Genomic DNA, 72,089 nt, shown 5'->3' on the forward strand with positions numbered 1-72,089 from the left:
CATCTTTCCTCCATTGTTGTGCATTCTTCATCTTTTGTCCCTTGTTGTGCATTCTTCATCTTTTGTCCCTTGTTGTGCATTCTTCATCTTTTGTCCCTTGTTGTGCATTCTTCATCTTTTCTCCCTTGTTGTGCATTCTTCATCTTTTGTCCCTTGTTGTGCATTCTTCATCTTTTGTCCCTTGTTGTGCATTCTTCATCTTTCCTCCATTGTTGTGCATTCTTCATCTTTTGTCCCTTGTTGTGCATTCTTCATCTTTTGTCCCTTGTTGTGCATTCTTCATCTTTCCTCCCTTGTTGTGCATTCTTCATCTTTTGTCCCTTGTTGTGCATTCTTCATCTTTCCTCCCTTGTTGTGCATTCTTCATCTTTTGTCCCTTGTTGTGCATTCTTCATCTTTTGTCCCTTGTTGTGCATTCTTCATCTTTTGTCCCTTGTTGTGCATTCTTCATCTTTCCTCCCTTGTTGTGCATTCTTCATCTTTTGTCCCTTGTTGTGCATTCTTCATCTTTTGTCCCTTGTTGTGCATTCTTCATCTTTCCTCCCTTGTTGTGCATTCTTCATCTTTTGTCCCTTGTTGTGCATTCTTCACCTTTTGTCCCTTGTTGTGCATTCTTCATCTTTTGTCCCTTGTTGTGCATTCTTCACCTTTTGTCCCTTGTTGTGCATTCTTCATCTTTTTTCCCTTGTTGTGCATTCTTCATCTTTCCTCCCTTGTTGTGCATTCTTCACCTTTTGTCCCTTGTTGTGCATTCTTCATCTTTCGTCACTTGTGCATTCTTCATTTTTGGACTGATCTGGGAAAATGAAAGACCAGCCATAAAAAAAAATTTGCCAAACATTTTTGTGCTGAGGTTAAACTGCCATGAGTTACTCTAGTTAACAGTAGAGGTATATTGATTTCCTCCTAATCTGTCGCCAATTATCTATCCTCACATAAACACTGTTTACCACACTACCTAAATCATACCCTATTGTGATAGTTTTACAGATCCTGAACTGCATCACAGGTTTGGGATGGAACCTTTTGTCCTCTTTTTAGCCTACCATCATCAGATGGTGGTTTATTTAAATTACACTGCATCCATAGTCTGTTGATCTGCCCGTCCATAACATTTTTATTATGGCTGTAACTTGAAAAATAAGATATGGATCTCATCCAAGTTTCATATGTAGGTTCCCCTTAGTCCCTAGTTGTGCCCATTTGATTTTGGGAATGATCAGAGAAACAAAATGGCCGACAGGCAGACATCTTGGATTTTGACTTTGAAAGTTTGTTACACTATTTCTTGAGAATTGCAAACTTTGGGAATTTGACATAAATGTGAAATAATTGCAAGTGGGAAAGGTTCCCAAGATCAGCCCCGAAAAACCCTCAAAAATACCTCAAACATTGACATTTATGTGTATAAAAGGATAGCTCCATGGTGACAAACCCTGCACACAATAATTGTGTCCAAGTCTTTACGTCTAATATGAGCACACATCAGACTAATATGATGGATGCATTCAATAATGATTTTTATCAGCTATGGAAAGCCCAGGACTTCCAACCAAAGGTCAAGGTCATCTTGATATTGCTCTGTATGATAGGATTAGTTGTCTGTTGGTGCTTGGTATCTATCACCTTTGTTATAGTTGACTTAAGTTCCTCTGTGGTGCCTAACTCTTCATAGTTTTTTTTTTTGATTAACACTGAAAAAAGGTTTGACCAAAGAATATGATTTACGAAGGTTGTGATTCCCTTCAGGCAGATTTTAGACATTTAGAAAAAAAAGCCTGGCATTGTGATACTGTCTGACTGATTATATATACTACAGACCAAGTCAAACTCTTCATTATTTCAATATTTATACTGAATGTTGAAAATAAGTATTTAATGTACTGATTAGCACCTGAAGGGACCTGACAAAACAAACTTCCCACACAAGGGACATGACAAAACAAACTTACCACAGGGACCTGACAAACAAACTTCCCACAGGGACCTGACAAAACAAACTTACCACAGGGACCTGACAAACAAACTTCTCACAGGGACCTGACAAAACAAACTTTTTATACAGGGACTTGACAAAACAAACTTCCCACACAAGGGACATGACAAAACAAACTTACCACAGGGACCTGACAAACAAACTTCCCACAGGGACCTGACAAAACAAACTTCCCACAGGGATCTGACAAAACAAACTTACCACACAGTGACATGACAAAACAAACTTCCCACGCAGTGACATGACAAAACAACTTCCCACAGGGATATGACAAAACAAACATCCCACAGGGAACTGACAAAATAAACTTCCCACACTATGACCTGACAAAACAAACTTTCCACAGTGACCTGATAAGTCAAACTTTCCACACACGGACCTGACAAAACAAACTTCCCACACGGACATGACAAAACAAACTTCCCACACATTGACCTGACAAAACAAACTTCCCACACAGACATGATAAAACAAACTTCCCACACATTGACCTGAGAAAACAAACTTCCCACACAGTGACCTGAGAAAACAAACTTCCCACACGGACATGATAAAACAAACTTCCCACACAGGGACCTGACAAACAAACTTCCTACAGTGACCTGACAAAACAAACTTCCCACACAGTGACCTGACTAAACAAACTTCCCACACGGACATGACAAAACAAACTTCCCACACAGGGACCTGACAAAACAAACCTTTTATACAGGGACTTGACAAAACAAACTTCCCACAAGGACATGACAAAACAAACACAGGGACCCAACAAAAAAACTTCCCACAGGCACCTGACAAAACAAACTTCCCACACTATGACCTGACAAAACAAACTTTCCACACACGGACCTGACAAAACAAACTTCCCACACAGGGACCTGACAAAACAAACTTCCCACAGGGCCTGACAAAACAAACTTCCCACACACGGACCTGACAAAACAAACTTCCCACACAGGGACCTGACAAAACAAACTTTTTATACAGGGACTTGACAAAACAAACTTCCCACAGGCACCTGACAAAACAAACTTTCCACAGGGACCCGACAAAAAATCTTCCCACAGGCATCTGACGAAACAAACTTCCCACACAGGAACATAACAAAACAAACTTTCCACAGTGACCTGACAAAGCAAACTTTCCACACACGGACCTGACAAAACAAATTTCCCACACAATTACCTGACAAAACAAACTTTCCACAGGGACCTGACAAAACAAACTTCTAACAGTGACCTGACAAAACAAACTTCCCACACAGGGACCTGAAAAAACAAACTTCCCACAGGGCCAGACAAAGCAAACTTTTTATACAGCGACCTGACAAAACAAACTTTCAACAGGGACCTGACAAAACAAACTACCCACAGGGACCTGACAAAACAAACTTCCCACACACGGACCTGACATAACAAACTTCCCACACAGGGACCTGACAAAACAAACTTTCCACAGGGACCTGACAAAACAAACTTCCCACAAGGACCTGACATAACAAACTTCCCACACAGGGACCTGACAAAACAAACTTCCTATACAGGGCCTGAAGATTTTTCAGCCACAGAATATGTATGTAATTAATATAGTACTGTGATATCAAACAAATTTAAAAACACAGAAGTCAACAAAGAAGCCAGGTCAGTCAGGTTCCTGACTACAATTCACATTGTCTCTGAAGAGCCACAGGGTTGTTCCTACATCAAGTTCTGTTTGTGTTTGTGACACAGACTCAATAACACTAACACCTCATTGCTCTGTGTCGGTACGTAAACAAAGTGATGATGACAACTTGTTTACAATAGTTACAGCCAGATATTGGTTATAGTGTACATAAGGATGTTTCTTAAACTCAGTTTACACATTGTTGTGATGTTGTTGTCACAAAGGTGTAGTTATAATACGATCACAGAATAAAAAAGTAGATTTGATGATTCAGAAACTGAAGCTTGATGTATAAAATTGAATGTAATATCTTTGATCTGTCATACAGATTGGATTTCTTCCATTTAGCTGTTTAGGGAAATCTATGTATTTCAGGTCAATGTGTTTGTTGTATTCTGTTTGTTTATTCTTTGTTTCATTATTACTTGACAGACCCACTACTATCAGCCAATGTTCACACTGATAGGCGGAGGGATCAAGACTCTATCAGATTCGGCACGACCAATGAAATCCGTCCTACCAGCTAAATGTGATTGGATTCAATCAAAAGCTGTCAACTTTGACCCTGTGGGTCAGAAGGTCACTACAGCCAGTGGAGAAGAGGTATACAAACCTTCTGAGTCTTCTTCAGTCAGTGTTTCCCTGTTGATACAAATAAAGGATAACTTTTAACTTTGTCTGTCAAGTATATCAAAACATTATGGAATTTATAATTACTTTGGCTCTTATTTTTATGTGAATTTTGATGAAAGAGATGCCTGTAGACTTTAATTGAGAATCCATAATGTTGCCAATTCCTCATAATTAAGTAATTTCATATCAGGATCTGCTCAAATGTAAAATTCTAGAATCACATATTTCTTGACTTTTGATTACAATTTAAATATTTCAAAATTAAATTTAGGAACAAAAAAGTATTAAGTTAATGTTTAAACAGAGCCTGGAACATCTTTTAAACACAAATAAACACTGAATGATGTATAGGAGTTTGGAGAGTACAAAGTTACAGACAGACACTGTATGATGTATAGGATTTTTGAGAGTGCAAAGTTACAAATAGACACTGTATGATGTATACTATGTTTTTTGAGTGTGCAAAGTTGCAAACAGACACTGTATGATGTATCTTGGGGTTTTTGAGAGTACAAAGTTACAGACAGACACTGTATGATGTATAGGATTTTTGAGAGTGCAAAGTTACAAATAGACACTGTATGATGTATACTATGTTTTTTGAGTGTGCAAAGTTGCAAACAGACACTGTGTGATGTATCTTGGGGTTTTTGAGAGTACAAAGTTACAAACAGACACTGTATGATGTATCTTGGGGTTTTTGAGAGTACAAAGTTACAAACAGACACTGTATGATGTATATCAGGTTTTTTGAGAGTACAAAGTTACAAACAGACACTGTATGATGTATATCAGGTTATTTGATAGTACAAAGTTACAAACAGACACTGTATGATGTATATCAGGTTATTTGAGAGTACAAAGTTACAAACAGACACTGTATGATGTATATCAGGTTATTTGAGAGTACAAAGTTACAAACAGACACTGTATGATGTATATCAGGTTATTTGAGAGTACAAAGTTACAAACAGACACTGTATGATGTATATCAGGTTATTTGAGAGTACAAAGTTACAAACAGACACTGTATGGTGTATATCAGGTTATTTGAGAGTACAAAGTTACAAACAGACACTGTATGATGTATATCAGGTTATTTGAGAGTACAAAGTTACAAATAGACACTGTATGGTGTATATCAGGTTATTTGAGAGTACAAAGTTACAAATAGACACTGTATGATGTATACTAACTATGTTTTTTGAGAGTGCAAAGTTACAATTAGATTGTATTAAGCCCTTCTGCATGAAGAATAAAAATCTAGTTTCAGTACTGACCATAGACTTCTGTATAACTCTTATCTTTATCCATCATGATCTAAATACTTTTATTCTTTTTTAATGTCTGATTGTCTCCTCCCTTTCAGGTTGGTTACGACTACTTGGTAGTTGCTATGGGGTTACAGCTGAACTTTAACAAGGTTGGTAATGGACATTTCATTAAAGTTTTATTTAAATATTTTTTTTTTGGTTATTAATGTCAATAGAATAAAAGTTCTTGTAGCAAAACTAGTAGAAGATTAGAGTATCCTTGGTACATCAGTTTCCCCTTAAAAACTATTTACTTCGCTATGTCAATGAAGTGACCCAAACAAATACATAAATTAATTCAATTATGTTCATATTATAAGACTTATTTCAAAACACTGATCACTGAAACACCGGTATTTCTCTTTAAAAAAATATCCACAGATCTGACCTCAAATTTCCTCACCTGCATTGATATGTGTTTCAGACATGTGACTGTACTTTCATTTCTGATATATATCACAAACTATTTGGATACAGTTAATTTTTCATCGGTCAGTCTACAATTTGCTAGTTAATGAAAATTAGAAATGAGTCATCAAAAGTGATAATTTAAAAAGCATCACTTTTCCAATTTAAGATGTGCATGTTTGGACTTTCGTAGTCAAGAAATTGCATGAAGGCTTGACCTATTATTCATGGTTGATTTTTATTCACTTTGAAGACGACAACAAAACATTGGCATTCGAGGATGGATTGATTAGTTATTTCATATCTGGGAAGATGGTTGACATGTGAAAATGTAAATTAAGAAAAATTTCACAAATTTGCCAGTGAAATATTAACACAGAATATTTCATGGTGAATGGTTTTAGGTCATCGTGCTTCATTCGTCGTCGTCCGCCGTGCACCGTACGTAAACTTTTGACATTTTAAACTTCTCCTCAAGTTCCACCAGTGGGATTGGGCTCAAACTTGCATGAAATGATCCTGAAGTTGTCCTGACCAAGTTTCATTTTTTTATGGTTTGTCTGAAATCCAAGATAACTGTCATTGCCACCATTTTGAAAAATGTATTTTAAACTTCTTCTCCAGTTCCACTGGTGCCATTGGCGGGAATGTTTAGGAAAGGTAGCCAACAAAGTGTTGCTGTTTTTTAACCTTGTCAAAACTTTGATACAGCAGCCAGGGAGGCCATTTTGTAACATGATTACACAAACATGGTAACACTTGTTACAGCTACCTACTCCTCACCAAAACTACCTTCTGCATCATGGAAAACAGCTTCTTAGTAAGATTTCATTCAAAGTAGAAACAATAACCTTTCCCCCCTGCTGAAAGTTTTTGTAGTCACATGACCGTTAAGGCCTGAGGGCCTCTTGTTTATACTTTCTGAAAGTGTGACATGTAACAGCAACCAAAATTATCCTGGTGCAAGGTCACGCAGGTCAATAGTGCATGTGATACTCCTCTACAAAAAGGCTGTTCCAAAATAGATCATAGTACAGAACAGATGTCCAGACGATATGATGTTTCTGTGACTACACAGTCCCCTTCATCTTATAACACAACAAGTAGAAGATTAGAGTGCGATGTTTCAATGACTACACGTTCACCTTCATCAGGCAAATGACCAGTGTTTGGAGCGTACTAGCACTGACGTACATAGTGTGCGAGATCTACACGGTCACCTTCATCAGACAAATGACCAGTGTGGAGCATACTAGCACTGATGTACATAGTGTACGAGATCTACATGGTCACCTTCATCAGACAAAGGACCAGTGTGGAGCATACTAGCACTGACGTACGTAGTGTACGAGATCTACAAGGTCACCTTTATAAAAAAAAAATGACCAGTGTGGAGCGTACAAGCACTGACGTAGGTAGTGTACAAGATCTACGCGGTCACCTTCATCAGACAAATGACCAGTGTGGAGCGTACTAGCACTGACGTACGTAGTGTACAAGATCTACACAGTCACCTTCATCAGACAAGTGACCAGTGTAGAGCGTACTAACACTGATGTACGTAGTGTACGAGATCTTCACGGTCACCTTCATCAGACAAGTGACCAGTGTAGAGCGTACTAACACTGATGTACGTAGTGTACGAGATCTACACGGTCACCTTCATCAGACAAGTGACACGTCTGAAGTGTACTAGCACTGATGTATGTAGTGTCAAGATGACCAATAGTCATTTTGTTTCATCTGTCGCAGTACGCCGTGGGTTGTGTGTAAGCTTTTTCTTTTAAACCCTATTCTTCTTTCATACCTGGATGGGTTTCAACCAAATTTGGTACGATGCACATCGAGTGAGATTAATCATTTCTTAAATTCAGAATTTGATTCGTTTTGTGGTTGAGGGTGGGGATCCAAAGGGGGATGTGCTGAAATTAGATTTAAAGCCTTACTCTTCCTTTCTTCGTGGGTGGATTTCAACAAGCTTTGGCCTGATTCATCAGTTAGGGTAGGCAATTATTTTAATTATTAAATTCAGAAATTTGATTTGACCCCAGGTATATTAATTATTAATAGATTGTTTGTTGCTTTGTTAACAGATCAAGGGGCTACCAGAAGCATTTGACCTTGACCCTCAGGTTGTATCAAACTATTGGACAAAGACAGTTGTGAATACATACCCAGCAATACAGAAATTCAAGGGAGGTAATGCCATCTTCACCTTCCCCAACACGCCTATCAAATGTGCTGGAGCTCCCCAGAAGATAATGTATCTGGCTGAGGAACTTTTTAGAAAGGTATGATATCACAGGTCAGAACGTCTCAGAAGGTAATGTATCTCGCTGAGGAACTTTTTAGAAAGGTATGATATCACAGGTCAGAACGTCTCAGAAGGTAATGTATCTGGCCGAGGAACTTTTTAGAAAGGTATGATATCACAGGTCAGAACGTCTCAGAAGGTAATGTATCTGGCCGAGGAACTTTTTAGAAAGGTGTGATATCACAGGTCAGAACGTCTCAGAAGGTAATGTATCTGGCCGAGGAACTTTTTAGAAAGGTGTGATATCACAGGTCAGAACGTCTCAGAAGATAATGACACTTTTGGGATTAAAAGTTCAGATAAGGAATTAATGTGTACTCTCTACTAATGAAGTGATGGAGTTTTATCTCTCCTTCCCAAATATGCTATCAAGTGTGCTGGGGCTCCGTAGAAGATAAGTTACTTCAATGAGGAATTTTCATAAAGGTAAAATACACCTGTAGGAACTCTCCTGAAGATAAGTACCTTATAGAGAAACGTTTGAGAAAAGTAAGATATAATCTGCCACAGCCTCCCTCCCCCTCCCCCTGCAGACCTGCAGATAATACCTCACTGAAGAACTTTTGAGAAAAGTAAGCCATAACCTGCCAGAGCAACTCCCCCCCCCTCCCCCTGCAGATAATACCTCACTGAAGGACTTTTGAGAAAAGTAAGATATAACCTGCCAGAGCAACCCTCCCTCCCCACCCTCCACCATCCCCCTGCAGACCTGCAGATAATACCTCACAGAAGAACTTTTGAGAAAAATAAGATAAAAGCCTGTGTGAAACATACTCATTGATGTTTTTTATTAATTCTGACCTAATGTTGGAGGAAAATGAATTAAAAAAAAATGATAGTAAATCTGGAAAATGTGCCTTTATTGCAAGATTTGACAATATAAAAATATTTAGAAATGATTTATTTGATTTTGAAAACTTCCTGATGTTGGTTTCTTACTTAAGAGATGTTCATTTAACAAATTGTTTATTTCCAGAACAAAACCAGACAAGATAGTGAAGTAATATTTAACACTGCACTTGGTGTAATATTTGGTGTCAAGAAATATGCAGAAAGTTTGCAGAAAATAGTAACAGCAAGGTAAACACATAATCTCTTGCTTAATGGAACTGTTTCTAATCTTAAAATAGCAAAGATGAAATTTGATTGTGTTGACAAAATCATTTAGTTACCTATTTAGTTACCTGAGTGAGTATAAGACAGGGACATTCTGCCCAAGTAGCAAAATTTCTGTCTGTTTTGCACCTTGTAAGAACACAGTCTGAAAAATCTCAAACTTGTACTTGTAAAGCTGTTGTAGGCAGTAAAGCATCTGCTTTATGTCAGTTTGGTCAAAATTGGTGGGAATACTCCCAGGTAACCTGTCTAAATATAGCACATGGGGAAATCCAGAACTGAAAGGTCACTGGATCATTGATTTTATGCACTGTATGTATTTGTTAATTAAACTTTCTGCTGGTGTTACAATGTTATTGCTTCATTAGGCTTATTCCTGTTGACTTTATAATTTAAGTTTTGTTCTGTTTGGCTTATAACAATGTAAATTATGTCCCAGTCAGGCTGCACAGATTTTTGTTACCAAGGCGATCTAGCTAGATCTATATAGAATTTCCACAAATTAAATATCATATGTTTATATAAATGGTATATTGAGGTGTACAATTTCCATAATAATATAAGTAGATGATTTTGTACTGGTTTTTTTTTAAATCCATCCTATGAAATCCTAACTTGTGTGGAATATCCCTTTAAGAACTATCTAATTATCCGTTGAAGAACAGTTTAAAAATATGGATACAAAGTTTTGATGACTTACTACCGACCAATATACCTACCTGGTATCTATCAGGAGTTCAGAGCCTATTAAACACTATCATCAGCTGTGTGACACAGATATCAGAGTACTTTTGTTAGGGACCAGTTATTAAGTTCTAGGAATGAAAAACTATATGTAAGTCAACACTGCATCAAAATAATAGAAATATATAGAAGTTTATAGAATCTAGTAAGTAATATCGACGGTATGGTCCAATATTGGTACTGGATCTTCTATATATAGAATCTAGTAAGTAATATCGACGGTATGGTCGAATATTGGTACTGGATCTTCTATATATATAGAATCTAGTAAGTAATATCAGCAGTATGGTCCAATATTGATACTGGATCTTCTATATATAGAATCTAGAAAGTAATATCGACGGTATGTTCCAATATTGGTACTGGATCTTCTATATATAGAATCTAGTAAGTAATATCGACGGTATGGTCCAATATTGGTACTGGATCTTCTATATATAGAATCTAGTAAGTAATATCGTTGGTATGGTCCAATATTCGTACTCGATCTTCTATATATAGAATCTAGTAAGTAATATCGACGGTATGGTCCAATATTGATACTGGATCTTCTATATATAGAATCTAGAAAGTAATATCGACGGTATGTTCCAATATTGGTACTGGATCTTCTATATATAGAATCTAGTAAGTAATATCGACGGTATGGTCCAATATTGGTACTGGATTCTCTATATATAGAATCTAGTAAGTAATATCGACGGTATGGTCCAATATTGGTACTGGATCTTCTATATATAGAATTTAGTAAGAATCTAGTGAGTAATATTGACGGTATGTTCCAATATTGATATTGGATCATTTATATATAGAATCTAGTAAGTAATATCGTTGGTATGGTCCAATATTGGTACTGGATCTTCTATATATAGAATCTAGTAAGTAATATCGTTGGTATGGTCCAATATTGATACTGGATCTTCTATATATAGAATCTAGTAAGTAATATCGTTGGTATGGTCCAATATTGGTACTGGATCTTCTATATATAGAATCTAGTAAGTAATATCGACGGTATGGTCCAATATTGGTACTGGATCTTCTATATATAGAATCAGTAATATCGTTGGTATGGTCCAATATTGATATGGATCTTCTATATATAGAATGTAATATTGACGGTATGGTCCAATATTGGTACTGAATCTTCTATATATAGAATCTAGTAAGTAATATCGACGGTATGGTCCAATAATGATACTGGATCTTCTATATATAGAATCTAGTAAGTAATATCAACGGTATGGTCCAATGTTGGTACTGGATCCTAACAAGCAAATGTTTGTTGGATGTGTATTACTGGGATAGATATATAATCAATGAAGTAATAGCAACAGTACAGACAAGCGAATTGTCAAATATTTGAGGCAACCTGACCCTTTATCAAGACACAAATGTATATTAATTACATCACATACATAGAACATAAAACAAATACAAAGTTATAAATCTGAATCGAGAGCGGTGGTGTAAATTTAGGTGTCTCGATAATCCCTTCGGTCGATGGACCCCGAAGGCCCTTTATAGCAGACGAAAAAAACCCATCCCAAGTTGAAGTATTTAAGATAGTGATTACATATAAGTTATATATATATACCAAAAAAAATAAAAGTATTCATTTTACAACAACTTTGAAACAAGCTATTAGCTAATAGTAGTGACTTTTGGATGGAAGTGTGAAAAGGATTTCACTGAATATGGGAAGAAATTGTAGAACCTGAGAAAACCGTTGTTGTTCAACAAGTGAGCCCTATACCATTCCAAATTGTCTGCTCAGGGATCCAGGGTGTCTAGTTTAAAGAAGAGTGTGTAACCACTGCACCACCCAAACATCCATAATATTACAATCTGTATAAGATAATTTTTTTCTTGTTTTAGAAATATCAAAGTTAACTATAAAAGAAACCTTGTAGAAGTGCGAGGTGCAGAGCGTGAGGCTGTGTTTGAGAATCTCGACAAGCCAGGAGAAATGGAGGTGTTTAAGGTGAGACAAACAATAGACATACATGTATGTTGTAATTCTGGACAAGTCAGGAGAAATGGAGATGTTTAAGGTGAGACAAACAATAGACATACATGTACGTTATAGGATTTTCTCAAAGTAACCTTTTTTTTTTGTTAAAAAGTCAACCGGACAACAATATAGACTGGAAATTGTCACTGTAGTTTATTTCCATGACGATACAGTTGAGCCTATAACAAGTCAGGAGTTAACTACAGGATAGGTACTGTACATCTGTTTTGTTAACAGAGGTCAGAGATAAGTTCGTCTTTTGAGAGAGAAAAAAATGCCCGTAAATTGATTCAACATTATAATGTTTGTATACTGTTTTCAGTATGACTTGCTGCATGTGACTCCGCCCATGTCCACTCCGGACGAGTTACGTACCAGTGCCATCGTGAATGAAGCAGGGTTTGTAAATGTGAACAAGGAAACATTACAGCACACAGACTATCCAAATATCTTTTCCATTGGTGACTGCAACAGTGCACCTACATCCAAGACAGCTGCTGCAGTAGGTAAGGTCAGAGGTCAAACTAGGTTAGCATCAAAGGTCAAACTAGTCCAGGGTCATGCTATGATATAGTGTAACCATTCACACGTTAACAATATTGTCCTTGGTGAAATAATGGAAGTTTGTATGCACATTTCATACATATTTATGATACTGACATTTCTGTCAATTGGATGCTGTCATATTAACAACATCTGAAAGTTAAAAGTGTACAAGTGTTGTCAGTAGTTATTTCTCTGTCCTGTCAGCTTCAGCAAATAGTACAAAGTATCAAATGTTTTGCTTCAGCGGCCCAGAGTGGAGTGTTGGAGCGTAACTTGTCAGCAGTGATGAATGGAGCAAAACAGTCAGCACAGGTACAGTATAATGATTGAATTGTAACTAGCATGTATCACTAGGGGTGGTCAGTATCACTAGGGGTGGTCAGTGTCACTAGGGGTGGTCAGTGTCACTAGGGGTGGTCAGTGTCACTACGGGTGGTCAGTATCACTAGGGGTGGTCAGTATCACTAGGGGTGGTCAGTGTCGCTAGGGGTGGTCAGTGTCACTAGGGGTGGTCAGTGTCACTAGGGGTGGTCAGTATCACTAGGGTTGGTCAGTGTCACTAGGGGTGGTCAGTGTCACTAGGGGTGGTCAGTGTCACAAGGGGTGGTCAGTATCACTAAGGGTGGTCAGTATCACTAAGGGTGGTCAGTATCACAAGGGTGGTCAGTGTCACAAGGGGTGGTCAGTGTCACTAGGGGTGTTCAGTGGGTGGTCAGTATCACTAGGGGTGGTCAGTATCACTAGGGTGGTCAGTGTCACTAGGGTGGTCAGTGTCACTAGGGTGGTCAATACCACTAAGGATGGTCAGTATCACTAGGTTTGGTCAGTATCACTAGGGTTGGTCAGTATCACCAGGGGTGGTCAATATCACTAGGGTGGTCAGTGTCACTAGGGTGGTCAGTGTCACTAGGGGTGGTCAGTGTCACTAGGGTTGGTCAGTGTCACTAGGGTGGTCAGTATCACTAAGGTGGTCAGTGTCACTAGGGGTGGTCAGTGTCACTAGGGGTGGTCAGTATCACTAGAGGTGGTCAGTATCACTAGGGGTGGTCAGTATCACTAGGGTGGTCAATATCACTAGGGTGGTCATTATCACAAGGGGTGGTCAGTGTCACTAGGGTGGTCAGTGTCACTAGGGGTGGTCAGTGTCACTAGGGTGGTCAGTATCACTAAGGTGGTCAGTGTCACTAGGGGTGGTCAGTGTCACTAGGGGTGGTCAGTATCACTAGAGGTGGTCAGTATCACTAGGGGTGGTCAGTATCACTAGGGTGGTCAATATCACTAGGGTGGTCATTATCACAAGGGGTGGTCAGTGTCACTAGGGTGGTCAGTGTCACTAGGGGTGGTCAGTGTCACTAGGGGTGGTCAGTGTCACTAGGGTGGTCAGTATCACTAGGGGTGGTCAGTAACACTAGGGTGGTCAGTATCACTAGGGATGGTCAGTAACACTAGGGGTGGTCAGTAACACTAGGGGTGGTGGTCAGTATCACTAGGGGTGGTCAGTAACACTAGGGTGGTCAGTATCACTAGGGGTGGTCAGTAACACTAGGGTGGTCAGTATCACTAGGGGTGGTCAGTGTCACTAGGGGTGGTCAGTGTCACTAGGGGTGGTCAGTGTCACAAGGGGTGGTCAGTATCACTAAGGGTGGTCAGTATCACTAAGGGTGGTCAGTATCACAAGGGTGGTCAGTGTCACAAGGGGTGGTCAGTGTCACTAGGGGTGTTCAGTGGGTGGTCAGTATCACTAGGGGTGGTCAGTATCACTAGGGTGGTCAGTGTCACTAGGGTGGTCAGTGTCACTAGGGTGGTCAATACCACTAAGGATGGTCAGTATCACTAGGTTTGGTCAGTATCACTAGGGTTGGTCAGTATCACCAGGGTTGTCAGTGTCACTAGGGTGGTCAGTGTCACTAGGGGTGGTCAGTGTCACTAGGGTTGGTCAGTGTCACTAGGGTGGTCAGTATCACTAAGGTGGTCAGTGTCACTAGGGGTGGTCAGTGTCACTAGGGGTGGTCAATATCACTAGAGGTGGTCAGTATCACTAGGGGTGGTCAGTATCACTAGGGTGGTCAATATCACTAGGGTGGTCATTATCACAAGGGGTGGTCAGTGTCACTAGGGTGGTCAGTGTCACTAGGGGTGGTCAGTGTCACTAGGGTGGTCAGTATCACTAAGGTGGTCAGTGTCACTAGGGGTGGTCAGTGTCACTAGGGGTGGTCAGTATCACTAGGGGTGGTCAGTATCACTAGGGGTGGTCAGTATCACTAGGGGTGTTCAGTATCACTAGGGTGGTCAATATCACTAGGGTGGTCATTATCACAAGGGGTGGTCAGTGTCACTAGGGTGGTCAGTGTCACTAGGGGTGGTCAGTGTCACTAGGGGTGGTCAGTGTCACTAGGGTGGTCAGTATCTCTAGGGGTGTCAGTATCACTAGGGTGGTCAGTATCACTAGGTTTGGTCAGTGTCACTAGGGGTGGTCAGTGTCACTAGGGGTGGTCAGTATCAGGGGTGGTCAGTATCACTAGGGGTGGTCAGTATCATTGTATATTTTTAGAGTTTTCATTTCTTAAGCAAGTCACTCATTTGGGAATGATTGAAACTATATTCTCTTGTACAGAAAGTAAAAAAAATGTTTTAAATAAGTTGTATGTTTTGTTATATCAAGTCATCACTGGTTTTGCATCAATTTTTGTTGCCAAATTGGTTCCTTACTATTGGATACCTGTGATAATTGTGTGTAATTAATTTGTTCTGATTACCACAATGATGTGAAGTAACTCTGAATTCTCTCTAGTATGATGGCTACACCTCGTGCCCACTGATCACAAGCCGAGGTAAATGTATCCTGGCCGAGTTTGACTATGACGCTCAGCCACTGGAAACTTTTCCAGTAAACCAAGGAAAAGAGCGATCTTCTATGTATCACCTGAAGGCCAGCGTTATGCCTGAACTCTACTGGAAAATGCTTCTCAAGTAAGTATCGCTCTACAGTATACATGTCTTAATTTTCGCACAATGAATTTTTTTTAATAAATGAGAGCAATGGTGAAGTTTGTTTACACAATCATTGCTATATAAACGTCACACAGAAAATACTATTGATGACAAAACATTGCAGTACATTGAGTGTGAAAATCACTAGAATTTATTACAGTCATTGAATCTTAACACTTGGCACCGATTGTTCAATGGCTGGTTAGAGATAAACACTGCTTAGTAAAATATTTTCAAATATGAATCGAGCAGAAGTGAGGAAAGTCTTTGTCATGGTATACGTGTAGATTTGTTGATACCAGTAAAAATTTTTCACAAACCACCGGTTATCTGCAACAAACTTTTGATCAACTGGAGCCAGACGTCCCACGATGATGGCCTTCGAGTTTTATATATTAATTCTATATTGAATTTAACACTCTGTTTTGTTCAGTGACACCAATTAAAATTTTTCACTACCCACTAGTTATCTGCAACAAACTTGTATCTCGTTAGATTTTGGTGAGAAATAAAACTCGATTCTGGAGATTGTTTAGGAATGGGATTATGTTTCCATACAACTGAGACAGGTTCACAGTACATACAATATCAGAGTAACTCTGTTACAGGGGCAACTGGAATGGACCGGGTGTATACAGAAAATTGATGAGGTTCGGAATGGGATCATCAGGGAAAGCGTGAAACACTCCGGACAACCTTCCAACTGTTGATGCTGTTTTATTGACTTTTGAAATTAATTGCCACCTTTGTTATTTTCCAACCTTATAAATAGGTAAAAAAAAGCGATTTGTATAGATGAGTAAAATAAATGTGTAAAATAAATGTGTAATATAAAATCAGCACTGGTAATTGTTCGGTTTACTATGTACCTGGGATACGGGATGTAGGACATAGCATTTAGATGTCAAAATTAAATGATTAAATGTTATTAATCTTAGCATTTGTCCAACCTTAAATCCTTATTTTTGTTAGATTTTACAGCAGATAATCTTGTTTAACCAATCCAGATCTTATTTTGTTATATGAGCTGTTATGCCTTGTGTTCTGACCTGTAAATGTGTTTCCAAAATGGTAAAAATCTGTTGAAGTACATAGAATTTAGCTGAAATGCTTTTGGTTTTTATTTTAGATGATACAACTAGTCGCTTGATGAGTTTAATTAGTCGGGAATACAACAATAACCAAGGCGAATTTGTACTGCTAAGGTTATAAGAGCTGAGAGGCTAAAGTTGTAATTTGTATACTGAATACATGTACCAATCAGAACATATAACATATGTTAAGGAGTAGAAATTAAATTTTAAATTTAAAATGCATTGAAATCATGTTTGTTATGAATATGAATACAACAGGGTCAAGATTTGATGAATCAGTAGACACAACATACGAATTGTTATCATTTCTTACAGCATTTCTTCAGCATTCTGTTTGGACGCCATATGAAGATTTTTACAAGCTTGTGTATATCATGGAGATATAAAAGATTCAGAAATGAAAGTGCAAGTGATTAAATATGCAGGTTCTTCAAATTTATTTTTATATTGATATATATATATATATATATATATGTAAGTATATATTTGAGAAAATTTGAAAAAAAAAATCAACAAAAACACAAGAAAATATATACTATGTTATTATATATTTATGATTCAATGAGTTTCAGTGCTGTTTTTTTCTTTATTGGAGAATAGAAAATAAAAACAAACTAAAGACTGATTGGAACTAATGACCTTCACCCCTTACAGGACTCGTTAGGTGTAAAGTCCATGCTGTATGAAGTTTTTTACAACTGTGTATATGTATATAAGAAAATAAGTGAGTGATGGAATGGTTGTGTTAGGTGGTATTAATCAGTTTATAGTGCCATAGTAAACCCAGGAGGTTATCTTCACAGTGAAGTCATGGTTCCATATGAGTTTTGTAAAATTATTTTATTTTGTAGGGCTCAAATTTCTATGTCTGTATGAAAAAAAAATGTTTTTGTATTTTTTTTTTATATTATGGATAGATAGTGCTATGTAAACATTTTGGTGGATTTGTACCCAGGAAATCACTGGAAATGAAAACCGACAAAAATTAAAGATTTTACTGTAATTTATATACAAATGTATGTTTTGTGTATGCTGTTTATGTTGCAGTTTTAAACGAAATGAAAATAAATTTTATGTTGTATAACATTTATACTGAATCTGTTTTAAAGATTTAGACTATTTTACTGCTTATTTCACAAATATGGTGGCCGAGTGGTTAAGGTGCCTTACCATCTTTATCACTAGTCCTCCACCTGTGGAGGTTTGAGGCCTATATAGGGCAGTTGCCATGTACTGGCCAAACATAGTTTAGTGGCTTTTCACTGGGAACTCTGGCTTTCTTCCTACGCCCAAACCGCACACATCCTTAAACAACTGTTTATAAGACAACAATGATTTTAACTGTTTTCACAAGAAAATAGATAGTATTCTTTTACATATATTAATAACATTGCATGTTATTACATTACATGTAATATATTTTAATATGGTTATCAAACATTTAGCTTGTAAAATTGCTTAAGGAAGTTTGAGGTATCTACACTAAATTACAAAAAAAATAAAATATAAATATATATATTGCTTGAGTTTTGGATGGGAGACCATTGATTTTTACTCTCACTGTATAACTTGTTTGATAAAATTGACATTTAACTACGGTCTGAAACAGTCATCATTTGATGTAACAGTGAGTACTTGGTTAAACAGAGAAACACAAACCTACAAAGGCTTCTACCACTGACTATATTGATAAGAAATATCAAACATGCATTAATTGAATTAAGAAATTTTGTTTTCAAATGATGCTAATTGTAAATGTAACAGAGGTCATTATTTATTTCAATGCCTGCACTAGGAATCAAACCCGGGACCCCTGGATTACAAGTCTGATACTCAACCAATCAAGCTAAAGAGAAATTTTCTCTAGCCGAGTGGTATCTTGGGGCTAGTGTTTTACCAGGGTTACATAAAATTCAAACGACTAAGTATCCAGTGTGTGTCCAAATAAGTATCAATATATTTAATATTCAGGGAAATGAAAATTAGGGATATACATAAGACAAGGAAACATAGATTATATGATAAAATTGGTGATATACCCGACAAGGAAACATAGATTATATGGTATAATTAGTGATATACCCGACAAGGAAACATAGATTACATGATAAAATTAGTGATATACCCGACAAGGAAACATAGATTACATGGTATAATTAGTGATATACCCGACAAGGAAACATAGATTACATGATAAAATTAGTGATATACCCGACAAGGAAACATAGATTACATGATAAAATTAGTGATATACCCGACAAGGAAACATAGATTACATGATAAAATTAGTGATATACTTGACAAGGAAACATAGATTACATGATAAAATTAGTGATATACTTGACAAGGAAACATAGATTACATGATAAAATTAGTGATATACCCGACAAGGAAACATAGATTACATGATAAAATTAGTGATATACCCGACAAGGAAACATAGATTATATGATAAAATTATGGACCGTTGACTGCATCATCTCCCTCAAATCAGGAATTTTAAATACAGATTGGTTTGTATAGGCTCATGGTGACCTATTGCCATCATGATTTGTCTGTCGTCGTCTGTCGTGCGTCGTTAACTTTTCACATATTCGACTTCTTCTCAAGAACGACAGAATGGATTTTGACCAAACTTGGCACAAAGCATCCCCATGGGACACCGCTTCAAGTTTGCGAAGAAAAAGGGCGTGGCCCCAATAGGGGCCCCAGGAGGGGGAAAAAGGGGGTAAAATTAGGTAAATTTTTAAAAATCTTCTTCTCATGAACCAACAGTCAGATTAAGTTCATATTTTATATTAAGGGTCCTTATGGCAAGGTCTACAAAGTTAGCAAATGAAAAAAAAATCGGGTCAAAAACGGCTTCACTAGGGGGCGCTCAAAAGGGTAAAAAATTCAACTTTGACGAATTTCAATCAAATTTGTTAGAAAGCATCCCTTGGTGAAGGCCATATGAAATTATGTTGAAAAAAGTGACTATGTCCACTTTGGGGCCCATAAGGGGTGTGAAAGTGGCCATATGTAAAAACCTTCTTTAAATGACTTCTATTCAAGAACCACTGGATGGATTTTGACCAAACTTGGGACAAAGCATCCCCATGGGACATCGCTTCAAGTTTGCGAAGAAAAAGGGCGTGGCCCCAATAGGGGCCCCAGGAGGGGGAAAAAGGGGGTAAAATTAGGTAAATTTTTAAAAATCTTCTTCTCATGAACCAACAGTCAGATTAAGTTCATATTTTATATTTAGGGTCCTTATGGCAAGGTCTACAAAGTTTGCGAATGAAAAAAAAATCGGGTCAAAAACGGCTTCACTAGGGGGCGCTCAAAAGGGTCAAAAATTCAACTTTGACGGATTTCAATCAAATTTGTTAGGAAGCATCCCTTAGTGAAGGCCATATGAAATTATGTTGAAAAAAGTGATTATGTCCACTTTGGGGCCCATAAGGGGTGTAAAAGGGGCCATATGTAAAAACCTTCTTTAAATGACTTCTATTCAAGAACCACTGGATGGATTTTGACCAAACTTGGCACAAAGCATCCCCATGGGAAGCCACTTCAAGTTTGCGAAGAAAAAGGGCATGGCCCCAATAGGGGCCGCAGGAGGGGAAAAAGGGGATAAAATTAGGTAAATCTTTATAAATCTTCGCATGAACCAACAGTCAGATTAAGTTCATGCATCGTGCGTCGTTAACTTTTTAGGTCACCAGAGCCAAAGGCTCATTGTGACCAGTTGCCATCATGATTTGTCTGTCGTCATCCGTCGTGTGTCGTTAACTTTTCACATTTTCGACTTCTTCTCAAGAACCACTGGATGGATTTCAACCAAACTTGGCACAAAGTATCCCTAGAGTAAAATGCATCAAGTTTGCGAAAGAAAAGGGTGTGGCTCCAATAGGGGCTACAGGAGGGGGCAAAATGGTGTAAAATTAGGTAAATCTTTAAAAAACTTCTTCTTATGAACCAAGGTTCAGATTTTCCTAAAATTCAAAATTAATGATTCTTAGAGCAAGGTCTACAAAGTTTGCGAATTAGAAAAAAATTGGGTCATAAACACGCCCTCCAGGAGGCACTAAAAAGGGGTCAAAATTCAAAGTTGATGGATTTCAACAAAATTTAGTATATAAGGTCCCCTAGTGAAAAACATGTGACTTTGAGTTGAAAAAAAGTGTCTGAGGGGTTCTTGGGTCTCATGGGGGGCAAAAAGGCGTCAATTAGATTTTTTTTTGAAAATGGGTTCTAATGGCATTGACCATGTTTTTGGGTACAACCACACTTAAGCACAAAGCATCTGTGTAATAAGACACATTTAGTTTGGGGAAAAAAATGTAATTTTTTAAAATTTAAGTAAAAATGGTGTAGCCTCAATAAGACATTTTGGCCTTGAACCACTGGGTGTTTTTACAGATGTTTTACACACAGTCCTGCACAAGTGTTGTTACATTTTTGCAACACATATAAGCACGTTATTCTAAGGTAGCTAATAATCTTAATTAATTAATTGATTGATTGCCATAATTGTTTTAAATATTTTAATTTTTCTTTTTAATTCACAGGTTAATAATTGTTAATTTTTTTTTGTGACTCAAAGTTTTTGTGAAAATTTTGATGTATATATATATATATTGGAAAAATGAACTGAAAAAAAAATGTTTGTAATGAACTTTGTAAATTCAGCATATTCCATTTTGTACCATGAGCTTTAATTAATTCTGATGTAAAATTTCATTCTTGATTTATAATATATTACATATATGTAGCTGTGTATTCCAAATATATCGCAGCTTATTGACAGGTATAAATTTCATCAAAATGTGAAGTTTTCTCAGAGAAAGGATTCCAAAATCCAAGTTTCAACCTTTTTACCTTTAAGCCAGTTGTCATCTTTATCATATTGCTGTTTCAGACAGCAGAGTTATTTTACTGGTTTGGGATAACTACACAATAGATCAAAACCTCTTCCATCTAAACACAACAAAATTAGGTCCGACACTCTTGTTTAAAAATGTGTTTATTATACATAACTATTTTTGTATGAAGATTGTTTTTTTTCAAAATAAGAATGTACTGAGAATAAACGCCATTTTTAAAATAAAAAGTCGTCAAAACACAACATTACCGTTTTCTCACTTTTATTTACTCTTCATCATCAAAGTGGTGTATCCTTCTCTAGAATTGCCCTTGGGCACGTTGGAGAGTTCAGAAGAGAGGGAGCAAGCAGCCACGCTGTGGGTTAAATCCTGATGCAGTTGTTACATGTTTGTAATGTGAATTCTATAATAAATGTTCATTCCAACAGTATCATTGTCTTATTTCTTAGTACGACAGTTTACTGTGACCTATTAAGATAATATACTACAAGGATAAAGAAACGCAGGGTGAACTTTAAACCAGAAATTAAGTATGATATCGGGTTTCATTTAAAACGAAATTTTGTATACTTACAGATAAATTAAAGCTTAAAAATTTCCAAAGTCTGTATTTTGCATCTGACAATTGGTTTAGAGGTACTAACGATTAAATTGAATGGACCCATAGGATTTTGAAATTGAAATTGAACTGAGTCATCAATATCTTGTGTGTCCGCCGTTTGCTGTGGTCACGGCCCTTATTCTTCTGGTCATAGAGTTCATGAGAGCGTTAATCCGTCTTATGGGGATGTTGTCCCACTCTTCAATCAGAGCTCTGGTCAACTGCTCTCGAGTAGCAGGGGGTTGCTGGCGCTCTCGAACCTGTCTATCCAACTGGTCCCAAAGATGCTCGATCGGGGACAAATCAGAGCTATATGGCGGCCAATCTAGTGGTTGAACGTTGTTGTTGGCCAGAAAGACTTGGCAAATCCTTGCTACGTGGGGCCTAGCATTATCCTGCTGGAGGGTTAGATTATGCTGCTGTAAGAAAGGGATAACATGGGGTCGGAGGATCTCATCTCTTTACTTAGCTGCTGTTAAATTGCCATCAATAACAACCATTTGTGATTTTAACCCGTGTGAGATTCCTCCCCACACCATTACTGAACCGCCCCCAAACCTATCCCTCTCTACAACGCAAGCGTCCGTAAAACGTTCGCCACGACGCCGGTAGACACGTTGACGGCCGTCAGATCGATAAAGACAGAATAGAGACTCGTCCGTGGAAAAAAACTTGTCTCCACTGCCTCAGTGGAAACCGTCGTGGAGCATGTGCAGCGACCCAGGCCATACGAAGCTGACGTCGAGCAGGGGTAAGGTGTGGACCTGCGTAGGGGCGACATGCTCTTACACCAACTTCTCGTAATCGATTCCTTACAGTTTTTGAACTTATAGGACGCCCATGATTTCAACGAACATTAAGTGCACTCTCAACGGCAGTAAGGCGCCAATTACGCACATGAGAGACGACGATATAGCGATCCTGACGTCGTGACGTTACGCGCGGACGTCCTGACCTAGGTCGATCGGCCAATCGCCCAGTTTCCCGAAGACGTCTTATAAGACGTTCTATGATGGAAACATTAACACCAAAGTGCCTAGCAACCTGATTTTGCAGCTGTCCTTGCATCAGCATCTGAATGGCCTGACCCCTCTGAACTTCTGTGAGTCGTGCCATTCTTAAAACGAATCAAATTCTCAATCAATTTTAGGGAAGCAGTTGGTCTGTATAAAGACTAACGAAGAGTGACTTGACCAACGCTGCATGAGACCAGAACAACACGGTGCACGAGATTCTTGTTTTTTCCTTCCTCCATTTACCAGAGCTGCGCACTGTACCGTGACTAAATTTTCGATACATGACAAGGTGTAATATGACCTAATTACTCAATCTACAAAGTTTCACTTTATTTGGAGAACGCGTTTTTAAAATATCGGAATAAATATTACCCTGTGTTTCTTTATCCTTTCATTATATTATAAAATGATAAAATTGCTGACACTAAACAAAGTGTTATCATTTAGAGGATTAAAATGAGGCTTACTCGGGGGATAACACTTTGTTTCCTTCAATCTGATTAAAGTGCAGATCTTATTTTACCACTCCAGTACTTTCTGTTCATTAATAGAAGGTATCTGAATGATAAATTAAGACCCGTATTTTAATCAGGTTGAGTTTCCATGGCATTTCATAAAACTTAGTTTTGTTTTGGATTATTGGTAAAATCGATGTACAAATTTATTGAAAAGAATGCAGTTAAGATTTTGCGTAGTTTTTAGGTTTAACCAGGGACCTATATATCACGTAAATATATACGTCCCTGGTTTAACCACGAACAGATTATACTGTAACCAAATATGAAGTTCTTCTTGTTGACACGTCTAGACTAAATCAGACTTATTTAACTTTAAGTGATTGCATATTTTTTCCAACATAATTTCATTGATTCCGTTCAAGATGATTTGAAACAGAAATAGGTATTGAAACAAAAACATTCACGTTCATTTTTTGTTACTGTCGCTGTCGGGCGGCGAACACACATATTGTCGTGACTCGAACTCTTCTGTGAAAGAAAACAAGAAATATGAAAAAAACCCGAAAACGAGGTTGATGACGCCATGAGAGTTTTGAATAGGAAGAAGAGAGGCAAAGCAAATAAACAAACAAGTGACAAAATGCAAAACAAAAGGAACATACTGATCGGTCATGCACGTTTAATATGCGGTTTGTAAGTTGTATGAAACAATGGTCCGCTGATGTTTCCGTAAATCTGAAGAAAAACAGTTTTCGGGGTGCCTTAGTACCAGGACTTCCCTATGTCTATTTTAGTATTTTCGTCTGAACCAATCGTTGCGTGAAGATGTGAACTTACCGATACATGTATATAGGTAGCTAATTTGCTTATTGTCCGAACTTCCTAAATATAGAACATCGCCGGCAACGATGTCTATCACAATGTGATGAAGTCGTGTTGTTTATTCGCTTGGAAGAGTCGAATTTTGTGGGCTAAGGTACATCTAAAACAATCGTACATTGACTGATCCTTTCATGTCTTCTTAGCTTCATGCATGTACTCCAGCAATGATTGGCTTTTCGTCTCTAGATTTTAACTTTCATATCATTTGCAATTTTAGAGTAAGCATTTTAATTGATACTATTTTATGATAGCATGAATATGGTTTTGATGTAAAATTTTGAATGAGCTGCATATATGTCGTGAAATTTTTGCACCAATTGAACTGTTGAGAAATTGTTGATGTTTATACATGTATAACTGGTCGACAACTCCCCTGGACAGTGGAGGAGAATCCGACAATAGTCCAGGAACGCGAAGAACATGTTGGAACAATCAATCAAAAGACTTTGAATTTCAAGTATACAGAATGCAGGATTACTCTGACGAGGGTTCAGATAATGAGGCAGATTTCAGTAGAGAATCAGACCTCAGAAATGTCAGAGCACAGATTCAAAAAGCTGAACGGGAAAAGGCCAAACTGGAAAAGCAAATTTCTGAAAAACATATGTTAGAGCAGAGATTAAAAGAAGTTAGCAAATCAGTGTCAGATCTTAAAAGTGTCAAAAATTCTGGAAATGTTTCAACAGCCTCTTCAAGTAGAGGGCAAGGAATTAGTCGTGGTCGCAATTCAGGACATGAGGTACCTTCTTCATCTGGAAGCGGTGTGGTTGACATGTTGAAAGAGCAAAGAGAAAAGTTGAACAGACTTACTAATCAGCAAAGGGAGTCCGGCTCCACTCGACAGGAGGTGGAAGAAGATGACAAATCCGAGTCTGATGAAGGGCAGGATGACTCAAAGAATTGTGAGTGATATTTAATGGCTTAATGCTTAACCTTGATACTTAACAATATTAGAAGTTACATGACACTAACCATTAATGAATAAAAGAATATGTCCATCAAATAAAAGATTAAAATAAAAAAAGTCAAATTCATTTCGTGTAGTGAAAGGTGTACCATGTTTTCTCTAATTTCACATTATTTTGGACTGGTAATTAAAAGTGTATACCGGTAGTTAGGACTTATCAAAATAATGTTTGTACTTGTATTTTATATAAAATTAAAAATGAGACATAAAATTTATGGAATTTTTTATGGCATTTTATGTAAGCATTTAATTGTGTTTTTATTTTACTTTTTAATTTACAGTGGACAAAGTAATGAGTTTGGAACACAAGATGAAACTCCAACAACATCGGGACACATTCGTGGAAAGTCTCATTCCGGACGATATACTCAATGATTTAATTGCAAATAAGGTGAGGATCATCTGTCCTCAATAAGTGTAATGGATGATTTTAAATGGGACAGATTTCATAGTTTTTACTAAAAGCTAAAGAAGTGGGGGGGATTTTCACAAAAATTAAAATGCAAATCGTTATTTTCTGTGTACTTTTGTACGTTATATATCCAATTCTCTTGGATCATAAAAATGTTAAACAACAAAATTCATCAGTAAAGTATTGATAGATTTAACTCCAAACAAAATTTAAAACTTGTTTGATGTAATGCTAGGTTGCCTTGTTTCCCAGATTAGTTTTATTGCTACATTTAACATCAGGAATGAGTGAAGTTAATTTTTGTATATAGGTGCTGTTGATCGGAGATGTGAGTCGGATTAAGGAGAAAAATACGCAAGAAGCAATGAATGAAGAGTTACTGAACAATCTGGGCCGACGATCAGATCGTGCCTTTTATGTGTTTGTCAAGTCTCTGCGTAAAACCCTTCAGGGGTACTTAGCTGATCTAATTGATGAGCCAGTTCCTAAACCTACAACTAGAAAAACCAAACGCAAACGCAAAAAAGGTAAAGAAGACCTCAGTATACCAAAGAGGCGATACCTGTGCAGGGACCTCACACCCCATTTTGGGACTGGGGCCCGGGGCCCTTTGAATTGGGAAAAATAATGGTGTTTTCCTTAGAATTGGGAAAACTTGGGGTCTAAATTGGGAAAAAAAGATACTTTTTTGCATTGGGAATATTCGGCCCCAAATCTGGCAGATCGAGACCCCTGCTGTGAAAGGGACTTCTAAGTTTATACTTATTTTAAAACACATGTTCTTTTTCAAGAGTCTGTGTGTTCATTTTCCTTTTGTTCATATTATACCCTAGTTTTGTTGAAATTGAGTTTGGATTACAATTCTGTTTACATGTTGGTATCTTGTATTCATTTCTTATATATCAATAGGTTTCAAAAGTACAGGATGTGTTGGCTAATATTTTGATAAATACTTATTGATCTATTAGATTTAAGAAAAGCAGCTAAAAACTTATTGTGGTATGTAAAATAGTTTAAATACTATTCTATACTGAGTGAGCATTTATCAGTGAGTTTGATAATTTTTACTACCTTATCTGTTGAGGGCTGAATGGGCCCCATACCAAATTGAAATCATTTCATCTATCAACCCAAATTCCCAAAATTTGTCATTTACTCCTGAAAATTTCATTCCCACCTGAATCATTTTCAAAATGGGTCAGAATTGCCCCATCAGTAGAAAAAAGCCCTGAAAACAGATGCAATGTTCTGTGTGAATTGGTGACATATATTAATCCTATAAAGACAGGAAATTAATGAAAATGTTCCTGACTTAAATGACATTTTCCAAGAATAAGAAGACAGTTTTGTAAAATAAGATATTCTATTTGGGTTTGTTGTTGTAGCGGAGCTGAATGTTAGCGTTGATTGTGAGAGTGTTCTCCCCTTACCAAAGAAGAAACCTCAATGTTCCTGCCAGGAGGTTGAAGAACAGATTCTCATCATGGCACGAACAGCATACAGTACGATACGTCGTCGTGATAATACTCCTGCTGCATTTGAACAATTCAAGAAAGAATTGTCCCAAACAAATGACATTATAAAAGATACTGCTGAAATAATGCATACACTAAAAATCTTATGTAAACATGGTGATGAAATCTCCGATATTTCGTATGGAAGTGTGAAGTTTACGATGCATTTTATATCATTACGGAATGTTGTTAAACTCTGGGATATGTACAGAGGTGGGGCCTTGTTAGATCTGCTACAGCGGGGCCTCATCACTAAAAGTCTGCTAAAGAAATGTCAGGCTCGGGACGTACGCCTTCGTGTTAGGATACCGGAGGAAGAATATGTACAGTGTGTGAAAGATCTAGGTAAGTCAGCACCAGGCATAAGTGTCAAAAACTTCTTTTTTTTTTGTAATTTTTTGTAATACACACATGTTATATGACCTAGCTGTACTATATGTAATAACACATATTTTATCATTTTAGGATACACACAGGAAACATCACCTTGCCAATGGTTCCCATGGTTTCTTTCATGGTGTTATATACATTTTTACATAACCAAAGAATGAGATATTCAGTGGTGAATGTTTGTATCTGAGTTTTTTGTTGAACAGAATCTTACAGCTGTTTCCATATCTTACTGTGACTGTACATATATCTTTTCCTTAATAGCATGGTAAACATTGACCTATAAATATATTACTGTTACAGAAAGTCAAGAGCTGCCATCACCAGAGAAGTGCTGTAAATCCAGCCACACCAGAGTTCTGCGGGTAAATATTGATAAAAGTCCAATGAAAGTAGCTATATATAGTGATCCCTTTCTCTTAAATAAGCCATAGTGTTGAAGATATAACAAGGCAGAGCTTTGTATATTGGGGCTCTGGATCCTACATTACAGAGGTCAAAGTAATTGGCCTATTTATCTGACAAAAAGTTTATTTTGATATTGGGGTTCCTTGTTCTTACTTGTATGATACAGAAATTTGCTGTGTTGAGAGAAAGTTTCATAAATTTGTGAAAAAATAGAATAGCCTTTTCAGGATCAAGACATAGTGAAGATAAACTGTTACATTTTAGGGTTTAACCTGATGGGGGTCTCAACCTTGGGAGAAGATTCTTCTGGGAGTATGAATGTGGCTTGAGAAGTGTTCAGCTACTTGAAATCTTCCTGAGGGTTGAGATCCTATCCATTTGTAAGATTGGTGATACTTCTGTTGTATATCCCGTCTCATGTGTATGTATATAATGTCATTGTTATCTAAATAATTGGCATTGTTGATGTTACATCATTGATTGTCACCCCAGTTATCATACAGTTGTAACTGGGGAATCCTCCTGTCTCCACCCTAACGTAAGTCAAGGAAACCCACACAGGTAAGATGTAGATACACCTGTACAGAGTAAGTCACGGAAATCTCACACAGGTAAAATGTAGATACACCTGTACAGAGTAAGTCACGGAAATCTCACACAGGTAAAATGTAGATACACCTGTACAGAGTAAGTCAAGGAAACCCACACAGGTAAAATGTAGATACACCTGTACAGAGTAAGTCACGGAAATCTCACACAGGTAAAATGTAGATACACCTGTACAGAGTAAGTCACGGAAATCTCACACAGGTAAAATGTAGATACACCTGTACAGAGTAAGTCAAGGAAATCTCACACAGGTAAAATGTAGATACACCTGTACAGAGTAAGTCAAGGAAATCTCACACAGGTAAAATGTAGATACACCTGTACAGTAAGACAAGGGAAATCTCACACAGGTAAAATGTAGATACACCTGTACAGAGTAAGTCAAGGAAACCCACACAGGTAAAATGTAGATACACCTGTACAGAGTAAGTCAAGGAAACCTGACACAGGTAAAATGTCCAGAATAGGAAGATGAATTGTAGTATTTGTTGTTACAGAGCCTACACCGAAATGGAAAGGAGACAAACGGAGACGTGGACAAATGTCGAACACGTTACGCCTTCAGGGAAATGTGAGTACAGAAGTCTTCTGACTGACTATGTTTAATGCTGTGATACAATAACAAAAATTGTACATTTACAATATCAGTCGTTGCTAAATGTAAGTAGCCTAATTCAGTTAAAACAGTTATGTTTATAGTCATGCATCCCCTACTAGGTACTAGAGGGGCCTATAGTTTTGCATTGTGTCCATCCGTCCGTATGTCCACCTGTTTATCTTGTCTGGGCCCTATCATCTATACTTCTAATCAGGGAAACTTTTTATATTCTGGATATTGGTTCACCTTGGTGAGACAAGTGTGACACATATCAAAAGTAGGTCACTATGACCTACATTCTAACCTTTGACTTACTTAAGAAAAAAATTTCCAGGTTTTATCTCCTACACTACTATCCACTGGAACTTTATACTAAGGATATGGGTTCACCTTGGTGAGGCGATGTGTTGCATATCAAAAGTAGGCCACTATGACCTACATTTTGACCTGGGCTCACCCAGGTGAGGCAGTTTATCAGTGGGGGGGGGCTGTGATTTGCTGAAAGGTTTTGTTTCTAAATGACTTACAATTTTGTACACCCTTTAATCAATGATGTCCTCTCACATCCAAAGTTGATATTTGTCTCATTTAATAGATCTCTATGAGTTCTCCAATTTGGCCAAATATTAATGATGATTTGGAGAATTTGTTTCAACAGTGCTGTTTGATATGTTGTAACAGACAGAAAAATCTGACGTCCAGTGGAGAAGTTGCCCAGTTAAAGGCAAAGGTCACAGAATGTGAGAAGGTGCCACGCTCAACAACGAGAAAGAGACTGCTGTTTCAAACGCGTCTCCGATCTGCTGTCTCTTGACAAGGGAATAAGTGCTATCATGCCTGATTCTAATGACTATATAAGAGTTCAAATTTCATGTCTCTTCTCGTTTTGAAGAACTGGAAACAGGAACAGTCATTTCTGGGAAGTTTTGTAGCAGTAATTCAGAAATTAGGTAAATGTAACATAAATTTGTTGGAAAAGATGAGATAGAGTGATGAGAATGACTTATATTGAATTGAATCAAATTTGAAATGAAACCTTCAGAAGTATGATTACAGTGAGAAGAATCTACAATGATACAATAATGGCAGCTTTTGACAACTGTCTTCAGCATTCCTTCATAATCTAAGTCAAATTATCACACGTCATATCTCAGGAAATAGGGTATGCTGTATGATGTTCTATTGTGGTTTCATTATAAAGCAGTGTAGATGGTTCCTGCAATAAATTCACAAAATCTGATTCTAGTGTAAAATTTGTCTGACAGATTTCTCTGATAATACACTACACCTTACAGCATCAAGCTTCAGCTAGATAGAATTTGATTATAATACCATTTTAATAGGAAATGTGTTATCTGATAATTATATAATTTATCATTCAGTTTGCTATATGAATTTAAAGTGTCCAGTTATTGTATATAAAACGACAAATTCTATTGTAATGTCATGTGTAAGTGTTTGAATTGTCAGGTTTGTCATATGAAAGTTACAACAGTATGTGTCTGATCATGGTACAAATGTTTTCAATGACGGTATCAACATAAACGTTACAAAACTGGACAACAAGCACCCATTTTAGTCACAAGAAATCACAATTCGACCACAATGTATAAATTCCAGACTGGAAGTTACACTTGAACTACTAGATTAAGAAGGATACTAATTTTACATCAACATGGCAGACATTAATTAACTAAAGATATATATATATATATATTAGACAATTAAAGTTAATGAGTAAACAAAAATATTGTGAATAATGTGCCCACATTTTATGTTTGGAGGAGAGAGCTTAAGTTCTGGGTGAAATTAGTCAGCAGTTAAAATAAACAATTTATTCCAAGCTTTTTATTGTTTATAATCTTACTTAGAAATAAATGTACAATAGGGACAATTTTAAAAAATTTAATGAAAAAGAAAATAGGGACACTACATCATATTTATACATATGTAATTAGAAACACACACACTCTCCCTCCCTTTTTTTAATAAAATGAAATCCTGTGAAGGTATCCCGTCCCATTGTTTGTATGATTTATCTAAAGAAATGAGTTGATGTGAACTTCACTTGGAATTTAAAGTTTTTATCTTTTTTTACAAAGAAAATGTTCACACAGTACTTACTGTTTTCATGGATCAAGTTTTATGTTAATTTCTTTACTTGAATTTGTATTTTATTTATTAAAGGTGAGAAAATATGAAAAGTGCTTTTACTAAACTGAACACTATTTTATAAGTACATATATTCAATGGTTTAACCACACTGTGTGGATGTGAAAAGAAAGAAATGGTTTAAAATTGAATGAAAAACAAAGATAAAGAGCTTCAATTTTTTTATATGATTCTCATTTGATAGTAAGTGTGAATTCTTAAATCAGTATTGAACAGATCATGAAGAATTATAAATCATTTTTTTTTATATATATCATTCATCATTGGAGTATATTTTTAAAGACATTGTAAATATTGGTAATTTAATAGAATGCAAAATATATGATATTAGTGTTACATGTTGAGGAGATAAGAGAGATGTCTATTTATTTTTAATGTTTGTTAGTGGTATTGTGGTACATGTATGGTGGATTTTGGTGTCCTGGAGTGTGTGGTTTTATATACTGTTCTACTGTTGTTCTGAATTTTGTTTGTTCGCTGGGTGTAACACCCTATGCACTAAGTGCTACAATTTTTCTTTATCATTAACACTATCAATATTATGTACTTTCATGTTGATATTTGTTACATTGACAAACATTATCAAAATCTAGGAGTCTGTCAGATCTTAAGCCTGTTTAATGCCTCAGAATGTATGTTATTTTGTCAGATCCTAAGCCTGTTTAATGCCTCAGAATGTATGTTATTTTGTCAGATCCTAAGCCTGTTTAATGCTTTTGAATTTTGTACGTTGATTCTGGATGCATTTTGTTTTCTACAAAATGACAGTTTGTAAATTAGAAAAGCTTGAAATCCTATGAAATGTTAATACAAGTTTGTTGTTTGGAAATTCAGTTCAGAATTTATACAGAATAACTAATGACAGTTTCTAAATTCAAACACAAGTTGTACCTTGCCAAAGATTTAATGTTTTAATTTGACAGGAAACATATAATGCTAACTAGTTTCCAGTTAAGATTGAATTTTTAAATTTTGCAGATTTTCAATGTTTGAATTATTGTTAAATAAATAAAACAATAAACTTTAGGGTTACAAACTTTTCTTATACGAGTTTCAGTATCTCTACTAATGTAAAGATTTCTTCTTTCTCCAAGTTCTAATTTCCTGACTTACTGTCTTCTGTCTTTGTGGTATTACCTCCCTTTATGTAACTTACATCTACATATTGAGGTATGAAATTTTTGTAGTATTGTCTCAAGCAATTGAAGAATAAAAATTTTATATTTGAAGTATATCATATCATAGTTTTTCTTTATTCAAGTCATATATCTATCTATTAATCAAGTTTTCCTGAAATGATGAATTGATAGAATTTAAATTCTAATAAATTTCAAATAATTCTAAGGAAATATTATGTAGTTTTAATGTTAATGTTGAGTAATACGGTGTCAAGTAAAGAGATATGACTGTTAGGTATGTTTGTGTTCATAGGGTTTAATTTTCTAAGTTTTTTAAATATCGCTATTTCGCAGACATTTTATTTCATTGATAAGTATAGCTCAATAAATGTCTTTAAACTAATGATATTATTTCAAGGACACGTGGATTTACGGATGAAACATAACCATGGAAACAACCAAACTAAATCTTCTGTGAAAATAAATGATTTCACAGTAAGCTATTTTGAAAATGTGTAATATGTAATATTAGTCAGATCGCACTGTGGTATGTGGGGTTAAAAGGTCAATTTGATTGAAACTTCAAAAATTTTCTCAATACCCAAGTATGGAAGATTAAAACACATCATGGATGGAAAGTCCCAAGATGCTTTACCAAAATTGTAAATTTCATGACCTCCGGGTCTCACATTGCCCCCTTGGGAGTTAAAACTTAATTATAGTCTATATAGAAAAATGATATTTTTGAGCATAATTTGTTCATTTTCTAAAGGAAAAAGTACAATTTCATGATAAACACATATTGGTCCTGGCTGGCTTCTAGGGGCTGGTAGGCTTCTAGGGGCTGGCAGGCAAGGCCAAAAGGGGTCAGATTGTTTAAAATTCCAAAGATCTCAATACCAAGACACAACAGAATCTACTACATACTGTTATGGATGGAAGATAAGAAGAGGAGATTTTTGAGTGAAATTTCTTTTGATTCAAAGCCTTGGCATGGGATGGCAGTTAATGACATGCACAGTTTGCATTACAATGTTGTGTAAATTATCTCACTTTGTTAACAAGATATTTCTTTGACATTTTACAAGAACAACAACATTGCAACTCAGATGACCGTTAAATCCCTTGGGCCTCTTGTGAAAAATTGCTGCGGACACAAATGTCATGTAAATCACATTAATTGAGTTCTTGATATGGAGGCCATGATTGGATGCTGCTGGGAAGGTTACCTCACTAGACTGCTGTAGCTGAACATTTTCCGCAAAAAATTGAAGCTACCCCAAATTTTTTGGCAAGATTGTGGTCATCTCTCATGGTGTTGCAAGTATTGTCCATCAGTTAGATTTTATTTGAAATGTTGAAAACAGCAGATTTCATTTTAACCATGTTCTGTTATAGCTACAAGGTGGTTACTTGGAATAGAGAAAGTTGATGTAAAGTTGATGTTCTGGGAAAAAGATGGAGTCTGATAATGGTAACGGAGGTATGTATTTAAAATTCTTTACCTGCCACAGGGAAAATGGTCTTTGAGTGAAGGGGATTCATTTTGAATAAACCTGGGAATGTGTTACCACTTTGGTAGTGGCGTGGAAGTATAAATAAAGCCTTAATATAGTTCTGCTTTGTCCGACGAGGGGACAAGTAGACAAATCAATCAATTTAAAACAAAGAGATACCACAATATGTCATTGTTTATACTTCCTGTCCCTGTTTATGCAGTGCCCATCCAATTATGATGTTTTCCTTTGTAAACAACTTATTAACAAAGAGACATGAAGTCGGAACACTGGGTCAGTAGCATAATACTTTTGTAAAGGGCCGTCAAGTTTGCACAAATGAATGACATTGACCCATTTTCAAGATTACGGGAGGGGAAATGGAAGTCTTCAAAAGACTCCTCGATGACCAAGTGACCCAAGGTCATTATGTTTTGATAGAAGTATGCTAGGTGGACAGTCTTAAATCAGTATCAACGGCTTTGATCCATATAATTATCTGACAAATTGCATTTATATGAAAGACAATGAAGTTTATACAAATGAATTACCTTGACTTTCAAAGTCAAAGGGGTCAAATGTGTTAATATTTCTCCTGAAGTTTCACTGTGAATTCTCTAAGAGCCATGGAATAAATCAATATAAAGTCTACTGAATCAAACTCCAACAAAGTCATCATACAGAATAATGAGTAATACAGGCCCTTTGGGAATCATGTTTTTACTTTAAGGATTTAATCAAGCTAACACTAGCCATTGTAAATAATTACAAAAAAATCACTGTATAAAACAATAAATCATAATTATGTTTGTTTAAGACCTAAAAATGGATGAATTTACATGTTTCACAGTGAATATTTGTGTGTTGTATCTAAAAAAAGTCATTTCAAATTAACTCCACTGTAGATAGATACATAGATACTGAGAGCAAAATGTTTACAAATTAAGCAACTCGTGTCAACATCTAGAATGTGATATCCGAGGAGTTCAGATGAAGTCAATGACCTTCAGTTTTTATCTTTGACAGAATTACATCAAGTTGATAACTTAAATCAGTATATAAACTAAAACCAAACATGTCAATCGCCTTTAATTCCAAAGAAATAATCACAAAAGTTTTATAAAATTTAATGATTCTTTTTTATTGCCACTGAAAAAATTGGATATTTAAATTGAAGGATTTTTTCCATGAAGCAGATGATACTTAATGCAATTTTTATCACAAATCAAATGACCTGATTAGATTATATAATGCAACATTCCAGGATCTCCTGTGGAAATTATCAGACCTATCTCCAGTATGTATAAACATGCCTGTAAAACAGGACATTTCTGGGGCTGTTATTGAGCTCCATTTCCATTTGAAATTACTTAAAATTAAAGCCAAATTCACAGAATTTTCAATCAACTCCTAAAAATTTTCTTCCCTGTTAACCAATTTTCATTCAAACAAGGAGCAAAATGTCCCCATTCTAAACCGGTGAAAAAGTTCCTGTCCCTGATTTGATGTGAATGATCAAGAATGTCCTCTTTACTATTTTTCAGGCTTAAATCCTCTTTCTGGTTTGATGTAAAAGGTTATAGTTCTGTGTGCTCACAACCAGAAAAATATTTATAAAGATGTGTTCTCGTGCACTTTTCATACATGCATTTTCTGTGATACGGTGTGGTCATTTGTAAGGAGGGGAGGGGTGTTGTGTTGTGTTGTGATTGATAACGATCTTGAATTAATACAATATTTGTGAATTTGAGACAGAAAACATTCTCTGAATATGCTAGAATGCATTGTAAAGGTTAAGTTATTTTCTCTCTAAAGGAATGTGTTGCATTGATGAAAATCTGACCAATATTGCTGTGAAGACACATATAAATGGATTTTGAAATTTGTAGTTTTAAAAGCTGGCGTCTTAACTGTACTTGAATTATATTCAAATGTGTATTTTAAAATTATTAATTGTTGTAGGCACTCTGAATCCACAAGTTCATGTCTAGGAAGACTTTTATAAGGCTAACAGATGAAAGCTGACACGGATTATATCAACATTGGATTTTAGGAGAAAGATTTATCCTCTAAATTAAGTGCCAACAAAAATTTTTAGGAAAACCTCAAAAAAATGAGCCCCACAAAAATATTGTATATGTTATGATGTTTAATTACAATATATACCTATGTAAGATGTGGCTGTATGTTAGAGTGACATGGGTGAAGTTATGACTGGTATATAGAACAGAGAAAAACTGAACAGTTATCACACTGAAACAACATGTTTACTACAGCTGGTGTTTACAGCTATGTAAAAATACTTTATCTCGTTCAGCTGTTAGACACACAAACAGGACTTCGCAGATAAGCTAACAGGACCACCAATAACATGCTGAAAATTTGTCAACAAAATTATTCAAGGATTTTTATTATATAATACTTGGTTCCATTTTGGGAAAAAAATGACTTGAATAATTTGTGAAGGCAAAAATTTCAGAAATGGGATAGCCATATCTACTTCTGATTTTCTCAGTTGGTCAGTTAATATATTTGATACATTAATATTTACTTTTGTAGAGATAGCGATATTGAGGTTGTGATATCTCGGTCGGTTAGAGTGTTAACCTACATAACCTATGGTGAAGATCTGCAATGCATGGTTCAATGCTCTCTACCATGGAGGTGTGTTTCAGAGAGCCAAGAGGCAGACTGTCCTGTTCCAATGTGGTTGTGTCTTCAGATATACTTTACCCTGTTTATTATGGATGCATGTGGCGCGCATCATGTATGTTGCTCAATGAGGAAGCCAACAGCTACTGAAAGCAACTCCCACCTCAAACTGACCCTGGCTGTTCACAGAGTGAAATAAAACTTGAAGATCTTCACAGAAATATTGATAACAATTGAAATCCAATATGGCCACCCATATGCCATTTTCATTTTACATTCAGTGCATCAAAGATTTAGAAAGATACTTTCTGAGCAATCCAAAGCACAGAAACCTGTTATCCCCCAGAAACACTGTTACAGGCACCCTGCGATCCAAGAGGGTGGCGATGACTTTTATTTTTATCAACAGGGAACAAGTCAATGGTGTACCTATCTACTTCTATGTTAATTAATCTTTGTTGACCGACTGTAGGGCACAGTGGCTGTACATAAGAATGAAATCCAAGTTGCTGTAGATACCTTTGTTCTGCGAGTCAATAATGATCTGCATTATCACAAACAGACAGGGTGGGCAATAGAAATGTAACCCAGAGTAATATAAGGGAAGCTTCTTCCCTGACTTTAAACCTTTTATCTCTTTAATGTCACATGAAGCAATGGACTTTACAATACATTTGCTCTAAATGACCTTGAAAGGTCAAGCTATTAACAAAGCAATTTTTCAGATATATCAGATACCAACATACATGTATATTCTAGAACTTGGAATCACCACCAAGCCTTCTGTTGGACACAGCCCATTTTGAAGCCAAGATATTGACTGTGTTTATCCTGATATATACTATCTAGCAAAACATACCCTTGATCTGTTTTCTGGAGAAAAAACTGTTCAAGGTGGATACTACCAGCAATAAAAGCTTGATAAGAATTACAATCTGTTTGCACATTCCATGATCTGACGACTCGTAATTGGCAAGAATAAATCAACACCGATTTACATTTTTGCAATTTTTATTACACTGAAAATTTCACATAAAAACATTGGTAGATTGAAGTCAAACGATGTGTTCACTCAAAACAGTAAATTCTAATGTTAAGTTACTGTGACGAATCTCAAGTCAAATGGTTTCATAAAAATAGGGATCTAAATCCAAACTACAAATATATATATATAATTGATCTTGCTCTGGAATGATGATAAAAGTAGTTGAAACATACCAACTGCCAATGAGGCAAGCTTTTTTGCCATTAATAGATATCAAGGGTACTTTTTTTCAGAAGAGCTCTTACAATAATTTGCGTACAAAGAGTTTAAATGAATACAAACGGTTTTGTTCTTCACACTTTAAATTTGCATTCTACAAGTTTTCAAGACATCATATATCAATGAATTTAGAATGTGAATGAAAAAAAAAAAAACTACAATAATAAGAAAAAAAATGACATGAAGAGACGAGTCCTCCATGCCTGCTTTACAAAGTAATCGTATCCCATCGTGTTTCTCTTTTTTTTTTTTTTACTTTTTTTATGAATTTTTTCACTTTTTTTTTGTATTTTTTTTTCTATATAATGTGTGTCGACTCGTGACAGGGGCAATGGAAAGTTGATGACATCTGTAAAAACTTGGGCATTTGTTTTTGTTCAATTTCCATTTTTTTTGTTGTATTCCCTGATAAAACCCAACTATCACATGAATTGACACAGAGTGTGTGACCAATACAGGAAGGCTTTGTTCAGGGCTTTTGTTCTTGCGTCTATCTTAACTTTGATCATTATACAGTAAAACAGATTTCCTGTCAACACAGAACTTATATTTTCTTTAATGAAAAATAATACTCCACTAAGAAAGCGAAGGTTTTCGTCTCTCTTGCATCATGTTAACATTCTTTTATCTATATGATTTCTTTCATATTAATGTTAAAATTTTCAAATTAATTGATCTCACTTTCATCACTATTACACACATTAAGTTAGTATTGTACCCAAGGTTACACAGATTCAGGCAACTTTTTTTCTGAATAAAATGGAAAATTATACAAACTTGACAATATAAAATACATCAAAAGTGTTTTAGGGGGCAGAATAAGCATAATGCCAAAAGCCGGTTCTACAGAGGCAACTTGATTGTTCAGTCAGCTCCCGCCATATAGGTATTGCTCCCCCAAACAGTATACTGTCGCAGCATTCTGTTTTGGAATCAGGGATAACTGACCAATCATATGCCTTCATGTGGCCTGCTCTGTCCAATCAAATATTGTCTAGCCAAGATCATCCGGTTCAATCGTGTAGACCATGTAGAGGAGGTCTGCCACGTTGGGAACCAGAGGGTCTCCTGGGGTTGCCATGGTGAAACCCATGAACATGAAGGCTCTGATCAGGGAAGCTGCAATACAAAACAAGAGTCTGGGTCACTTGGACACTTTAACAAAATTGTATCAATTTAGGGCTTCAATCAAGCCCTATTCAAAACTTCCAGAAAATTTTAACATGTCATTGAGGTGTTTAATCTAATCTGCAGTATCAACAGTAAATTAACAAAAATAATATCCAGGCAATTGAAGATGATGTCTTCAATACAAGATCTTCTTTTGAACAATAGCAAAAAAGAAATTTCAGTGTTTTTTATTACAATAAGTCAGATTTAATCATAGCCTTCCCTTTGCATCCGTCAGTGACCTACATAACTTGCTCGGTTAGCATAATATCCTGGTTATTTTTTTAAATTTCTCTGATAAATAGAATATTGTGGGACCACTTCAGAACACGTTAGTTTTAGCTAGGGAAGTCAGCTTTTATTTATTGTGGAAAAGGGTCCATAAAATCAATGTATTTTGATGATCCAAACTCTTACTTCCACAGACATCACAAGTGACCTACCTTTGTCCGAACGGTTTTTCCTGAAGCAGAGAATCACATGTCCGCAGTGCAGTTTCTCCTCAGCATACTCTAGCAAGGTGACCAGACTGTAACACAAACAAATTGGATCCAGTTTTAATTGCCATTTTCTGCCTCTTTCTCAACAAATCTTCCAAAATCAATCAACATTCCCTTAAAAAATTGAAGCAATATGACAAGTCAAGTTTCTTTTAAACCATAGAAAAATTTCCAAACATTGTCCATTATTTTTCATCATACTTCCATATAAGCATCATCACTCGCATCCTGAATGAAAATGGTGAAACTGACCTCTGTTTTGATCCCTCAGGAAGAATCCCGGGCGGGACCTCCACATACAGTTTTCCGTTGGTGAGAAGTGTTTCCCAGGTGACCTGTAGTTGCTCGGCTAGTGTAACCACAAAACTCACACTAGATGCTAGGTGACTTGTTCCTACCAAAGTGTTCACATTGACATTGAGAGTTGGATGATTGTCCTTGTCAGGGGAAGAGTTGTCTCCCTTGGTGAACAGGCTTTTGGCATTGACAGGGGGCTCTGTTATAACCCCCACGCCGCTGCCCTCTGCCACGAATGACACACAGGCGGCGCGGGGCTCATCAGGAGCACCACTGAGGCCCTGGACCCAGCGATATACAATACCGCTGGTGGGACAGGCTACAAGAAATACAAACATCCAGGTAATAATGACATCATAACAGGAAGTTAAAATGGTGTGTATTTTACTCAAGAAATTCAATATCTTAAACAAGAAAATAAAAATCCTGAAATTTTTTTTTTATAACAGACATAGATTTTTGCTGTCACACTTTGTAATTAATGCAAGACGTTTTGGTAACTGCACTTATGGATATCAGCGTCAATCATTTCACTTTGTTATACCAATACATTGTTAAATACATGATTCTATCTAATATAGATGTATCAAAAAAGTTTACATTTACAGATTATCCAGTTGATTTATCACTGAAACATTGTGCATCAGAATAAAAACATTTCCTTATTTGACCCTGATGAAAAAATAAAGGTCATTTCGTTAATCACTGGGTGTAACTATTTTTTCAATGATTTTTTTTTCATTCTAACAGACAAAACCAACTTTAAGCAGATAGTAGATTACGTATACCCTTTTATGGTGAATTGCATCAGGGTGTTGCAACAATTCACACATGCTAGGTTTTTATTGATCAAATTAATTAATGAGCAATTAATTACAAGCTAGTGTGTGTTACAAGATTATTAATTAGCTTGCCATCAGTAAATTCAAATGTAACATGTTTCTTTGAATGTAATACATGGAAACAGAAAGAATAATTCCTCATGAAACGTCCAGGCGGCAGCCATACTTTTTTTAAAATACTATTTTCCTGGAACACAAGAAGCTTGGTTTAACTATTCTCTGATCGAGTGCTAATGTCATTTCTACCTATGCCTGTCCAATGTCAGTAAAATCATGAATGGTAATACAGTAAGACATTTTAATCAATAACTTAGTATAGACATTATTTTATTTAATAATTCAACACCTTACATACATTTCCCCTGAGATGGGCAAAACATCTTGATGTATCCATCATTCACTTACGAAATGCATTTCGATCAGAAGCAGTTAGATTCATCTGGTTTTATAAGCTTCCGTTTGTACAACACTATTTACAAACTCTGTCATAGTGGATATACCTAGCATCCATATCATTATTTCAGTTGACATGGATGTGTCAAAAACTGTGTTGTATCCTTGCTCGCAGCATTGTAGGTTCATCAAGTACTGCTGTCATGAAATGTCCTTCGTCAGATCAGGGATGAGAAACCGACATCTTACATCATCGATAATTTAGGATTAAACACTTATCTTTTCAATAACAAACGGGACGTATACGACTGAGACGAAAATAAAAGAAACGAGATTTTCCAGAAAGGATCATGGAAAATTTCCGTAATCAACAATGGCGGCTATGAATATTTGCTACGTCAAATTGAGCTCTTGTTTATCAGCTGATTCAACATGCATTTATTCAGAAAAATATACTTACATATTAGTGCTTTGTAAAGCAGGCATATTTTCTTTTTTCTCTTGCGCTTTCGGGCCAAAGTTTTCGTCTACAACGATCGCGTCAGCGGCCCTCAACATAACTTTTCAGGTCTGGGATGGACCCAAACGTAGTGTGTGCTACTCTACTGCGAAATGGCGACCGATTTGTTTATATACCCTGCAACTAACGTGACGTCAGATATATCCCATTCGGTACCTCTTTCCTTCATCATATAACGAAGAGCATGTATTGCGAAAGATTCCGACTAAGGTTAATATAAAATTGGACTAGGGATAAAAACGAAACGAAATCGTGCATCTAACCATTACAAGAATAAAATGACAATATCAGAAGTATGAAAGAGAGGAAAAGACACAAAATTGAAATTTGAACTGAAAGTTTCAGATTTTTAATAAAGTTTTATACTTTACACCCTAACTTTTATACGTTGCTTATATCTAAAAGTGCCCATATGACGATAAAGACCTACATAACAGAAGTATTAGTAGGGCAGATTTGTGAAAAGGTTGAAACAGAAATATTTTAGCAGTAAAGGCAAACACATTCCTCATTTCAGTTTTCAATTCTCATACATATAAAAAAAAATGTAAAAAAAATCAGGTAAGATAGTGAAAGCCTCCAAAAAAATCTAGATACAATGTGTAAATGGAGCGACACATGGTTCCTTAAAATGCATCCGGACAAATGCAAACACATGAGATTGGGTAACGAGACTGCTCGAGGACAGGAAACTTTCGGCTCAACATATGACCTTAGTGGGAAGCACTTACAGACAGTAACCCAGGATAAGTATATTGGTGTTATAATTGATTCCAATTTATCCTTTGATAATCATATAAGTGAAAAAGTAAAAAAAATGCTAGCTCCATGTTTGTTCTTCTCAAGAGAACATTCCAGTTTAACGATCATAGGTTTATTTTATTCCTTTATACAAATGCCTAGGACGCTCACACCTAGATACGCGAGCCCCGCATGGGCACCATATCAAAAAAGGCACATCGATAGGATAGAGGGAATACACAGAAGGGCAACCGAGAACCTTCCAGACATGAGTAACCTCAGCTACAGCCAGAGGCTAGAGAGACTACATATACCAACATTAGCCTTCAGAAGAGTAAAGGGAGATATGATAGAACTTTACAAAGTAATTAAAGGAGTATACGACCAAGAATGCTGCAATTCAGTAATGTTATTGGATAACGCTTCTCAACTACATAGTAACCTCAAGGACAAAATATCCAAAACCATGTTAAGGAAACACTTTTTTCAGTTAGATCGGCAACCATTTGAAATGAATTACCTGAACATGTCCTTTAAGCAAGTGATATTAACAAATTTTACAATGATTTAGACAACTACTGGGATAACTATGACCTGTTCTTTAATTACAGAGCTGTAATCACATAATTTCTACATTGTATACAGGATGTACATGTACATTTGTAAGCGGTCTATGTAAAATAACTGTAGTATTTTTAATATTCCAATATTTTGTATAATGTATTTTTTGAGTCTGGTATAGAGGATTTGCATATAAATCCTGAACCGGAAATAAACTTATCTGATAAGAATTGACGTTTTTATATGCGATTTTCAACTTGGCCGCCATGGCCGCCATATTGGATTTCGGGCCGACCCGTGATATTATCACGAAGTTACACTTTAATTGTAATTTTATTTTGTACATGTATCTATGAGTGAATAATTATGCATCTTTTACCTGTGTTGTTTAGTGGTATTCATGAACCCGTGCAATACTGTTGTCCAGGTTGGGCGATCTATTTTTAGCTACCTTACTTGTGAAGCTTGTCCGGATACCTCTTCTATTTAAGCGTACGCTGGTCGAGAGGTCTTAACTAACGAATCTTACGTAATAAATGCAGTGCATCATACCGTGTGCTGGAGAATGTGAGTCAAGTGGCCATTGATATCAAAGTTTTCCACGTGACACAGACTGAACTATACGATCGTGCAGACGTGTTTGTGACACTCTGCTCTTTACACAACGTACATGCTGTTTTGTAGAGCTTCTGTCTTGTTGATATTTATACACTTGTAAATGTAAACCCCTTTTGGCTTTTAAATACACATATTGGTGTCCTCGTCCTTGTACCCCATTTATTTGGAGTCTGTTGATCAAATGACAAGAACTCACAGCGCAAGCCCCAAACAATTAAGTGTTGACAATGCTTTTTGTCACAATATTAGTTGGTTAGGACCATCTCAGGATCATTTCAGACAAGCTTCAGCCTAAACTAACTGACGGAACTTGAGAACATTTAAAAAATGGCTGCCATATTAAACTTTTGACGGGACCGAAAACAACGTGGCAAGATGCCTATTAAGATTGTTTTACCTTAATGTCGGTTCAGTTATGTGACGTAATAATTGAACAAGTCAAAAACAAAGATGACGTTATGATCCACGAAATCGTGACGTCATAGTAACTGTCATAATTGATTACTTGACTCTGATTCAACTACATAACAATGACGTCATCTTTTTAACCTGACCGTTTAGGGAAATAAAAAGTACTGCACCGACATCAGTTTCATGTATAGCTTTGAGAAAGCTTCTGTACATTTGCCGATCTACACCGACATTAGATCCATGTATAGCTTTGAGAAAGCTTCTGTACATTTGCCGATCTACACCGACATTAGATCCATGTATAGCTTTGAGAAAGCTTCTGTACATTTGCCGATCTACACCGACATTAGATCCATGTATAGCTTTGAGAAAGCTTCTGTACATTTGCCGATCTACACCGACATTAGATCCATGTATAGCTTTGAGAAAGGTTCTGCACATTTGCCGATCTACACCGACGTTAGATCCATGTATAGCTTTGAGAAAGGTTCTGCACATTTGCCGATCTACACCGACATTAGATCCATGTATAGCTTTGAGAAAGGTTCTGTACATTTGCCGATCTACACCGACATTAGATCCATGTATAGCTTTGAGAAAGCTTCTGTACATTTGCCGATCTACACCGACGTTAGATCCATGTATAGCTTTGAGAAAGGTTCTGCACATTTGCCGATCTACACCGACGTTAGATCCATGTATAGCTTTGAGAAAGGTTCTGCACATTTGCCGATCTACACCGACATTAGATCCATGTATAGCTTTGAGAAAGCTTCTGTACATTTGCCGATCTACACCGACATTAGATCCATGTATAGCTTGGAGAAAGCTTCTGTACATTTGCCGATCTACACCGACATTAGATCCATGTATAGCTTTGAGAAAGGTTCTGCACATTTGCCGATCTACACCGACGTTAGATCCATGTATAGCTTTGAGAAAGCTTCTGTACATTTGCCGATCTACACCGACATTAGATCCATGTATAGCTTTGAGAAAGGTTCTGCACATTTGCTGATCTACACCGACGTTAGATCCATGTATAGCTTTGAGAAAGGTTCTGTACATTTGCCGATCTACACCGACATTAGATCCATGTATAGCTTTGAGAAAGCTTCTGTACATTTGCCGATCTACACCGACATTAGATCCATGTATAGCTTTGAGAAAGCTTCTGTACATTTGCCGATCTACACCGACATTAGATCCATGTATAGCTTTGAGAAAGGTTCTGCACATTTGCCGATCTACACCGACGTTAGATCCATGTATAGCTTTGAGAAAGGTTCTGTACATTTGCCGATCTACACCGACATTAGATCCATGTATAGTTTTGAGAAAGCTTCTGTACATTTGCGATACTTACCAAATCGCATTTTTGCATTTACACCAACATGCAGAAAGCACACATTCATACAGACCGGCGCCAATGAAATAGATCTTATAAAATATATTTTCTGTTATACAAACCATTCTGATTGAGTTGAACTTAGATCTATATATATATATACTGTAAGCTGAAAAGTTCATTATTGATTTGGGTAGGGGCTGCAAAAAATGGATCCGCAAAGTTTGCCGGCCAAGTGGGAGTCGGTACGAAATGCCTTTGCAAATGCAGCCAGAAATGGCAGGGGTGCACTTAAGTTACAGGTTCTCATGAGAGGCACATTTATACGTGGAAACATCGTACCAACGACTCTTGTAACACGAGATAAAATCTCCCCCGCAGATGATGGCGTATCAAAACACGTGTTGCCAAGAGACACAGGAATCAAGCAAAACCTGTTCCCTGTGAAAGTTGTCGGAGACGGTAACTGCTTTTAAAGGTCAGTTTCCAACTTAGTCTATAGTACAGAGAACAATCATGTTGAGTGCCGGGTACGGTGTATGCATGAGCTGGTTACAATCTTTTCAAAATACACCAGCCATGAATCATTCACCGAAATGTCAAGTAAGCCAACAGATTCCAAATACATTTTTGAAAGCTCAATCTCTGACCTGGTCAATGTCCCCAATAATATCCCCAGTCTTTGAAGAATGAGATCATGAAATCTGCAAATGACGGTCAGTACTCCTCCTTGCTCCATCTTTATGCCACTGCTAACGCATTCAAACGCCCAAAAGTACCAATCTTTCCTCAAGTAGAGCATGTTGCTATCAACAATCCACAGTCCACAACCAGACTATCAGTTCACTTGACCATTCCGAGGAACAGCATCGCCCTCCTACGTACATAATGTGGACGCACACATCAAATGTGAATAAAGAAATGTGGCAGCCAAATCACCTTGTTTCATGTCATGAAATGGATGATACAAGCCAGTCTGCTGTAAAGGTGCCATCTTGGGAACCCCCTTTGAAAATGCAGAAAATATCTGATTACTTCAGGAAGGGCACGTTAAGAGAAAACGACCGGTCTAGTATCAATTCTGAACAAAATACAAGGAAACAAGCACAACACCATGACTGTGCAAATCCAGAAATTCCGCCCAAGCACCCATTCCCAAATATCATCCCGATATGACTTTGGTGAAAAATTTGAATGGGACAGTGTCGCTTTCGTCATTATCTCAAACTAAAAAAAATACCTATGTGGAAAGCAGTTGTGATGAATAAACCCTGAAAAAAATTGCCATTCGTAACAAAATTTGTCGCTGGTGAGGTGAAAAATTTGTATTTTCAAACAAGTTGGTTGGAGAAACATAAATGGTTGACATTCAGTAGCGTATTTCAGGGGGGTCTTTGCAAAATCGGTATGCTGTTTCCTCAGTCAGATGTAAGATGTTACGAGACCTTTGTAAGTAAACCATTAAAAAATTTCAAGAAAGTTGGCGGGAAAGAGAGTTCAATGCTGAGGCACGAACAGTCTGCATACCACAAAAATGCACGCATTGCATATCAGACTCTGAGAGCAAGCCTCACATCCCCATAAACCACAGTCCAGTATAAGATAAACTCACAAAACAAGACATGTATCACAAAAACTTGAGGCTCTTGAGAATAATAGTTGAATAAGTAATTCTCTTTGGAAAACAGAACATTCCCCTGCGGGGACACAGAGATGACTCCACAAGTACGTCATCCAACAAGGGCAATTTCTTGGCCATTCTAAATTTACTAGGTAGTCATGGCAAAGAGCTGGCAAATCATCTAGAAAATAGACCGAAAATGCAACTTATACCAGCAAGACCGTACAGAACGAAATCATAGACATCATGAGGTCGTACATCAGAAATCAAATATTAAAAGCCCTGAAGGGAGAGGGTTTTACTCTATCATAGCTGTTGAAGTGACGGATACGTTTTCAAACGAAGAGATTCTGCCTTTGTGTGTGCGATTTATAGATGAAAGACAAACTGAGCCATGTATTCGAGAAGAACTTTGATTTTCTCCATCTGAAACGTAGTACTGGGGAAGCAACTGCAAATAAAATTGTAGAGGTTTTAACAGAGAACAATATTCCAGCTGACAAAATGAGGGGCCAGGCGTACGATGGGGCAGCAGCTATGTCGTCAGAAAAAGTAGGTCGCCAAGCTCGAATAAAGTCTGTCTATCAACATGCCCTTTACACACACTGCAACGGTCACGTTCTGAACTTGAGCATAGCTTACACGTGAAAATACCTCTTGTGAGAAATATGATAGATGGAGTAAATGCCACATTCGTTTTCTTCGATGTCAAAAGACAATGCTTCTTTGAACATGTTCTTCAACATCATGGCCCGGAATCAAGGCATAAAACGTTTTTGGGTTTGTGTAAAACAAAATGGGTAGAACGACATACCTGTTGTGATGTATTCTATAGCATGTATACTGCCATCGTTGAATGTCTCCGGTCCATCGTAAACCTAGAGCTTGAGGAAAACACTTAAGATGAGTGGTCGTGGAATGCTCAAACTAAGATTACAGCACAGGGATTGCTGGCAACTCTGATGTCGTACCATGTTTTGGTTACGTTCATCTGCGTCAGGGCTGTTCTGCAGACAGTCAAACCTCTTGCATCAAAACTTCAGAAACGTGATTTGAACGTGCATGAAGCCCGTACACTGATTACTGATCGTATTGAGAGGGTGAAAGAGATGAGAGGAGTAGATGTTGAGTTTGAAACGTGGTATGAAGATTGCAAAAGAATCGCAAACCAGCTTGAAATAGAAGAGAAGTTCCCGAGAACATGTCATAGGCAAACACAGAGAACAAATATTGGTAGTTCCTGTCCGCAACAATATTACAAAGCTACCGTAGCTGTTCCATTTCTGGATCATTTATCAACTGAGCTCAATGACAGATTTCACAAAGATGACCGTGTTGCATATGCATTTAGTTATTTGGTTCCTAAGCAAATGTTTACCCTGTCAGATTCTGAAATACAAAAACTTTCTTCTGAATTTTTCTTCTGGGATTCAGATTTGCGATGTTCATCTTCACAAGATCTACAAGGGCATTTGTTTGAGTGGAAGAGTTCTTGTGGGAAACTCGATGAAAAGGGCATCACAGCGGACAATCTTTTAGATACCTACAAAATTGCAGACGGGGACATCTTTCCAGACATCAAAACACTTCTTCACATTGGTTGCACCTTACCTGTCACCTCTTGTGAAGCCGAACGCTCATTTTCTGGGCTTCGCCACATTAAAAGCTATATGCGCAGTACAATGAATGAGGATAGATTATCATCACTAGCCCTCATGCACTTACACCATGCACGAACAATCAATGCAGGTGCAATCTGCCAAAGATTTGTGATGCAAAACAAAAGACGAATGTTCAAGTCAAGCATCTTGTACAATTAGATCTAATACAAGTCAGTTTGTAAGATTTTCACTTCTGTTCAAACATTAAATAAATAAATGAATAAATAAAAAAATAAATAAAAAAAGAAGGTTCTTATTGTGGAGGCCTCGTCGTGGCTAGAACTGGAAACGCTGATATTTAATTAGCGACTAACATCCACATTTCCTTCTGGTAAGGTTGTTGCTTTTATATTGCATGAATATGTTGGTAGGCTCGGTCGGTTAACGATATACGAGGAGATTTCAGAAAAATATACAATGTGACCGCCATATTGATCTTGGTCAATATTCTTCTAGATGAGAACGAACACAAAACAGACCCAACCTTATACAACACAATGAAGCAAGCGCATCTAAAAATTCTTATTTCTAAATGTCAAGGTTGTACTTTCAGGCTTACAAGTGTGGTGTGTTCTACCCTAAAGATCGACCATCAAGGTTGTACTTTCTGTCTTACAAGTGTTGTGTGTTCTACCCTAAAGGTGGGGCGTCAAGGTTATACTTTCTGTCTTACAAGTGTGGTGTGTTCTACCCTAAAGATCGACCATCAAGGTTGTACTTTCTGTCTTACAAGTGTTGTGTGTTCTACCCTAAAGATCGACCATCAAGGTTATACTTTCTGACTTACAAGTGTTGTGTGTTCTACCCTAAAGGTGGGGCGTCAAGGTTATACTTTCTGTCTTACAAGTGTTGTGTGATCTACCCTAAAGGTCGGACGTCAAGGTTGTACTTTCTGTCTTACAAGTGTTGTGTGATCTACCCTAAAGGTTGGACGTCAAGGTTATACTTTCTGTCTTACAAGTGTGGTGTGTTCTACCCTAAAGGTCGGACGTCAAGGTTGTTCTTTCTGTCTTACAAGTGTGGTGTGTTCTACCCTAAAGGTCGGACGTCAAGGTTGTACTTTCTGTCTTACAGGTGTTTTTGCAGTTTCAGTATGTCGATAATATTACAATTATTGTGATAATTTGTTCAAATTTGACAAAAGTATTACATCATACTACGTCCATGATAAATACTTGCTTCTCAGCATTGATAAGAAGCACAAGGTAGACTCACTCCGATGTCGATTGAATGTGACCGGGTAGAGGTGTCTTGCTAGGGAAGGATAATGTCATCACACATGACACTATAAAAATCATTGTGAAGCCCCAATACCCATAGACATCAACTGTATATTTGATTCAGGTTGTTGCAAGGACGTAAAACCACAAACAACCAAACCATGATGTCAATTTACTCAGAATACGATGGAATAAAAACTGTCAGCATTGAAAGACACTTACCTAATGCTTGACTTTTCTTTTCTTGTCTCTTTCTTTCATGATGTCGTTGGCTTTTCTTCTCCTCTCATCATTTAAGACATTTCTTCCAGTGTTGATCAGTTTTAAACATATCCGTCTTTACAGAGTGTATGCCAATTAATTTGTAAAGCACCCAGCGGTGTAAAGCAGATATGTTTCGGTTGTCAAAAATCTTGTGACAGATTTGATTAACTATATGTGCTTATGGAGATCACAAGCTTCACTCAAGTAGTATTCTGGAGGTTGGGGACACGGGCAGTTTATTTCAGAAACACACAAACTTGTCATTGAAGGCTGGACTTATCACGTCAGGAGTTTTTATATAAAAGATACTGTTGAGAACGCACCGCATTATTTACTGGAATCGACCAGATTTTCTATGCTGAGTGTGGGAAAGGGGGTCGGGGGAGGGGGAAGGGTAAAGGGGGGAGGGGGAGGGAGAAGGGGAGGGGAAGGGAGAGGGAGAAGAGAGAGGGGGAGGGGAAGGGAGAGGGGGAGGAAGGGAAGGAGAAGGGAGAGAGGGAAGGGGGAGGGAAAGGTGGATGGGAGGGAGGGAAAGAGGGAGGGGAAGGGGAGGGGAAAGAAAAGGGGAAGGGGGAGGGGAAGGGAGAGGGGAAGGGGGAGGGGAAGGGAGTGGGGGAAGAGGGGAGGGAAAGGGGAAGAGGAAAGGGAAAGGGGGATTGGAGGGAGAGGGGGAAGAGGGAGGGGAAGGGGAGAGGAAGGAAGAGGGGAAGGGAAGGGGGAGGGGAAGGGGAGGGGAAGGAAGAGGGGAAGGGAAGGGGGAGGGGAAGGGGAGGGGAAGGAGGGAAGGAAAAGGGGAAGGGGGAGGGGAAGGGGAGGGGAAGGAAAAGGGGAAGGGGAGGGGAAGGAAAAGGGGAAGGGGGAGGGGAAGGGAGAGGGGAAGGGAAGGGAAGGGGGAGGGGAAGGGAGTGGGGGAAGAGGGAGGTGAAGGAGAGGGGAAGAGGGAGGGGAAGGGAAGGAAGAGGGGAAGGGGGAGGGGAAGGAAGAGGGGAAGGGGAGGGGAAGGGGAGGGGAAGGGGGGAAGGGAGGGGAAAGAAGAGGGGAAGGGGGAGGGGAAGGAAGAGGGGAAGGGGGAGGAGAAGGGAGAGGGGGAGGGGAAGGAGGAAGTGGAGTGGAATGGAGAAGGGGAGGGGGAAGGGAGAAGGAGGGGGAGGTGGTGGTATAGATACTGTACATTTAATGTTGATATTCTACATAGCGAATATAGTATAGCATCCAGCACTACCTCTTACCTTACAACCATTCTATATCTTCAGATATATTTCAGTGTGTCGAGCTGGAATGTCATGTCGTTCCGTGAGAAGTAGATATTATTTACCTTCCAGAGTTACTGATCAACTCATACTATTTAAGAGTCTCCATACAAATGTTTGTTTTGTTCATCCCCTCCCCTCACCTCCCACCTTGACTTGACGATCATCTCCAGTATCGATTTGATTGTTTTAGTTGTTTATAGGTACTAGCCTCGTCTGTTAACATATCATACTATGAGTGCGAGTGTATTGACAGACGAGGCTAGTACCAATGTTTGGGGTGGGCCTTGACGCAAGGAAAACTCCTAAAGCAAAAGTCCGCGCATTTAATTGGTTGGTCAAAACGTTTCTGGGGGGTGAAGGCTTGTGTGGTTTACTATCACAGGGGCTTGTAACAATGTTTCTGTGGGGTGAGGGCTTGTGTGGTTTACTATCACAGGGGCCTGTAACAATGTTTCTGGGAGATGAGGGCTGGTGTGGTATACTATCACAGGGGCTGTAACAATACTTCGTGGGGTGAGGGCTTGTGTGATATACTATCACAGGGGCTTGTAACAATGTTTCTGGGGATGAGGGCTTGTGTGGTTTACTATCACAGGGGCTTGTAACAATGTTTCTGGGGATGAGGGCTTGTGTGGTTTACTATCACAGGGGCTTGTAACAATGTTTCTGGGGGGATAAGGGCTTGTGTGGTTTACTATCGCATGCGCCTGTGTCAATGTTTCTGGGGATGAGGGTTTGTGTGGTTTACTATCGCAGGGGCCTGTAACAATGTTTTTTTGGGAAAGAACCAAATTGATCAGATATAGATTACATACAAGGGAAATGCAACTTAAGATACAACAGACCAAATTTCCTTTCTTTGATGGTGAATGCGCATATATATATCTGCTGAAATCCATGTTAAATAAGGCTGGTAACAAGTATAAAAGTTGTTGACATGTATTTTGTTAACATTCATCTTTCACGTAAAGTTTTCTGTTGCATATATACTTTTACAAACTCCGAATCGTATGTCAGGTTTCATGTTAAAAAATCTTTTTAAAAAACAGACTTTTCGTGTAGTATCTTATTCAAATCAGCCGCCATTGGGACATTTTTAAAAATTGTTTTAAAGGACGTGTTTTAATTTGTTTGTTTCATTTATTGTTTTTAATACAAATTTTGAGTTAGATACAGTAGTGCCTATCAACTGCTGTATACTGTTGTCCTCTGCTGTTTCGTCCGTTTAGGATTTGTCAGTGTGTAACCGGAAGCAGGTGCACCGCTAATGTGCCTAAAATTCTTTTTTTTTCTGTTTAAAATTGCATTTTTTACACTTCCGTATTTTGGACGAATCTGCTGGCTTCTTATTAACTTCTATTTTTTACATATCCAGATGGACCTCATTTCTATCAACAGAGTGAAACGAAGGGAAGTAACTCTGGTGCGTATGCCTAATGTAACATCACGTCTTCCGGTCGTAACAGATGAAACAGTATTGATTTAATTATATATGCTGTTAATTAGCTAGGATATTAAGAAAGGCTCGCTTTTAAATATTGATAACCGTAATGCTGTCATACATATTAAACTTTGATCTTCGAAATTTAGTCGTTTTCAATTTCATTCTGGTATGTGTCGCTCCGTGTCGGTCGATTCAGTCCGTTTCGGTGATTAATAATTCATGCAGCAGAAGATCATCAAAATCTCAAAATGGCGTCAGTGGGAAGGTTATGCTCTAATGTTTGCAGGGCAGTGGTCCCTCGCCGGACCTTCACGACCGGAAGAGTCCTTCGCGACACGCCACCGGGAATTCCAAACGACGTAAGTTGCATCGGAAATACAGTTGGTTTAAAAAATATCCCGAACGTCAAATTTATGGAATTATGATCGTGTTTTGCGAAGTGACCTTCGACTCCGAGGCGACAAAAATCCACATGGCTGTGTTGGAACGAACCTGGTATTCTGATCCGTGCGGATCGCATACGAATTACGTAATAAATAGTAAGATCAATGACCAAGGATAGTCGGACAACCGACCCATTATTGACAGCCATTGATCAATCTACAATTTATTTTCTGAGGTGTTTTTCACCTTCATTTGCTAAAACAATGGATCTCACGTTTTAAAATTCCAACATTTCTATGAATTATTTTAATACAGAGCTCGGAACTTACATGTAGTTTTATCACTGAGTAGATTGGACACTTTACCAATAATGCTTGTCAAAACGATAATTTAATGTCGCTATTCATAATTATTATACTGTTATCTAATCAGTCTGGTTTGGCACAACCCAATATATGAGTATAGTCCTGCATTTGGGATATACTGCTTTGTGTGTGACACTGTATAGATTTACATAAGAAATAGGAATCTTTGCTATTTAACTGTGTGTTGAAATGACGATTTTGTTCTCCATTGACTACCATGTTTCAGCCAGTAGGGTCATTTAGTGCAGATGTGAGCATGGATTTACCTGTGTTCTATTTTGAGCCACACTGTTAGCAATGAAGGTGACAAAGATTGTGATTTTTTTTTTTAAAAATGAAGACAACTGAATTATTCACTTTTTGTGTTAAATATACAATATTGCAATGGTCCGTAGCAAAATTATTTTTTCCTTTTTTTTGTTCCAGATGTTTGAGAGAACTTTGATTTTTTTGTGTTTCTATTTCAATTGACCCTGCATTTGAGTACTTTGAGAATTGATTACTTGCATTAGTAACTTTCCCTCGGATGCAGTACTATTACCAATAGTAGGGGTTGTGCCCACTCGGATTAACACTGCCACCTGACAATAGGCTATCAACCCACCATGAGTGCCCCCATCTCATAGTATAATTGTGACTGACACAAATTAAAACAACTTCCAATATATGCTTCTTATTGTGTATATGATGTATTACATTTTTGGCTGGGTTGCACATATAGCAAATCCAGCTTATAGTGTGGTGAATGTTGGACAGACGGGGAAATAGGGTACCAGTTTTGTAGAATCAACTTCTCCTAGAGTTTTTGACGTAGAAGCTTGAAACTTTGTAGGATGTTTATATGTATGTTGAAGATGTGCACCTCCTTTTATGGATTAATTCCAGACATTTTCCTGGATTTTAGGCTTTAGAACTTAGTCATTTTCCGCAGTTTGGCAGGGAAGGGCCCTAGATGATGTCCATTGTCTATTTTTTTAACATCTCCGAATCAAAAATGGCTGCAACTTCTTTCTTCAAATGCCCTTCTGCACCAATTTATAAAATACAACCAAACTTTCTCTCTTATAACAAATATTCTACATACTCAACAAATGAAACACCCTTAACTGTCTTATAAATACCGTATAACATTGCACTCATCCTGCAACCCGGCCAATTGTGGCTTTGCCAAATTTTTCAAAGTGAAATACCAGAAATAATCAATTTAACAAAACTTGTATCATCAAGAAATCAATTTTAATGTCTCGACTTTCTCAACATCCATGTTATACAGATAAACAACTTCATTTCTCCATCCTTTTTTTTCTTGGATGATGTCTTAACTTTTCTGTTATGTAAAATTTTCCAAATTTTTCTGTTTCAGTCTATGCCGTTCATGGCCAACAAGGAAAAGACAGTGAATAAATTTTGGTTTACTATTTCTTACATGGCTTTCATCATGACTGGAATAATGTGGCCCATTATGGCTGTCAGGGACAATTGTATCAGGATAGGGGCTACCATAGAGATACCCGCAGAAGGGGAGGAGTAAGGTAAGTACTAGTGTATTAGGATAGGGGCTACCATAGAGGTACCCACAGAAGGGGAGGAGTGAGATAAGTACTAGTGTATTAGGATAGGGGCTACCATAGAGGTACCCACAGAAGGGGAGGAGTGAGATAAGTACTAGTGTATTAGGATAGGGGCTACCATAGAGATACCCGCAGAAGGGGAGGAGTAAGGTAAGTACTAGTGTATTAGGATAGGGGCTACCATAGAGGTACCCACAGAAGGGGAGGAGTGAGATAAGTACCAGCATATCAGGATAGGGGCTACCATAGAGATACCCGCAGAAGGGGAGGAGTAAGGTAAGTACTAGTGTATTAGGATAGGGGCTACCATAGAGGTACCCACAGAAGGGGAGGAGTAAGGTAAGTACTAGTGTATTAGGATAGGGGCTACCATAGAGGTACCCGCAGAAGGGGAAGAGTAAGGTAAGTACTAGTGTATTAGGATAGGGGCTACCATAGAGGTACCCACAGAAGGGGAGGAGTGAGATAAGTACTAGTGTATTAGGATAGGGGCTACCATAGAGGTACCCACAGAAGGGGAGGAGTGAGATAAGTACTAGTGTATTAGGATAGGGGCTATAGGTACCCACAGAAGGGGAGGAGTGAGATAAGTACTAGTGTATTAGGATAGGGGCTACCATAGAGGTACCCACAGAAGGGGAGGAGTAAGGTAAGTACTAGTGTATTAGGATAGGGGCTACCATAGAGGTACCCACAGAAGGGGAGGAGTGAGATAAGTACTAGTGTATTAGGATAGGGGCTACCATAGAGGTACCCACAGAAGGGGAGGAGTGAGATAAGTACCAGCATATCAGGATAGGGGCTACCATAGAGGTATCCACAGAAGGGGAGGAGTGAGGTACCAGCATATCAGGATAGGGGCTACCATAGAGGTTGGAAAATAGCTTGTCACAGCAAGTTTTGCTTGGTTAAGTTTTACGTGTGAATAGCATGTAAGAATGATATTTAATATTCATGTGAAGCAGGTTTGCATATACAGTAAAAAAAAAAGAAACAGGATTTCAACTGAAAATTCTTTTTGTTTAGTTCTGAATACAGTACACCACATATTTTAAATAGAGCAGGATACTTGAATTAAGAACAAAATAGATTTTCAGTGAACTGTTCTATCAAACAAATGTCCGTAGTTGAAACACCTGTTGTTCTGATTTAAGAAATCTGTGTAGACTTTGGAATGTTTTACAGGTGAATATACTTCATGTATCACCTGATCAAGTTTTATCAGTAAAATAGAAGAGGGATGGAGTTGAGGTTTTGATATATTAAACCTAGTTGGAAACCCAGTTTGAATTTGAAAGGAAACAAAAAGATAAATATTATTATCTTATAAGTTAGTGAATTTGGAATATTGATGGGACTAGTTTATCAATTCATGTAGTCAAGAGGTGTAAATTTTCTTGTTTGATGATCAGAAATACTGTGTAAGAATATATTTTAAAGCAGTTCTGTCTTTTTTCACAGAAATAAACAGAATTAATTTAAGTCACATACATAAGTACACTGAAAATAAAATGTAACTATTCTCAAAGTATTAAACAATGCATTGTAATACACATGTATCAATACCTAACCATACATATTGTAATACACATGTATCAATACCTAACCATACACATTGTAATACACATGTGTATCAATACCTAACCATACATATTGTAATACACATGTGTATCAATACCTTAACATACATATTGTTATACACGTGTATCAATACCTAACCATACGTATTGTTATACACATGTGTATCAATACCTAACCATACATATTGTAATATACATGTGTATCAATACCTAACCATACATATTGTAATACACATGTGTATCAATACCTAAACATATATATTGTAATACACATGTGTATCAATACCTAACCATATGTATTGTAATACACATGTGTATCAATACCTAACCATACATATTGTAATACACGTTTATCAATACTTAACCATACATATTGTAATACATGTTAACCAACTGTCAGTATATTTTGAATGAGAACACTTACAGCTGTAGTAATGGTAGTGTTGTTGTGTTGTAGGCCATCTAGAGTATGTCTACTGTCCTACATCGAGGGGCCAGAGAGTTTGAACTTTTGATGATGGGCTGGATCCTTCTGGGTGGACTTTTGTGAACGTATTGGACTGTGAATTTATATAGGCCAGCTGAAGCAGTGGTGACCATCATTTATTCTGAAGTGACCTGAGAAATAAGACTTTCAATATTTGGCTCATTAGTCAAATTGTTTCCAAAACTATTTTTTTTTTTTCGTCTGGTTACGTAGAACTGATCAGTGTCAATCTTGTGACCAATTTATTTTTACATTTGATTGGATCCTTTTTACAGATGGTTTTGTCTTTGTAAATTTGTTTTAGAAATTTTGCCTGCTGAAGCAGTGTCCACCGCTGAGCGGCCACACAGACCTGAATCAATGATATTAATTGGCTGGAGCCTTCTTTGTTGGATTTGTTTTTCATTGTAAACTATCTGAATTGTGAATAAATTAATTGAGATGTGTATATAACGGTTTAAATCATGTTTGTCCTGTATTCATTGTTGTGTAGCATATCTTATTCTGGTCATTGATATTTATTCTGACCTGTTTTTTTTCGCTTTGAACTATGATATTTAGGTCACCTGAAACGAAATCTCAGGTGATCTATTGTAATTGCCTTTTGTCCGGCGTTGTCCATCGTTAACAATTTACATTTTCTACTTCTTCTCAATAACCAAAAGGCTACCAAATTTGTTTGAATGAATGACCTTGACCTATTTTCAAGGCCACTGGGGTCAAATGTATAAAAAATCTTTAAATAACTCAATAACAAAATGACCAAAGGTGATGATATTTGGCCAATAGCATGCTTGGAAGAAGGGCTACCAAGTTTCTATACGAATTTGTCTCAACAACCGAAAGGCCCATGGCCACTTTGTTAGGCCAGTAGCATGCTTGGATTAATGGTTACCAAGTTTGATAAAATGGATGATCTGGACCCATTTTCAAGGTCTCAGGGGTCAGATGATCAATTTTAAATTTCCTCTGTCGCCTCCGACAAATAGGTTTCAATTGAAAACCAGTCGCATCACTGACGATTCCTAGAATGATAAACAGTTGTATGATATGGAGTTTACTCATTATTTGTCATTATTGTGGCTAATTCTAAATTTGCATTTTGAACAAATTTTTGACCAAAGGATGTAAAATTTCGTCGGCTATGATTGGAAAAAGAAAAAGAAACCAAAACACCTAATCGCTACACTAACTGATGATGACGCTATAGGCCAAACGAAATAATTGGCGGGAAGTCAAAAATCTCTCGTTAGCATGTATTACGCAAAGGTAAACATCCGAAATTCTCAAAGAGCATAAAGAAAATACCATCATGACATCATAATTAAAATTCCATAAAAAGAGAGCAAAATATGAACAAAAGGAAGATTTACAAGGAAACTTTTGAAATAAATATCGGAAAAAGAATAATACCAGGTGTTCCGGAACAGTAAGCGTCTTCAACTTCATCGACGACACTAGCCATGTAAACCTTGGTCAATCCAAGTAAGAAATGTCACATTCTAATGAAAATGAGAGTTACAACAACGGAACCAATAGACAAACAAGCTTGAATACATCCGGCTTCATGTCACATAGAATATTTCCCAATGAGATTTCTATGGTGTCCGTTAAACAAATGATTAGAACATAGTTATGTTTAGAATTAGTGAGCCACCTTCACGCATTCGTTGTAAGACCCTGTCTGTTGTTGGACGCATGTAAACAAAAAAGAACACGTAAGTCTTACCCTAGTTTCTATAAGACCACAAATATCTTCTAGATCTTGTCTAACAACCCATTATACACAATACTGCATTGTGTCTCAGTATTAGTCTTAAAAAAAACCCCAGCACGAATATCAACTTTACGGCGGCTGGCATTGTGGAATTACATAACATTGTCTTCCCGCCTGTGTTATCTAACATAGCGACTTACAGGGCACATACTGGCAATATCTAGATTCACGTTAAAATGCAAATTACGATTCCGAGAATACAAAAATCTATATATTGTGTTAATACAAAATTCATATTGTGTTAATACAAAATTCATATTGTGTTAATACAAAATTCATATTGTGTTAATACAAAATTCATATTGTGTTAATACAAAATTCATATTGTGTTAATACAAAATTCATATTGTGTTAATACAAAATTCATATTGTGTTAATACAAAATTCATATTGTGTTAATACAAAATTCATATTGTGTTAATACAAAATTCATATTCAACTTCAGGAATTTGTTTTTTCTTCTAATTCGCTGATATAAAATCTGTCACATTATAATACAAATTCTAGGTTTTTATATCATGATAATACAAATTCTGGTTTTTACATCATGATAATACAAATTCTAGGTTTTTACATCATGATAATACAAATTCTGGTTTTTACATCATGATAATACAATTCTAGGTTTTTACATCATGATAATACAATTCTAGGTTTTTACATCATGATAATACAAATTCTGGTTTTTACATCATGATAATACAAATTCTAGGTTTTTACATCATGATAATACAAATTCTAGGTTTTTCCATCATGATAATACAAATTCTGGTTTTTTCCATCATGATAATACAAATTCTGGTTTTTTACATCATGATAATACAAATTCTGGTTTTAACCTTAACGTTGTGATGATAATACCACGGACATGCACATACGTAACACCTGTATCTAAGTCAGTAATAACACGAATTCTGGGTTTACATTAGGATATTACAGGATCCGTTTTTCACAATATGAAAGCCAGTTTTCAGTTGCCAAACAATATAGTCATTCTTGTCGTTTCACTGACTGTTTCTGTCCCCATCACAACTAAACGAGTCTCTTGTTTTCAACAGCCCGCGATGAAGACCGCGCCCTCGTTCTGAATGTATGGAATATGTTACTGATTCACTGCATGCAACAACCGAATAAAATACAAATTACTAACGCTTCTTTCAAAAAAAAATTCATATCAAACCATCACCAGCTTTGCATTAACTTCACGAATCAGACTACTGACCAGTCACAAAGTTACACGTGAATATCTGTCCGATCCCTTTCCTATGTACTTATCAATAGTATTGTATGACAATTCTCTCGATTTTCTTTTAAAACGTTTAACTAATTCACATTCTAAACGTAAAATAACATGTAAAACACACGCCTCTCATTATTTCACGGATTAAGTGTCCGCGATCATATAAAAGTACCGCGAAATATCAACCCCGCCAAAATAATCGACTTAACGATATATTGTATAAAGGATTGGAGCACTGTTTTACAATCTAACCAACATCCCCTCTCTCACGATAGATTTTATAAAGGATTGGAGCACTGTTTTACAATCTAACCAACACCCCCTCTCCCACAATATATTGTATGAGGGATTGGAGCACTGTGTTACAATCTAACCAACACCCCCTCTCCCACTATATATTGTATGAAGGATTGGAGCACTGTTTTACAATCTAACCAACAACCCCTCTCCCACTATATATTGTATGAGGGTTTGGAGCACTGTGTTACAATCTAACCAACACCCCCTCTCCCACTATATATTGTATGAAGGATTGGAGCACTGTTTTACAATCTAACCAACAACCCCTCTCCCACTATATATTGTATGAAGGATTGGAGCACTGTTTTACAATCTAACCAACACCCCCTCTCCCACTATATATTGTATGAAGGATTGGAGCACTGTTTTACAATCTAACCAACACCCCCTCTCCCACTATATATTGTATGAAGGATTGGAGCACTGTTTTACAATCTATCCAACACCCCCTTTTCCCACAGCGATATCCTCAATTCTTATATCTTCATGTGATAATACTGGAGGAAACAGACGTCACCATAGAAAAATGACACTTAGTTACAAAAATAATCGAAATGATCTAATGTTTTGTTTGTGATTGGCAACAGAGAAACAAAACCTTCAGGCTCTAATAGTATACAAGTTGTCTAAACTTCGTCAATGGTATTCTACTGTCAGAAAACTATTATTAATGTTCGGATGAATGTGGTTGTGGTATATTTACTATTCTTCACTAATTTCAGAAAATATTTTTATATACCAATATCTACCTATATCCTTTACCTATACCGTCTACCAGAAATAATGAACAACACAATGGATGTAGTTTGATATAATATGTATCCCTAGCACATGGTTTCTTTGGTCTTACGTGCTTTTTGATCCAACATCAGAAGATACCTCGACATCCTTTTGAAAACCCGTAGAATGTTATGTGTAAAGCAGTTATGAAAACTGAAGATTTCTAGGCAAGGTCTCCAGTAGGGTATAACACAACAGCACTCTATCATAACTAGAAGTAAACACAGTCATGTAGGAAGTGTTTTAAACGTCACCCAATTGCAAACGACAAAATGATTCGTTCTTAATATGTAAACAACAGACAGAAAAGCTTTGAAAATGGTAGGGTCACAGGGAACACATATCATGACAAAATATAGTGCCATTGCTCATGTTGTATGTACATGTGCTTGCAATTTCAAAGATATATAAAATTTACAGAATTATGGGGCTAGTGCACCTCCCCATCTAAATTGTGACATTTTTTTTTCGATTACATTGGATGTTCATAATTCGCCTCAATTTCACTTTCAAATTTAACTTCCAGCATCATTGACGAGTCCTAGAAGGACGAAGCAGCTGTATGATGTAGCATCACTGACGAGTCATACAGGGACGAAACAGCTGTATGATGTAGTATCACTGACGAGTCATACAAGGACGAAGCAGCTGTATGATGTAGCATCACTGACGAGTCATACAAGGACGAAGCAGCTGTATGATGTAGCATCACTGACGAGTCATACAAGGACGAAGCAGCTGTATGATGTAGCATCACTGACGAGTCATACAAGGACGAAGCAGCTGTATGATGTAGCATCACTGACGAGTCATACAACGACGAAGCAGCTGTATGACGCAGTTCATTTTTGTTTGGCTCTACTCTTTCTTTATCCCAATTTGTATTGACTACTACTTCTTCATGATAATAAAATATGTTTAAATAAAAGCGGAAAGAAATAGCAGAAAACAGAAAAAAAACCAACGAGGCCATCATGGCAACAGCAATTTTCAAAAACATGTATCTATTAAAACTCTGTGTTAAAGATTTGTATGTCAACATTTGGCAGCAGCTAAGACAGATCTATGAACATTCACTAGAATCATTTTGATTAGTGGTAGGAAGCACCTATATGAAATATTAAGCTTTTGATGAAGAACTCAAATAATTTATTTTATGATTTATTTTTCACTCTGCCATTATGCCACTTCATCCATTTATAGCTGAAATTGATATATTTAAAGAGAATGACAACTCCTTTCAAATGTTTTCTGAAGCGTATATGCAAAAACATTGACGGCAAGATAGACTTATTTAGGTGAAGTAGTATTTTATGTAAAGGTAACAAGCATAGACAAACGACAGCCTACCGTTTAACACTAACACAGATAAACACGCACCGTCACGTACATGGGTGCAAGCCAAGGACGGAAGTCTGATGCTATAAGCTTGTTTGTAGGTCAGCATGAAAAATATTACATACCTTCAAATGAAGTATCCTATCCTTTTATGCCGATTTTGATTTGTCCAGATCGCTTCATATCCATAGCAACAGGCGATACATTAAAGCACTTTTCTGGAATTTCATAGCGTACCAACTTTGTTAATGTATTTCGCTAGGTAGTGATCGACTCTAGCTACCAGAGTTTCGAATGATATCGACTATGTTTGCCTTCTACAAAAGTTGATATTGTGCAGTAGTGTGCATATACATTTGCAGTCCATTGTATGTAAACATGTGTGTTTTTTTAGGTAGACACATGTTCCAATATATACACTGACCGTCACAGCGTTATATATAAGCATTCTGGCGCACGTTTAATGAAACATGTAACCTTGCCATTTCGAAAGAAGCGACCTACATTTCCAATTTATGATTGCGATTTGGATGAGATGAACTAAATCTGGACTTGCATGTCAGTTATTTAAATATGAATATGGGCCCTGTCCTCCTGAGATGAAGATATTTTCTTTTTGTTTAGTCATAGAATATCAATTCCGACAAACTTCTTTGTCTGTTTTTCTGGTATATCACACTTTTTAATGCGTTGTATTTATTGTAGCCAAAAATCCACGGGAAAGTAATTTTCTGAGGTGTGTTTTGTTTTAAAATGATTAAACTGTATCTCATTCTCAATATGCATTGGAAGATACTATTCACATGTGTGATGTTTTGTACAATCCCTCCAGAGATGGACCCTTTAAACTTGTTAACCACTTTTGATGCATTAGGGATTAGAACTGATTTCTGTGACAGCCTTCACGTCTAAGTTCAAGCTTTTCTGTTGTTGATGTCGTGGCTTTAGAGAGATTGATTGACCATCGTATATACCAAACCTGAAATCAATGACAAAGCTTTACTACACCAGCCCCTTACCTCGACCTTTTCTTGCTATGAAACCAACAAGGACAACTTTCCATCAAGTTCTAAAATAAGCAAGATGAATGTTTAATTTCTAGTTGGTAACGTCCCTGCTTCCTTAGTTTATTTATTGAATTTTCAAGCCATTAACAAACATGATGTTAACTATTGACAGAAGACAGATAAAATCTCTATAAAATATTTCTCTCTTCTTTCTCCAGACCTTATTGGCAAGATTGCCTTAGGCCCTTAGCATCACTGACGAGTCCTAGAATTGCGAAACAGCAGTATGATGTAGCATCACTGACAATTCCTTGATGGACGAAACAGCTGTATGATGTAGCATCACTGACGATTCCTTGAGGGACGAAACAACTGTATGATGTAGTATCACTGACGAGCCATAGAAGGACGAAACAGCTGTATGATGTAGTATCACTGACGAGCCCAAGAAGGACGAAGGACTTAGGTACAAAGAAGAATTATTTTTGTATTCTGTAGTCTTTAACATTTTAAGTCTATAATAAAACCAACAAAATTGAAAGGGTGTCATTCTACCGTGTCCATTTTATAGCATTTTAGTATGATTTCACTATAGATTTGGAATTTTTTGCGAGTATCTATTTTTTGTGCGTTCAGCAAACTTTTCTTAATATAAGGTGGGGACACTAGTAATGCATCTATTGAGTTGATGTACTTCAATGTCCATTCTGAAGTATTCAAAGCCTTCAAAAGAAACCTTTAAAATGTTACAAAATATCAAAACAATTTCTATTGTCTATGTTTTCCAGCAGGCATACCATGAAATGTTATATAACAATACGTCATATATATATATATATAAATATATATGTGTGTGTGATATGACAATAGGACCGATTGGTGTAATGTTTTGTGTAGAAACCTGTTTATTCAAACAACGATTTTATAAAACATGACAAAATATTATTCTAACGTCTTCAGGCATTTTCTTGGCAAGAATATGTTATCTGAATAGAATTATTTTCTGAGAGCAATTGTGGTAAGCTTTATAACTACTACAATAAAATCAGGTTAATGCAGTCGATAGTAGTATGCAAACGCTCGACTTGGCGTACGTGATTTTCTGACACGCGGAAATTCTTATCGTCATTAAGATGGCGTCAATGACAAGGTTATGGTCCAATTTACACAAAACAGTCGTCCCTCGCCGGACTTTCACAACCGGAAAAGTCCTCCGTGATCACCCTCCTGGATATCCTAACGATGTAAGTAAAAAACCTTTGCTCATATCCATGGAAACAATGCGAACCAAGTCACATTTATGCTCTTGGGAGATGACCTTATTCCTTTTGGTATGAATATAAAATGTAAATTGAAATTTGTGGGTTACGAACTTATTTTCAGCATAATCAATTTTATTTGTTTATATTTGTCTAACAGTATATTTTTGGTGTCTACCATTATTACTTTATAAACATGCAAGTTATGCAATATGCGATGTCATCAACCGATGTATAAACAATGTACAAGCATGAGTTCCTGCTAAAGACTTTGGTATTTGCATCTGTTTTTTCAATAAGCGAACATGACGTCATCATTTCATTTGGAATAGAGATGAGTGGATCCTATTTGATACTTAGGAAAAAATATCAAGAAGTAAGAAGGTGCATTCATGCGTGACAAATACCCATTGTATTAATTTATTGTATTTTTCTTGGTTTCTCTAATTCAACTGAGTCCAGATATCCTTGATTTCTCGTGTAGGTTAATAGAAATGAATTTTCGCATTGCAATTTTCAGAGGGCAATATACTATAATTCCATTTAGGAAGTGAATTAAATGTTACCTGAAATCTAGAGTTATTTAAAATCTGCTTTGTAAATATATCTCCCTGTTAATGCATAATGCAAGTCGACACGTTAATGTGTACTTATGCTGTGTGCTGGTGGTTAAATATAGACTTCTACACCGAGTTGTGTTTTAGATAAGAACATTTGTTTGCACACAGGTTAAATATCAAGGACACTGCATACGTTTAGGTCAGCGCGCTCGTACTGTTGTTTACTTGGTCTCGTAAGCCTTGGAAACAAATCTTACTGTAAATCATTTTGATTTTGAGAGACGTACCAATTCGTCATGGATGCCAATTTTATTCGTATTAATCATCAGGATAAAGTAGAATCCTTGATTAACTCTCCTCTCTTATCAACGTAAATGTAAATCACATGCGTAAGTGATTTACAGTGTCATCCTTTGAAGTGGGTCAAAGTTGTATGATAACCTCTGCTCTATTTCCTTTTTCACCAATATGAAGAGTTTTTCATTGATCCTAAAGTGGGTTGTCCTTTTTCACCAATATGAAGAGTTTTTCATTGATCCTAAAGTGGGTCAAAGTTGTATGATAACCTCTGCACTATTTCCTTTTTCACCAATATGAAGAGTTTTTCATTGATCCTAAAGTGGGTCAAAGTTTTATGATAACCTCTGCACTATTTCCTTTTTCACCAATATGAAGAGTTTTTCATTGATCATAAAGTGGGTCAAAGTTGTATAATTAATTCTGCTCTATTTTCCTTTTTCACCAATATGAAGAGTTTTTCATTGATCCTAAAGTGGGTCAAAGTTGTATGATAACCTCTGCACTATTTCCTTTTTCACCAATATGAAGAGTTTTTCATTGATCCTAAAGTGGGTCAAAGTTTTATGATAACCTCTGCACTATTTCCTTTTTCACCAATATGAAGAGTTTTTCATTGATCATAAAGTGGGTCAAAGTTGTATAATTAATTCTGCTCTATTTTCCTTTTTCACCAATATGAAGAGTTTTTCATCCGAAAAAATATCTGAAATTATTCAAAAGGAGCGTCTTTGAATGTTTGTATTTTGACTGTCTCGGAAACCAATAGAATACTATAAATCACTTATTCTTCTCAAGGGATTATATTTTGCGTTTTTTCGCGAGTATCATCATCGCCAAATTCAAGTCCCTCGGGGATATACTCATGCTGATGTTGCCCTTAAATAAACTACTGTAGTAGTGTGGTACCCGCGAAAAATGTATTCGCGAATAAAGCTCTGACCTTTCGCGAAATTAAATACTCGCTGAAGTAAAGTGATTTACAGTATACAGGGAACTTTATGGATCACACCGTTCGCTTTTGTGTTGCTTTACGCCCAATTAATATCTGTAGTATTTTAAGGACTCCGTATGTATTCGAGATGAACACGTGTGTTTGTGGGAGGCAACCCCTTTTTGGAGAGTATGGTACTGATACCGGGTTTATAATGCAACATCATTGAAGCTTATTTCCGAAATAAAACTCACCAATCGGCCACATCATACTGACAACGAGTCGTTACATTACTGCAATGCTGAACGTTAAACAAGTATTTTAAAGTCTCTAGTATGACAGGGGACAGTATCAAACGCTTTCATCACTGAGGAGAATTCTGAAATAAATTCTGAAATAAATTCTAAAGGAGTCAAGAGAGGCATTAGGAAGAAAACTGTTGTTTACAAAGGCAGGAAAAGACCAGTTACTATTCAAAATTTAGCAGCCTCTGACGAATAATAAAATGTGCCAACGTTTGGTCCTCTTCGATTTCTATGTAACAAATGATGGCAAATTTGTCTTATTTCAGTCGATGCCCTTCATGGCGGCAAGTCATGGGAAGGTGAACAAGGTGTCATTTACGATATCTTATATGCTGTTTTGCCTGACTGGAATGATGTGGCCCATTATGGCTGTAAGGGACAATTGTATCAGGATAGGGGCTACTATAGAGGTACCCACAGAGGAATAGAGGATAGTGGTAAGTACTAGTGTATAAGGATAGGGGCTACCATAGAGGTACCCACAGAAGGGGAGGAGTGAGGTAAGTACTAGTGTATCAGGATAGGGGCTACCATAGAGGTACCCACAGAAGGGGAGGAGTGAGATAAGTACCAGCATATCAGGATAGGGGCTGCCATAGAAGTACCCACAGAAGGGGAGGAGTGAGGTATCAGCATATCAGGATGGGGGCTACCATGAAGTAATACAGGAGAGAGGTAAGTATAATAGGTACGAGATCCAATAGAATAGAGATGAGAGGTAAACACAGAGAGGAAAGTAATAGGTCTAGATCTAAAGGTACGACGGTCGATTGTTAGTGATGTGATCAATACGGATTTCATTTCTTACCTCTGTTATTTGTTTATGATAATGAATGTAAATACATATGTTTGTAAGTGTTTTGAATTTATCCATGTGTTTCAGGTCTTACTGAGCAAAACTGAACAGTGTCCGTCAACCATCGGCAGGATTTGTTTGAATACTCGGTCGGATTTGTTTTCTTTGGCGGTTGTTGTTACTGTTTGAGGTGTCAATAAATGATTTATAAAAAACATGCTTTATTATATTGTACTAAGTGTCGATATCTGTTTAAGAACTTGATGTTATAATACTATGCCGATCAGTTTTTTCATGACTCATATTTTCGCGGATTTAAAGAAGGACGAATGTAATTTTCGAGGAATTATACGGAATAGGCTATTTTCCTTATAGATTTTGTTTTCAATGTATATATTTTTCTTGGTTGTGTTTTATTTTCGAAAATGCAACGAATAACAAAAATCCTTTAAAATAATATATTGGAATTACATTTAAGAAAGTGATAATTGATATAAGTAAGATAAGAGAGAGGTTCTATGCGAAACCACATTTTGTAAGAGCCACTCACCAAACTGTTGGAGAAATAGAAATTCATTTCACCTAAAAATGGAAACATCTATTTTTAGATTTAGAAGACGATTGGTAGTCAAAGTAACATTTGTACAATCATTATAATATTCTTCTTTGTGGTCGTTTAGGGTAAACTATGCACCAAATAAGGAAGTATTCACCTTATCGGTGTTAACCTTTGACACCAGCGATTGATAGTACCGAGTGATTAAGTCATGTAGGTATGATATGGGTAAGTAACCGGGGTAACTCCACTCTTCCACCTGTTTTTTTTTTCTGTCGATTTATTTTGATTTTCTTCAGCCACCCGGTATATATATATTTTAGGCCCTTAGCATCACTGACGAGTCCTGAAAGGACGACAGAAATGTTAGTTATAGTTCAATTCCTCATTAGAGTATAAGATTCTAAATCTATAGTACAGTGTCCTTGTCATCTGTCTTTAGTATAATCCCTTTAATTGGCTTTACAATGTATCATTTATTTTTTGTTATAAAACTTCTGCAACAGAGGTCATTATATATTTCAATGCCTCCGCAAAGATTCCACTTTGGGACCTCTGACTTAGTAATCTGACATTCAACCGATCGGAAAATTCTCTGTAGGTATACTGATATTCTATCACTCTTAAACTTATAAACTAGTAAAATTTGAATTAGTAGATTCTTTGCGGTATGTTTATCCACGAAAAAAGTGTCTCGCTAGTGGGAATTTGCTAAAAAAAAACCCGCGAAAATATGTATATTTTGCAGTATGTGCATATATTCTGAAGGAAATTATTTAGACTTGTAATATAGGATAAATATAGTAGTGTATAATTAACCTAACTGTACACTTACCTAACTTTAACTTTACCATGCACCATTTAATAAAGTACTTCCTGGAGAATGTGGCAGGAATACCTAATGTTTTATTCCTAAAACGAGGAGGTTAAAGGTCAGCGATTAAAAAAAGACTGTTTAAGATACTCCATAGCATGACAAACACATACACATTTAAATCCTATCACGAGACAGACTAGACACACAAATGGTTATACAATAGTTTTTTATGATCATTACATACCGGTCTGCGCGCGTTAATTCTATATTAGGTGTTCATCCATTCGAATAGTGGCACGGCTCAGAATATAGATACGTACTTGGTGTCATTCTGAAGTTATCAGATGCTTTTTTTTTCAAAATACTTAATTTATCAAATTAAAAGTCTCGTGCACCTCCAAATCTAAATATTAAAAAAAAAATTCGTTACTTAGGATTTCCATTGGTTGTTTCCTAGACTCAAGAAAAAAATCGGGTCTTAGCATCGCTGACGAGTCCTAGAAGGACAAAACAGTTGTATGATGTAGCATCACTGACGAGTCCTAGAAGGATGAAACAGTTGTATGATGTATCACTGACGAGTCCTAGAAGGATGAAACAGTTGTATGATGTAGTATCACTGACGAGTCCAAGAAAGATGAAACAGTTGTATGACGTAGCATCACTAACGAGCCCTAGAAGGACGAACAGCTGTATGATGTAGCATCACTGACAACTCCTAGAAGGACGAACAGCTGTATGATGTAGCATCACTAACGAGTACTAGAAGGACGAACAGCTGTATGATGTAGCATCACCGACGAGTCCTAGAAGGACGAACGTCTATAGGATGTAGCATCACTGACAGGTCCTAGAAGGACGAAAAGCTGTATGATGTAGCATCACTGACAGGTCCAAGAAGGACGAAAAGCTGTATGATGTAGCATCACTGACGGAGCGAGGAGAAATATGACCAAGAGAATGATTTACACGAAAATTTACAAGGAAAACAAGACCAAGTGTTCCGGAAGGATGAACGTCTAGTAATTCACTCATGGTCAATCAAAGTAAGTAATGTTCCACACAAAAGTAAAGTAATTTAGGCCCCTAGCATCACTAACAGTACTTGGCAGGACAAACCAGTGTGTAGTTTCATTCATTGTTTAACTCTACTGTATCTAAATTTGTATTAAAGGAGCTATTCACTTGTGTCTTTGGTTCAAACTTTTGCTTCAATGTTACATTACAGATGAATATGCTCCTCATATCATATTATTCGGTAAGTCTCGTGATTCATTAACATTAGCTTATTAAAAAGCCTCGCCAATGCATATAGTCTATAAATATGGTATGAGGGAGTCCACCAGCAGTGTCTACACCTTGCAATTTCAAAGGATTGTATAAGACATGGAAGTGAACTTTTGATATATATTGTACATTACTTACTGTTCGTGTACAGCTGGGGTCCTCACCAATGCGAGTAGCCTAATATCTACACGTCAAAAAAATCTTAATCAAACCTGAAAAAAATAGATACAACGAAGACAATATCTTAACAAATGAAGGATTTAAAAGAGACTGCGGAATTAAAATAAAAAGGAGAACATAACGGTGTTCCGGAAGGGTACGCGCCTACTTCTTTTACAAAAACTATGTAAATTTTGGTTAAAAAAGTACTGAGATATTAAAGAATCTTTAATTAAAACTGAAATTCAAGGAAACGAGGACAAATGTCAAAAGAGGTGAACAATTTGGATACGTATGTAAAGTACGAGGAGAAAAGGACCAGGTGTTAGGGAAGGGAAAGCGGCTCATGATGCTTAGACGACACCAGTCATGTATATCTTGGTCAATCATAGTCACATTCTCAAATAAGAATCAATAGTATATTTTACAGTGAGATCATGATGACGATTATAAAATGTTCCCCCAGTCTACTTCAATCAGGACTGCTCAGTAGATCAGGTACTAAGAAGGAAATTGTAACACTGGCAACAAGACCTTTAATATCGAATTATCTGAAACATGGAGGCACCGTAGGTTGGAGAAGCAGAGGTCAAGAAACTATGTAGGGTTCAGAAGTAGGGATCACTAGTAACTATGTAGGTTGGGGAAGTAGGGAAACCCGGTAACTATGTAGGTTTGGAGAAGTAGAGATCACAGGTAACTATGTTAGTTGGAGAAGTAGGGATCACTGGTGTCTGTGTAAGTTGGGGAAGTAGGGATAACTGGTAACTATGTAGGTTTGGGAAGTAGGGATAAAAGTACTTCCCAGGGTGTGATAGCTCTTTTCAGGGGATGCAAGTTCTTCCATAGAATGGAGGGTGGGGAAGTACTTTAATTTCCCGAAAATATATCTTTTCCCAAGGAAAATACTTTTCTCCCCTCAGGGAAGAACTCTTATACACGGAAAAGATATTTCATTCCCAAGGAAGAACTCTCATTCCCAGAGAAAAAACTCTCATCCCCACTACTTGCCATTTGAAGATCCACTGATACCAGTGAACAGCAACCATTCAGCTGTTTGAGACGTTATCTAACCAACTAACTTCGTGTATTGGAGACGGGCTTTTTTTCCGGAATTATTTACACTTCAGTAAGAAAACTAATTTTCCGATAGTTGCCTTCAATCTA

The 72,089-nt window shown here is 37.0% G+C and overlaps 4 protein-coding genes and 1 long non-coding RNA gene across 5 annotated transcripts in view; 4 read left to right on the forward strand and 1 right to left on the reverse strand.

Moving 5' to 3' along the window:
• Positions 1 to 17,922, forward strand: part of LOC132550865 (sulfide:quinone oxidoreductase, mitochondrial-like) — a 19,504-nt gene extending 1,582 nt beyond the window's left edge. Inside the window, exons 2-10 of the mRNA XM_060214956.1 lie at positions 4,094 to 4,264; positions 5,664 to 5,717; positions 8,109 to 8,306; positions 9,306 to 9,409; positions 12,068 to 12,173; positions 12,526 to 12,709; positions 12,994 to 13,061; positions 15,541 to 15,719; positions 16,349 to 17,922. Coding sequence (XP_060070939.1) covers positions 4,094 to 4,264; positions 5,664 to 5,717; positions 8,109 to 8,306; positions 9,306 to 9,409; positions 12,068 to 12,173; positions 12,526 to 12,709; positions 12,994 to 13,061; positions 15,541 to 15,719; positions 16,349 to 16,421 — 1,137 coding nt within the window. The 3' untranslated portion in view covers positions 16,422 to 17,922. The remainder of the gene's footprint in view (positions 1 to 4,093; positions 4,265 to 5,663; positions 5,718 to 8,108; positions 8,307 to 9,305; positions 9,410 to 12,067; positions 12,174 to 12,525; positions 12,710 to 12,993; positions 13,062 to 15,540; positions 15,720 to 16,348) is intronic.
• Positions 17,923 to 24,364: 6,442 nt separating this feature from the next.
• Positions 24,365 to 32,728, forward strand: LOC132550868 (uncharacterized). The gene is made up of 7 exons (XM_060214959.1): positions 24,365 to 25,561; positions 25,908 to 26,017; positions 26,349 to 26,565; positions 27,424 to 27,897; positions 28,246 to 28,307; positions 29,457 to 29,530; positions 30,239 to 32,728. The coding sequence occupies exons 1-7, from the start codon at positions 25,009 to 25,011 to the stop codon at positions 30,369 to 30,371; spliced, it is 1,623 nt and encodes a 540-aa protein (XP_060070942.1). The 5' UTR covers positions 24,365 to 25,008; the 3' UTR covers positions 30,372 to 32,728.
• A 5,260-nt stretch (positions 32,729 to 37,988) lies between these two features.
• LOC132550863 (ornithine decarboxylase antizyme 1-like) lies at positions 37,989 to 42,071 on the reverse strand. The gene is given in 5 exon segments (XM_060214954.1): positions 37,989 to 39,378; positions 39,873 to 39,958; positions 40,182 to 40,489; positions 40,491 to 40,545; positions 41,922 to 42,071. Coding segments are annotated over 5 exon segments (672 nt in total). The 5' UTR covers positions 42,020 to 42,071; the 3' UTR covers positions 37,989 to 39,253.
• A 5,302-nt stretch (positions 42,072 to 47,373) lies between these two features.
• On the forward strand, positions 47,374 to 49,101 carry LOC132550859 (52 kDa repressor of the inhibitor of the protein kinase-like). Its single transcript, XM_060214949.1, has 3 exons — positions 47,374 to 47,385; positions 47,657 to 47,833; positions 48,295 to 49,101. The coding sequence occupies exons 1-3, from the start codon at positions 47,374 to 47,376 to the stop codon at positions 49,099 to 49,101; spliced, it is 996 nt and encodes a 331-aa protein (XP_060070932.1).
• Positions 49,102 to 65,056: 15,955 nt separating this feature from the next.
• On the forward strand, positions 65,057 to 68,339 carry LOC132550870 (uncharacterized). The gene is made up of 3 exons (XR_009554230.1): positions 65,057 to 65,196; positions 67,574 to 67,744; positions 68,191 to 68,339. It is a non-coding gene; the product is annotated as an uncharacterized LOC132550870 (long non-coding RNA).
• Positions 68,340 to 72,089: the final 3,750 nt, after the last annotated feature.

The sequence above is a fragment of the Ylistrum balloti genome, unplaced genomic scaffold, assembly GCF_031769215.1.
Source record: "Ylistrum balloti isolate Yb309-2 unplaced genomic scaffold, AGI_CSIRO_Ybal_v1 Utg370154, whole genome shotgun sequence".
Lineage (NCBI taxonomy): Eukaryota > Metazoa > Mollusca > Bivalvia > Pectinida > Pectinidae > Ylistrum > Ylistrum balloti.

Excerpts from the sequence above, each read along its gene's own strand:
- LOC132550868 (XM_060214959.1), top strand. The coding sequence starts at position 25,009 with ATGTATAACTGGTCGACAACTCCCCTGGACAGTGGAGGAGAATCCGAC. Across the intron at positions 25,562-25,907 it reads GCAGGATGACTCAAAGAATT|TGGACAAAGTAATGAGTTTG; the intron begins GTGAGTGATATT and ends TTTAATTTACAG. Across the intron at positions 27,898-28,245 it reads ACAGTGTGTGAAAGATCTAG|AAAGTCAAGAGCTGCCATCA; the intron begins GTAAGTCAGCAC and ends TTACTGTTACAG.
- LOC132550859 (XM_060214949.1), top strand. Across the intron at positions 47,834-48,294 it reads CAGCTATGTCGTCAGAAAAA|ACAGTCAAACCTCTTGCATC; the intron begins GTAGGTCGCCAA and ends GCTGTTCTGCAG.